The sequence below is a fragment of the Anolis carolinensis genome, chromosome 1 (genome assembly GCF_035594765.1).
Source record: "Anolis carolinensis isolate JA03-04 chromosome 1, rAnoCar3.1.pri, whole genome shotgun sequence".
In the NCBI taxonomy this organism is placed as follows: Eukaryota; Metazoa; Chordata; class Lepidosauria; order Squamata; family Dactyloidae; genus Anolis; species Anolis carolinensis.
In genome coordinates this window covers 1696298-1768386 of record NC_085841.1, presented here as the reverse complement: position 1 = coordinate 1768386, position 72089 = coordinate 1696298, and the positions used below count along the sequence as shown (strand labels likewise).

General features: G+C 42.7%; 1 protein-coding gene across 2 annotated transcripts; it reads left to right on the top strand.

The window, feature by feature from the left end:
* Positions 1 to 20942: 20942 nt before the first annotated feature.
* cimip2c (ciliary microtubule inner protein 2C) lies at positions 20943 to 47976 on the top strand. 2 transcript variants are annotated; one of them, XM_003229149.4, is made up of 4 exons: positions 20943 to 21147; positions 24370 to 24643; positions 31908 to 32020; positions 47700 to 47976. In XM_003229149.4, the coding sequence occupies exons 1-4, from the start codon at positions 21074 to 21076 to the stop codon at positions 47842 to 47844; spliced, it is 606 nt and encodes a 201-aa protein (XP_003229197.1). In that variant the 5' UTR covers positions 20943 to 21073; the 3' UTR covers positions 47845 to 47976. The 2 variants fall into 2 exon arrangements, with proteins under 2 accessions (XP_003229197.1, XP_016853923.1); XM_016998434.2 differs by lacking the exon at positions 47700 to 47976 and adding an exon at positions 32283 to 34320.
* The last annotated feature ends 24113 nt before the right edge of the window (positions 47977 to 72089 follow it).

Below are 72089 nucleotides of genomic sequence, written 5' to 3'. Positions count from 1 at the left end.
CTCGTCCAACACATTGAAGAACCCAGCACATAATGCTCAAACTGGGAGTGTAGAGTGTTATAAGCATGGAATTAGAGAGCCACGGAGTCTGGGTGTTGGGAGTTGTAGTTCACACACAATCAAAGATCACTCTGAACCAAACCAATGGTCAATCTGGACCAAACTTGGCATGCATACCAACCATGACCAACTTTAAGTATTGGTGGGGTTTGGGGAGGTAATGACGGGGGATAATGGAAGTTATAGTTCACAAATGTACGAAGCGCACCTTACTGACAATGGAACTGGATCAAACTTGGCAAACGGATCCATCGTGACCAACTTCAACTGCTGGTGAGGTTTGGGGTGGATTGACCTTGGAGGTTGGGAATTATAGTTCATCCAAACACTGTGATTTCGATCAATAAACTTGGTATACACACCCATCATGACCAACTTTAACTGCTGGTGGGGTTTAGGATGATTGACCTGGGATTATGGGAGTTGTAGTTTGCCTACATCCAAAGAGCACTGTGAATTCCACTAATGATGGATCTGGACCAAACTTGACACACAGACCCATCATGACCAACCTTAACTATTGGTGTATTGGGGGGGGAGGGGGGCAGTGACAGGTGATGATGGGAGTTGTAGTTCACCCACATCCATAGGCATTTTCCATTGGGACAATTCATAAAACTCATAAACAAAAATATTGAATAAATAGCACTCCAAAAGGCCTAACCCAGGCACTTATGAGTACCTAAAGCTAGTAATAAATAATAATATACAGCAAACTGGCTATTAAGATTTCTGCTGCCAAATTAATAGACTGCAAGCAGATTTTCCACATTGAACTCAGTTTGCAGCAATTGATATAAGCCAAGGACAAAAGAGGGAAAGTGGGAGGAGGTGAGAGAAGCTAGAACATTTTTAAAGCGGTTTAAAAGCGGGATAGCAGTGGATTAATAAGGATGGTAATTGCCCAAATTTCTCAGTTGGAAAGTATCCATTATTTGGCAGTGGAATAGAGAAAGGTCTTTCTTTCCTCCTTCTGTCAAAGCTGAGGATAGTCAGAAGAAGATTCAGCAAAAGAGAAGAAGTGATCTGTTTACAGCTACTTGGAAATTCAGTGCTAATTGGGTCAGAGCTGGGCATCAAATGCCTTTCCACAGACCTTTTTACACAACCAGCGGTGCCTCTCCAGGGTTTTTATTACAAGCTGACAACGGCAAAAGAAGAAGAAGATGCAAAATGTTAACCCTTGGCTAATGGCTGGCACCAGCTAATAAGACAAGAGACAGGGACAGTCCCAATGGATCCTATTGTTAAGTGTTGTAGCTCAGCCTGAGCCTGAGCTTGGCCCCATTCAGCCGGTGATTGTCCCTGCACCTGCTTTGCCAGAAGACTCTGGGTTTGGGCCTGAGATGCAGCCAGAGTCTTTTCCAGTAGATTCTGGGGCCAGAGACCGAATGGTTGCAAGCAGGCATTGTGAACCACATTCCTCCCAGCAGTCAAGCCAGATCTCCAGGTGCTAGATGGACATTCTAGTTTAGAGGAGGATAATGAGTTTGAGAGGAGGGGAGCGATAACTCACCAGAGGAGAGAACGAGAATGTTTGCAGAGAAGCAAACGGTTGCTTTTGAAGCACACTAATGAGTAGTTTTCTCATGAGAGAAAGACCTTGGATTTCCCTTAAAATCCCTTGTTTTCTCTGCCATGGCAGTGGTGGCAACTTTGCAATTCAAGAGAGAAAGATCTTTGCTCCGTGTTCCTGTATATCCTTGTAGCCGTGAATCTTGCTTCAAGTTCCAGCCTTGCTTTTGCCTGCGAATCCAGTTGAACATTCTAGTGACTTTGCCATTTGGATTTCTATTCCAGCCAAGACCCTCGCTTTGTGTTCCAGCATTAACTTTATACCTTGAAATACTTTGGAGTTTGATCCTACATTCTAGTCTTGTTTCCTGTGGTTCCAGTTTGACACATGCCTTGGAATTGAACCTTGTTTGGACTATTCTTGATGCCTTTCGTGGGATTTAATTCGATATCTGGTTTGGACTATGTTCCTTGAGTGACTTTCATAGACTCTTGCTTCAAGATTTTCAAGTACAGTAGAGTCTCACTTATCCAAGCCTTGCTTATCCAAGTTCCTGGATTATCCAAGCCATTTTTGTAGTCAATGTTTTCAATATATCATGATATTTTGGTGCTAAATTCGTAAACACAGTCATTACAACATAACATTACTGCGTATTGAACTGCTTTTTCTGTCAAATTTGTTGTATAACATAATGTTTTGGTGCTTAATTTGTAAAATCATAACCTAATTTGATGTTTAATAGGCTTTTCCTTAATCCCTCCTTATTATCCAAGATATTCGCTTATCCAAGCTTCTGCCAGTCCGTTTAGCTTGGATAAGTGAGACTCTACTGTACTTTGCTTTTATGGATTTAAACCCATTTTATTGACTCTGAACTTTATTTGCTTGTGCTTACTTCAAAAAACAACTTGCTTGCTTATATTCTGGAGCTCCAGTGTTGTTTTGAGGTGCCTAGGCAGCCTAGGGGTGCAACATTAAGTGATTTCAGCTCTGCAAGAACTGTGGGTTCAGTGCTCGGCGTGCCAAGCTCCAAAGGACTGAATGAGACAAGGATGGGATGAAGGCAAAAAACAGAGGCATTTATTCGCCTTGGCCAAAGCAGATGTCAGCAGAGTCTGCACTCCAAAAATGACAAAAGTGCAATTGTAAACATATAGATTTATTATAGCACTTCAATAACTATTCAAAACAAAGACTTTGCTGCACCAGCCACTGATTGGTCCAGATTGGGGGAAAGGATCTGTTCTCTGATAGGTTCAGGAATGTCATCAGTCATCACTATTGATTTGCTTACATGGATGACAGGAAATTTAATAAATTGCCATTGCTTCATTTGAAGTCTAGTGGATGCTTCTTGGTCCACCCAAGAAAGAGGTATGGAAAGAAAGGGCTGGAGTTAATGGGACTGATGGGGTAATACATTTGGCTGGCCATACTGAAATTACCCAGATCTGTTTCCCATCTGCCGGACCGCCGATAAGGATCTCTCTCTAGCATTCAAGTCCCCAATAGTCACTAGAGACAGGAGATCTCTTTTGGTGAGTTTATTTGATCAAATAAATGAAAAGTAACAAACATTACATAGGAAAGCATCACACCCCCTCCTTGGTTCCACATCGGTTTATATAGACAGTTAACTTTTCCTTCCCGGATGAAACTTTTCCTCTCTCTGAGCATGTGTGCCATAAAATCATTATGTCAGTGCTAGCTGATCTACCTCCTTGTTTATTCCCACTTGCCTGTGAGATTATTTTATGGCCTTGCTGGGTCAACCATTATACTCCCAGCTGCTTCACCCTTCTCTAAGCTTTGAAGAGCTAGCAGAACAGCTTGCCAGTATTTATTTATTTATTTACAGTATTTATATTCTGCCCTTCTTTCTCACCCCGAAGGGGGCTCAGGGCAGATCACATTCAATGCCCATAAACACATCAAACAGAGACAGACAGACGCAGAGGCAATTTAACCTTCTCCTGAGGGGATGTTCGATTCTGGCCACAGGGGGGAGCAGCTGCTTCATCATCCACTCTGATGGCACTTCCTCATTCCAATGTCGTAAATTAGTTAAACTTGCCTCCCCACTTTTATAAGTGGTACCTTATTTCCTACTTGATAGATGCAACTATCTTTCAGGTTGCTAGGTCAGCAACGAGCAGGGGCTACTTTTTTTATTTTTTTTAATTGACGGGTGCTCAGCCCGCCACGGGCTGGCCTCGAACTCATGACCTCATGGTCAGAGTGATTTATTGCAGCAGGCTGCTCACCAGCCTGCGCCACAGCCCGGCCCCAGTAACAATAAAACATAAAACAACATGTCAGGGGGTTGGACTGGATGGCCCTTGAGGTCTCTTCCAACTCTACTATTCTATGATTCATAATAATAATAATAATAATAATAATAATAATAATAATAATAATAATAATAATGTAATAATATAACATAACAACAACAACAACACTTTATTTACATTCCGCCCTTCTCAAGGGGACTCAGAGCGGATTACAGTATATAAACAGACACAGGCAAACATTCAATGCCTTGTTATAATGAATGCTCATGCAATGAGACACAAAGACACAGACAAAGGCTTCTCCTTTCATGTCTGGCTCTGGAGGCGAGGTTCATCTCCGGCTCTTGGGGGAGGTGCTTGTCTCCATTTCCAAACTGAGGAGCCTGCTTTGTCCATAGACACCTCCTGGTCATATGATCGGTGTGTCTGCTTAGAGCATCTTTTTGCCTTTTCCTGTGGAAGCAGTACCTATTGATCTACTCACATTTGCATGTTTTCAAACTGCTAGGTTGGCAGGAGCTGAAGCTAACAGTGGGAGCTCACCCCTTCCTGTGGATTTGCATTGCAAACCTTCAGGTCAGCAGTTCAGCAGCATAAGGGTTTACTCATTACACCACTGTGGTCCCTAGGCCTGTTCTTTGAAGCTCTATGCTGGATCAAGCTGTCCTTTCATGTGAAGGTTTTTGCAGCTAACTTTTGGAGAGGCACAAAGTAGTGATCAATACATCAATACAAATTATTGTTAAGCTGTTAAGCAATTATGAATACCCACTGTTGTTAAGCAAATCCAAGTTGTGATTCATACACATTATACAATTGTTGTTAAGTACGCTTGTTAAATGCATAGTATTGTTAAGCAGTTATCATTAGCCAATATTGTTAAGCAAATATCACCGATTTCTATTATTCCAACCTATGTCTCTTCAATACAATGGGTGCCAGGGGCGTTGGCACAGCCTCAATGGAGACCCCAGGGAGGAGGTCTGATCTGGTGATCAGGGTGAGGAGATGTTCCCAAGAATAGTTTCAGATAAAATCTAAACAAGGCTTATGGTTCTTCTTAAGCCCATTATGCATCTCTCAGGGCATCATGAGGGGATTATTGTTGGGGCTCAGCAAGAGGCTGGGGATTTCTCAGAGGACGAGGGGGATGATGGGTTTCCAACTGAGGAGTCTGTGTGTGATCTGGGTAAATTGCAGGCCTTAGATCAGAGAGAAGTGCAGGCAATTGAAGATGAGACAGAGGATGTTGTGGATTCCAATGTTCGTTCCTTAGCAACAGGGGAAAGGTCCCTTTCTCTTGGGAATCGGCCTTCAGCTGATGGGGAGTTTTCCAGAGATATCAGATTAGGTCTCTGGACGAAGGGAGTGAAGGATAAGATTAATTAGGTATTCAGAGAGACTCAGTGAGAAATCCTTGAAACCCAGGTGTGTGAGGCACGATCTCAGGGCTTCTTGGTCGGGCTTGGGCTTAAATTAAGTGATGTTTACTTGGTGTCTCTCAAAGCAGACATTGCCAAAAGGTTCAGGTTCCTGTCTCAGCTCTCAAGTTCATGATTCAAGTTCCCTGTGTTTGTTTACCTATGATCCTGAAAGACTTTTGCCTTGGGAAAAGTTTCTGCTTTCATGCTTATGGAGTTATGCATTTTCTTGACCTCCTTGACTTCATGTACCTTGTGATTTTTGGACTAGTGCTCTTTTGTATGTGGACTACTGCTATTGTATAGCTCTTTTTCTACAGCTCTTTTGGGAAATGCTGTAGTTAATACTACTGGACTCTGGTGTGGTGCTGGGTGAAAAGGTGTCTCGAGGATAGAGTGCAACTATTATGTCTTTTCTCAAATGAAATGTTGAGATATTCCTTGGAGGAGAGTTGTGATGTTTGTGCAACATTGGCGACTTCATTGGGAAGTCTGAAATCGAGTGAAAAGTGACCGCAGAGTGGTGGGTTTTAGAGTCCGTTTCAGGGTTCTGCTTTTCAACAACACTATGCCACTCCACTTTCCCAACTGCATTTAAGACATTCTGGTTTCTGTAGCCTTTTCCTACTTGAGGCAGGTCACTTTAAATGCCAGGATTCAATGGCTATGGAATTTGGGGAGTTGTAGTTTTACAAGGTCTATAGCCTTCTCTTCCAAAAAGTGCTGGGTTTCCAACACTTTGGGGAAAAGGAAAGGGCTCGAGGCTGTTAGGAATTGTGGAAGTTGGAGTCCAAAACACCTGAAGGGACCAAGTTTGCCCATGCCTGCTTTACATTGTAGAATAGATACAGTTTGGAGTCACGGAAATTGCCCTTGGTCTTGTAGTTTTGTAAGGCAATTATCTCAAAGGGTTCTGGCTCAGGAGGCAATCAGGTAGAAAACCCAGTCTCGTGAGAGTACAAAAAGCAAAGAATTTATTTTCATCATAGCTATGATAAGGCAAACAGTCATACACACACAAAGGTCTGGACCATGCAATTGGCTGCTGCAAAGCATGTCGCAGTTAACAAAGATTATATATCTTGGCTTATATAAACTTGACCAACTGCTGAGGGTCTTCTTCACCTCCACACCTATTTTGGCACAAGTGGTATCTGTGACCTAACTTGTTTACTCTGAGCTAGCTTCTCTTCTTGGAACTTTCTGGAGAAAAGCACCAGCCCACAAGAAGGGAGGGGCACGGGTTTTTTGTTACACGTGCTACTTTGTTTCATGCAAAATGTTTACACTGTCTGTATAAAAAGGCTAATATGATATATGCAGAGGCAAAGCTATACAGTAGAGTCTCACTTATCCAAGCTAAACGGGCCGGCAGAAGCTTGGATAAGCTAATATCTTGGATAATGAGGGATTAAGGAAAAACATCAAATTAGATTATGATTTTACAAATTAAGCACCAAAACATCATGTTATACAACAAATTTGACAGAAAAAGCAGTTCAATACGCAGTAATGTTATGTTGTAATTACAAATTTAGCAGCAAAATATCACGATATATTGAAAACATTGACTACAAAAATGGCTTGGATTATCCAGAGTTTTGGATAAGCGAGGCTTGGATAAGTGAGACTGTACTGTATATGCAAAAGTTTACTATTTTCTGGCTTATGGTCCCTTCAGTTTTACAAGTTGTTTCACCTTCTCTGCCCAAGAGTGCTGGTGCTTCAGCAAACTACAACTTCCAGAATTTCATAGCCTTCAGCCATAGCAGTTGAAGTAATGTCAAAACTACATTCATTTGACTTTTCTCCTTTTTCCTTTTGCAAAATAATTCAAGAAAATCCCCACACAAGGAGAAGAGAAAACCCACAGCCGAGTGGAAATGAAAAGAAATAATGGCTGGGTGACGAAGGAGCGCTGTTTTGCGGGGGCACGAAAGAAAAATCCTATTGTGCGAGAGATGGAGGCAACAAGATAAGCATCATTTCCCCGCCAAAGTCACCGGTAATGTGCTAACAAGGAGGTGTTTTTTTGCTCATCCACTTGTCCTTCCAGAGTGTTATAATAATAACAACACCAATAATAAATCCCAGAGATATCGACAACACCCACAGGTACCTATTAGTGCTATGGTTTCAACCAGGCAGAAGGAATGATTGGGCTGGATGGTTTGAATTGGCGTCGGGAGCTTAAACAATTGCTTAACTGGGTTATTTTGAATGAAATCCTCGTATTGTTCCCCTTAAGGATGAGCAATACGGAGGTGGCAAAGCCAATTATGGACGGGGCTGAAACTGTGGGCGCAGCTACACTGCAGAATTAATGCAGTTTGGGACCATGACTCAGTGCTATGGAATCCTGAGAGTTGTAGTTTAATTAGGCCTTGGGTCTTCTTTGCCAAAAAGTGCAGGTGCCTCACCAAACTATTTATTTATTTATTTATTTATTCACAGTATTTATATCCCGCCCTTCTTTCTCACCCCGAAGGGGACCCAGGGCGGATCACAATGAACACATATATGGCAAACATTCAATGCCAACAGACAAACAACATATATTAGACAGACTTAGAGGCATTTTAACATTTTTCCAGCTTCACGATTCCGGCCACAGGGGGAGCTGTTGCTTCACCGTCCAGTAGTGGCTGTACTTCCTCATTCCTTTCCTCATGTTTCGCTGGCAGTTTTATGGTGTTGTAAATTAGCCTCCCGCATAAAGCGTCCCTAAATTTCCCTAATTGACAGGTGCAACTGTCTTTTGGGGCTGCATAGGTCAACAGCAAGCCGGGACTATTAATGGTCAGAGGCTTAACTTGACCCGGGCTTCGAACTCATGACCTCTCGGTCAGTAGTGATTTATAGCAACTGGTTACTAGCCAGCTGCGCCACAGCCCGGCCCCTAACTACACATCCCAAGAGTCCATAAAATTGAGCTGCAACAAGTTCCCTTCACTTACTTACTTAGGCGATCCCTCGTTGTGCCTGGATGATTGTCTTCCCAGTGTAGTGTCCTGGCGGTGGATACGGAGGTGACTGTGGAGCCCTATTCTTGACACGCATGTTCTTTCACAGTGAGGACATCGCTTTCCAAGTAGAAGACTTGGTCAGGGTTGGCTTGATGCACCTTCCTCTTGGCACATTTCTCCTTTTCGCTCTCTCTTCATGCCTTTTCAAATTCCACAGCACTGCTGGTCACAGCTGACCTCCAGTTAGAGCGCTCAAGGGCCAGGGCTTCCCAGTTCTTAGTGTTTATGCCACAGTTTTTGAGGTTGGCTTTGAGCCCAACTTTCAATCTCTTTTCCTGCCCACCAACATTACGTTTCCCGTTCTTGAGTTTGGAGTAGAGTGACTGCTTTGGGAGACGGTGATCTTTGGGCATTCGGACAACGTGGCCAGTCCAGCGGAGTTGATGGCGTAGGAGCATCGCTTCAAGGCTGGTGGTCTTTGCTTCCTCAAGCACGCTGACATTTGTCCATCTGTCTTCCTAAGAGATTTGCAGGATTTTTCGGAGACAACGCTGATGGAAACACTCCAGGAGTTGAGTGTGACGTCTGTAGACCATCCACATTTCGCAGGGTTGGGAGGACAATGGCTTTGTAAACAAGCACTTTGGTCTCTCTGCGGATGTCCCGATCATCAAACACTCTCTGCTTCATTCTGAAAAACGCTGCACTCGCAGAGCTCAGGCGGAATTGTATTTCAGTGTCAATGTTGACTTTTGTGGAGAGGTGGCTGCCAAGAGAGCGGAAAGGGTCAACGTTTTCTAATGTTACACCACTAAGCTGTATTCCTGGCACTGCAGAGGGGTTAGCTGGTGCCTGTTGGAAGAGCACTTTGGTTTTCTCGATGTTCAATGAGAGGCAGAGCTTCTCGTATGCTTCTGCAAAGATGTTTAGAGTGGCTTGAATGCGCACAGACTACGTTGTCATCGGCATATTGGAGTTCTATAACAGATGTCGTGGTGACCTTGGTTTTGGCTTTCGTCTGCTGAGGTTAAATAGCTTGCCATCTGTCCGATAGATGATTTCCACTCCGGTGGGAAGCTTCCCATCAACAAGGTGAAGTATCATAGCGATGAAGATGGAAAATAAGGTGGGGGCAATAACACATCCCTGCTTGACACCTGATTCCACCTTAAATGGGTCACTTTGGGAGCCGTTGCTGTCCAAGACTGTTGCCATCATGTCATCATGGAGGAGCCGCAGGATGTTCACAAATTTGTCAGGGCACCCGATTTTTTGGAGGATGGTCCAGAGAGCGCTGCGATTCACTGTGTCGAATGCCTTTGCAAGGTCAATGAATGCCATGCACAGAGGTTGGTTTTGTTCCCTGCACTTTTCTTGGAGCTGTCGTGCAGTGAAGATCATGTCCACTGTTCCTCTGGAGGGGCGGAAGCCATTCTGGGATTCTGGGAGGGTGTCTTCTGAAACAGGGAGAAGGCGGTTTGCAAGGATTCTTGCGAGGATTTTCCCGGCGGAGGTTAGAAGGGAGATACCGCAATAGTTCCCGCAGTCTGTTCTGTCCCCTTTCTTGAAAAGGGTGATGATGGTGGCATCCTTGAAGTCTGCTGGGATTTTCTCGGTCATCCACACCTTTTCAATGAGCTGGTGGAGTTGTTGTATCAGCTCAGGTCCACCCGTTTTGAAGATTTTAGCAGGGATCCCATCAGGTCCACTGGCTTTGTTGTTTTTTTGTTCGCTGATGGCATTGCTAACTTCTTCCAAACTAGGCAGTGCTGCAAGCTCATCCCTGGTTTGTTGTTGCGGGATTTGTAAGACAACATTGGAGCTGAGATTCAGGGGGTTGTGGTAGTTCTCTTTCCAATGGAGTGCAATTGATTTTTTCTTCAGTAAGTTTGGCTCCATCTGATGAGTGTAGAGGGTGAATGCCATGATTTCTTGGTCTGTAGATTACCTTGGTGGCTTTTAAAAACCGCTAAGCATCATGGGTATCTGCAAAGTGTTAGATTTCTTTAGCCTTTTTTGCTTTCTGATGGTTCAATATACACAAATTTTGTTCTATGCACAAAATGATTGGAAACTAGCGTATATATACCTGGCATTGCCTGTCTGGATATGCATTTGCTTTGTGGCTTTTGTGTCTTGTGGCTCTCCCTCATACATCTGCTCCCTCCTTCTCTCCTTTCATTCTTTCTTTCCTTCTTTCTGTAAGCTGTTCCATGTTCTGTTTGGAGAGGGAGTGGGATATAAATAAAGTTTATTATTATGTTTGTATCCCAGAGCTACACCTCTCTGACCATATACACCTCTCTGACCTCTCTTAATATATCAGCAATCGGTTTATTGTAGAATATATATAAAAGCCAAGCAATAAAAAGGATTAAAAGGTAACGTCTCTAAAGGTTTCTTCTAAACATCAGCAATATTCCACTACTTCCAAGCTACAGGAATAAATCACAAGGTACAAGGTTGTAAAATCCAAAAACACAAGGCAGAGTAAATCCCAAATGACAAGGCATGAACTTGGTAAACTGGAATCTGGAAAGAATACATTTGGATTCAAAGAGCAAAACTTGGCATGACAGGAACCATGAATCAAAATCCATATAGTAAACTTAGAGCCTGAACAGGCATGACTGACTTGAAGCCCCAACGTTGACCCCAGTGAAGTAACAGACTTTTCCCTCTGCCTTAATAAACCTCTTCACCTGAGAAAAACACATTTCGTTTCACTTTCTGAGGAGAGAATTTATCCTCTGTTTTTTCTCCAAGACAAACTGACCAACAAAGAAGCTGGGAATTCTCTCTCTGTTTACAAAAGTCTTGCCTCCTATCTGCCAGCTCATTACCCTCTGCAACTGCATCTGTATCTGAAGAAATTTCCTCAGAAAAGTGACCCTTTCAGGAATTTGGCCTGGAGGCTCTGTTCTACAGAAGCATCTGGCTCTAAGGCCAGCCTGTCAAGACCATCATCCCCATTGCAATCAGACACAGGCTCAGAATCAGACACAGGCCCAGGCCCAGAAACCTTGACATTAGGCACTAACACAGGTAACACGGGCTGAACTACAACAATTATTATTGTTGTTGCTGTTATTTCCCTCCCTCCTTCCTTCCTTTTTCCCTTGCTTTCCCTTTCTTTTGTTTCTCTTCCTTCGTCCTCCCTTTTTTCTTTCTTCCCTCACTTCCTTCATTTCTTTCTCTCTTTTCTCACCTTTCTTCATGCCTTTCTCTTTTCCTTCCGCTTCCTTCCATCCCTCCTTTTTTCTTTCATCCCTCCTCTCTTCCCGTCTTCTCCCTTTCCTTCTTTTCCTTTTTCTCCTTCCTTCCTTCCTTCCTTCCTTCCTTCCTTCCTTCCTTCCTTCCTTCCTTCCTTCCTCATAGACGTCACTTAGCATCAGCCAAACCAACCAACGTCCTTTGACTTTTATATATAGGGATAGAGATTGTGCATGAAATTATCATCACAAGTTATATAAAACATAAATGAATTATGTGTGGACATGGGTCCAATCTCCAAAATTCAAATACAGGTACAGTAGAGTCTCACTTATCCAACATAAACGGGCCAGCAGAACGTTGGATAAGTGAATATGTTGGATAATAAGGAGGGATTAAGGAAAAGCCTATTAAACATCAAATTAGGTTATGATTTTACAAATTAAGCACCAAAATATCATGTTATACAACAAATTTGACACAGTAATGCTATGTAGTAATTACTGTATTTACAAATTTAGCACCAAAATATCACGATGTTTTGAAAACATTGACTACAAAAATGCATTGAATAATTCAGAATGTTGGATAAGTGAGATTCTACTGTATCTCCAAATCCAAATCATTTCTGGTACCAAGCATTTCAGTTAAGGGTTGCTGTGTATAAAAGCTTGAAGTGGAGAAATGGGAAAAAAGACACTTTCTAGAACAGAGCAATAGAAGAAACACAGAGAAAGAACAAAAGAAAGGGACAGAGCAAGGAAGACTGTTTCTTATCTTGCTGGGAATGTATCTGCTTCGGTGTCATCAAATATTTATGGCGTTAAGGAAACGCTCCACTGCTTTCTTCCATGTCGGTGACTCCTGGTGCACCAGTAAAACGGCCTGAGATTAGGGAAGATAGAGCAGGACTTTCATGACTTTTTTGTATTGGAAAATACAAAACAAGAGCAGGCACTAGTTACAGGATAGGTTCAGAAATATGGGCTTTAGAGGGTGCAACTACAAAGCTGTCCTGTTTTGTCTTTCAAGAACAGCCTTAAGACACTGTGGTAAGTACATGAAAACTGCTTTACTTCAGCAAAACATCAAGTACAGCACACTCAGTGCAATAATGCAAAAGGAAGCAAGGAAGTCTTAGGGCAAATGCAGTTTTAGTCTCTGATAAACTCCCAAATCAAACAGCAGTTTTACTTCAGACAAAGAAACAACAATAAATCCAGATGCAGACTCGGAGAAGGCACACTGGGAGCGAAGGCATTAAGAGTCAGTTTGTTACCAGCAAGAGCTGGCTGCACCTACTTCTGCTTTACAGCCCTGAGTCCCCTCACAGCTGCTAGGGCAGTTCCCAATTACTCAGCTACATTTCTGGCAGCTATTCTAGCTGAACTACATCTCTGCTTTGTTTCCTTTCGCCTCTCCTGAAATGTGGGTCCTTGCAAAATCTCCTCCTCAGATTCCAACTCACTCTCAGATTCATGAACAATTTCCTGCTCCCTTTCCTCTTCTGAAGAAGAGGAATCCCTAACAAAAGCAGAATGAATGCAGTTTGAAATGACTTTAACTACTACTACTATTAATACTATTACTACTAATAATATAAATACACTATTTATATTCCGTTTTATCTCCCTGGAGGGACTCGGACAAATTACATTACACATATAATGCAAACATTCAGTGCCTTTTATACAGTGAACAACAAGAACATACAATATACAGACAAAGGCAAGGCCTCCCCTTTGTGATGTCTCAGAGACCCTCGAGTCATGACCCTGCAGCTATTATACATCAGGCTGAAGAGGATATGGGTTTTTTTCCAACTCAGCAAGATTCTGTTCCCTTCCAGATGTTCCCTGTTGACAGCTTGGGTCCAAAGCTAATTACAAAAGCCCTTGAAACAGAGCCTGGTTCCCCGGAAAGTGTTCCTTTTGATAGAAAATTGTTTCTCAAAACACACCGCTCTGAGAAGGAGATTAGGAGACGAAGCGCGAGATTAGCGGAGAGAGAGGACGCTAATTAAACTGATTCCCTTGGGAGTTTTCAGGGAGGGTTGCATCTGGCAAAGTTGTTGTCTTCAGTCCGTTTCCCTTGGGAAAATGTGAACTCAGGCACCTGGTTTGGGGAAGATTTGAAGTCCCATAAAAGTTCTGGGCACAGGCTAGCCATTGCGGTGTCAACGTGTCAGTTGGAAAGTTAACATCGACTCTAGTTCCTGCGACGTGCTACTCTTGAGTAGACCGGGTGTTGCGTCTCGTCTCCCTGTCAAGTCTGGACTGCATTTCAGATCCACCACGACCAACCTTGCTTTGTTTCCTTGCCTTGTCTTGTTATCCCTGCCTTGGACTTTGAACCTGGAACTCTTGTGAAAGACCTTGCTTTATTCCCCACTCATACTGCTTGGAAGTTTGAGTGTGTTTCGGTTATTGGATTTGAAAAACTGGATCTCTAATACTGAACATTGAACTTTATATTACTGGACTATATTTGACCTTTCCTAAAAGGACTATTGCTGGACGATATACTCTGCTTATTTTTGTTTGATTCTTTTATTGCTTTAATAAAGATATTAGATTGTTTATTGGCCTCCGTGTTGGTTTCCAGTGTTCACGCAGCTTAGAGGCAACACACCCTTTCACCTCCGGCATCTGGAAGTGATGCTCAACCCCGGCCATGTGGAGGTGCTCTTGTTCCATTTTAACATGCCAAGGAGCCTGTTGTCCATAGATATCTCTGATCGTATAGCCGGCATGTCTGTGTGAGGCACCTTTTCAGCTTTCCCATTGGGACAATATCTATTGATTTACTCACATTGCATGATTTTGAACTGCTAGGTTGGCAGAAGCTAGGGCTGACAGCAGGAGCTCACCCTGACTTGCGGCTTCGAACCACCAACCCACCAGTCAGCAGATTTCCTTGCAGCTAATGGTTTAGCCTGCTGTGCTACTGTGAGTGAATGCTATAGAATCCTTGGGGTGTGGTTTGGTGAGGTTCCAGCAACTCAAACCACAACTCCCACGATGCTATAACGTTCAGCATTAGCCATTAACATGGTTTCATATCGCATTCATTTTGCTGCGTAGATGCACTGTCAGTACATCTGCATAGTCTCTGATTTGCTTTGCTGCCTCTTTGTTGCTCACCGCTGACAAATCCTTTAGGGGCACAATAGGTGTTAATGTGGGATTTGTGTATTGATAGTGTTTAAATGCAATTTGTGCCATGCTTGTATTGCAACTGATTGCATCATCCAGAATGTACCATAGTGTGGAAAGAGATAATTGCCAAGAAGCTGTGATGACCTTGATGTGTGGCTGGAACTAGGGAGTATCCAGACACAATTGTTTGTGCATAAGGATTGCATCAGTTCAGTTCAGTTGAGTTGAGTTCCGTCTGCCTAGAGTTCGAGTCAAGTTCTGTTGGAGAACAGAGCAGTCCTGTGTTCGTCTGTCGTCTGCAAGTCTGTTTGTGTTGATTATTGCTGCATACAGTAAAACTTTGTAAATAGTTTTACCAACGTCTCTGAGTGTTTCTTCGTTCTGCATTCCACGGCTTCCATCCAACTACTGCTGCACTGCAAATACTCTGACAATAGGAATATTCTTATTTACAGTCACCAGGTCAAGCAATTCTTTAACCTGCTCCATCAAACCAGTTTAAACCACCTAGCCCCATCATTCCTTCCACCTGTTTGGAGATTGAACATTAATGGGCACAGGTGGGTGTTGCAAATGAGTCTCTTTGGGGAGAGAAAAAGAGAGGCATAAATAAACATAATACAGTAATTGCAAACATTTCTGGGATTTATGGTCCTCATTATTTTAACACTTTGAGAGCACAATCAGATGAACCAGAAACTGGCTCCTTGTTAAGGTTTGTGATTGTCGGGAGAATTGATGCTTATTTCCCAGCCTCTGTCTCTCACAAGTTTCTCTCAATTTTCATAGTGCTTTTGCAAAACAGACTTTTTCATCACCCAGGCATTGCTGCATTTCATTTTCCCTCCAGAAGTAGGTTTTCTCCCATCCTCAAGTTGGAATTTCTTGCATTATTTGTTAAAAGAAGAAACCAAGTCTCGTGAGGCAGTTTTAAAAGCCAATGCGATCCTCAGCTAACCACCATTCCCAGGACTCTGAGGGATGGAATCGTGCTCAATAAAGTGATATTAAAGTGTGATAATGTCAGAGTAATTTACGCAGCGCAGCAGCAGTTGGATGGAGTCAGAGGAACGCAGCACGAAGAGACATCAGAGATGATGGTAAAACTATATACAAGTTTTACTGAAAGCAGTAATAAAGACAAACAGACTTGCAGACAAACACAGGACTTAACTCAGAACAGAACAGAACTGATGTCATCAGTAATGCACACACACTTGTGTCCGGACACTCCCCAGTTCCAGCCACACATCAAGGTCATCACAGCTTCTCAGTAATTAACTCTTTACAGACTATAGTACACTCTGGATGATGCAATCAGTATGCAATACAAACCAAGACACAAATTGCATTTAAACACTATCAATACACAAATCCCACATTAACAGATAACAGTGTAGTGTAGATGTGCCCTAGGTAACAAATTCAGGACTAAGATTTTACAAGCTTCATCTTGACTATGAAAACCAAACGGGTGGAAAACGACAGCAAAGACACCTAGCAATTTCAGCAAACCCTTCATTTATAGCCATAAGTGAGACATTGCTTGTGAAATATTCCTGCAGGGTTTGTGAAGATGCAAAAAATGACTTGTGGCCCAAGAGGAAAAACAGATCCCGGGGCTCTTAATATACCTGGCAAGATTTAGATTTTATAGTGAGTTGTTTTATAGGGTGGATTTATGTTCACTTGTAAAATCTGGCAGGATATACTGGCCTTTTGCGATCGATAGGCAAACGGTGGTTTCTTTTACCCGATTATCACAATTTGAGGCAACTTGAACTCTATGGAACCCTGGAACTTCTAGTTTTCTGTGGCGTAAAGAATTATAATACCTCTCCGTCCACAGCAAATGCCATAGGATCTTGCTATGGTCAATCAAGTGGAACCATAGTGTTAGCATGGTATGATAATACATCATTCATAATAATAATGAATGACAGGCGACAGTCGCATTGACGAAAAACAACAGGAAAAACTCAGCCGCTATCAGGACCTCAAGATTGAACTTCAAAGACTCTGGCAGAAACCAGTGCAGGTGGTCCCGGTGGTGATGGGCACACTGGGTGCCGTGCCAAAAGATCTCAGCCGGCATTTGGAAACAATAGACATTGACAAAATCACGATCTGCCAACTGCAAAAGGCCACCCGACTGGGATCTGCGCGCATCATCCGAAAATACATCACACAGTCCTAGACACTTGGGAAGTGTTCGAATTGTGATTTTGTGATACGAAATCCAGCATGTCTATCTTGTTTGCTTTGTCATAATAAATAATTATAATGTTTATATTCCACTTTATCTCCCCCAAAGGGACTCAGAGAGGATTAGGTTACATAAATAAGGTAAACATTCAGTGACTTTTTACAGTGAACAACAATATAAAATATACAGAAGCTAGGGCTGCCAGCCAGCTCATCCCGACTCGCAGCTTCGAATTGCTAATTATAAAAATACTGCCATAGCTAAGTGCTATGGAATCATGGGATTTGTAGTTTGGTGGGGCATCAACACTCTTTGGCAGAAAAGCCAAAAACCTTGTAGAATTACGACTCCATGGCAGTTTAAGTGGTGTTAAAATGCATTCATTCTACAATGGAGATGCGCCTTTGAACTACAATTTCCAGTCACGTCAAGGAGCAGATTTTCATCCTCCTGAAAGGGCAGCAAATTGTGAATTTCTGAGTGTGATATAAAATCTATATGTAGTACAATGTTTTTATACTATGAGCTGTCATGGAAGTGGCACAGGCTGGTGAGTAGCCAGCTGCAATAAATCACTGCTGACCAAGAGGTCATGAGTTAGAAGCCAGCCCGTGTCAGAGTGAGCACCCGACCATAAAAAAAATAAATAGCCCCAGCTTGTTGTTGACCTAAGCCACCTGAAAGATAGTTGCATCTATCAAGTAGGAAAATTTAGGTACCGCTTATGCGGGGAGGCTAATTTAACTAATTTACAACACCATGAAAATCATCCAGCAGCATTAAGAAAGGAATGAGGAAGCAATCTATCAAAAGGACTCGGTGACACAGTGAATGATGAAGCAGCAGCTCCCCCTGTGGCTAGAATCGAGCATACCCTCAAGAAGCCTGGAAGCTGGAGAAAGTTAAATAGTCTCTGTGTGTCTCTTGTCTGTATGTTCATATGGCATTGAATGTTTGCCATGTATGTGTACATTGCGATCCGCCCTGAGTCCCCTTCGGGGTGAGAAAGAAGGAAATAATATAAATACTGTAAATAATAAACAAATAAATAACTGATGTTGCACATGAAGATGCTGTTTTCAATGCATATCTCACATTTTCCACAGGATTGAAGTGTTTCTTTTTTTGGAAGGTTCAAAATTTATCTGCTTTCCCCATTTATTTGATAAATTAGGGACCAGGGCACTGTTAAAAGAAACTAGAGGGAAAGTGGAATCCGGTAACTGGGTTTTTTTTTTTAGCTTGCTGGTGCAAGATTGAGCACCAGATGGTGCCACGAATGACAAAAAAACCCCTAATATACTTAATAGACTACGACTGTATCTTAGAAGCAGGCGGATGACAACATGGTACACAGCTGTGAAGGCGGAATAAGGTCGGTCGTCGGGCTAACCATGCCACTGGTTGTGTAGCTCACTCTGTGAAGACTGTGTGTTGATCACATAAATCAAATTCAGCACAGGCACCTTCCTAGAGAAATAGAACAAAGCCAACCAAAGCCTCCACAAGTTGTTTGTTATATATATAATGTCAGGGAATCAGTGACCCCCAACTTGATTGAAGAGCTAGGTCCCACCTCAGCTCACCCCATCAGACCACTTTGCAAACGGAAAGTGGCACCGACCAAGAACGACAACTTCGCTGATTTATGTCTGCTGAAACTCAGCGGCACTGAAGGCTTTATTTACATTATTTACGGTGCTAAACTCCAAAACTATCAGGACATATGTTGCATCCACAAGACCAACATGGAGCACGTCCTTCTCTCTCAAAGTCCTTTTCTACATTCCACAGTCTGTGGTGTATCTTCCTGTCATGGAAGCCTTTGCCATTTGCCCTTCCAGCAATCAATCAAGGGCTCGCTGCAATTAACCTCTTGACTGCTGGAATGCTTGCCAGAATGATGCACACAATTCCACAGCAACAATAGATTACACATTTCACTCCATATAACAAAAACACTAACATATAATTCAGTTTGCTTTAGACTTCAGTAGGAACAGAATGTTTTTAGACTTCAGTAGGAACAGTATGCTTAGAGAAGCCATTACACTTTCAGTGTTGAAACAGAAGTCGAGAGAGACTCTATTAAATGCTCAGAACAGAGGGATATTTAGATTATGGACTGCTGATTATGAGAAAGATGCCCTGTGTTACCTACACAGAGAAATTACTTCAAATCCTATCTGTAACTGGATTGACATGCAAAGTACCTGTATGCTGAATACATGAAGTTTGTGAGTAAACCAACTATGTTGATTTCAAAGAAGTCTGCTTATTTTTGGTCTCTTGAGAGCATGGTTTAAAGGCAAATATATTTTAAGGGGAGTAGATGTTTTTGAACTACTAATGAGAACACTCTGGAAACTCTGCTAAATATATATAAGTAAGTATATATATATATATATATATATATATATATATATATATGATGCATTGGCATATATTTGACTCTAACAGTTCAAAGACATACCTAGGTACAACAGTTTATATTGGAAATTCCATAACCTATTGTAAATAATTGCACCATAACCTTATCGAAAAGGTTAAAATGATGTCACATAAGTTTGGGAAATGTGAATCTCCATGAACATGTGGAGACCACCTTTTGGAAACCACTAGTAAAGAAAAGCATGACCTTGTTAGAAGTCGACTTTTTGAACAAGTGATATTCATAAGCATTCATGTAATTCCGGGCTGTGGCGCAGACTGGTGAGCAGCCAGCTGCAGCCAGCTGCAACAAATCCCTCTGACCAAGAGGTCATGAGTTCGAGGCCAGCTCGGAGCCTACGTTTGTCTCTGTCTTTGTTCTATGTTAAGGCATTGAATGTTTGCCTTATATGTGTAATGTGATCTGCCCTGAGTCCCCTTCGGGGTGAGAAAGGCAGAATATAAATACTGTAAATAAATAAATAATGGCACACAGGTTACCCACCTGTTAGACTGAAAAACCATGTCTTTAAACTCTCAAGGAGAAAGACATGCCACTGCAAAAATATATTTGGTTAGCAGAGGGTGGTTGTTTCTTTGAAGTTGAATTTACCGTTGCCCAAAAGATATACACTCCCTTGAACCTTTTAGTTAAAATATGCACTCCGAGATAAAAAAAACCCAGTCTTCTTTGAAAAATAACGTATCTTGCTTACTCACAAACATCTTGTATTAATGCACCATACAGACACGTTTCTTATTAAAGTTCAGTTATAGATAGGATGTAGGTTTCTCTCTGTTGAGTATATCATTCTTCATCAATAGCCCAAAGTATAGTTGTACTCACTGAAGTTCATAAGCAAACATGCATCCACCTCCACTGAGGTCTAAAGCAACAACTTGCTTTCATTCAGGACCAAAAACATACTGAATACAAAATGGAGTCCTGAGTCTGAATATGCTCAGTGCAATCACATGTTTATAACTCCTCTCATACCAAAGAGGTCAGTTAAACTGGAAAATCAACATACACATAAAATACAGGTTAGCAAATATATACAGTAGAGTCTCACTTATCCAACACTCGCTTATCCAACGTTCCGGATTATCCAACGCATTTTTGTAGTCAATGTTTTCAATACATCATGATATTAGAATTACTGCATATTAGACTACTTTTTCTGTCAAATTTGTTATGTAACATGATGTTTTGGTGCTTAATTTGTAAAATCATAACCGAATTTGATGTTTAATAGGCTTCTCTTTGATCTCTCCTTATTATCCAACATATTCACTTATCCAACATTCTGCCGGCCCGTTTATGTTGGATAAGTGACTCTACTGTACATTAAGAAATGAATGGGCCCTCCGGGTGTTTTGGACTTCAACTCCCACAATTCCTAACAGCCAATTGTGGGAGTTGAAGTCCGAAACACCTGGAGGGCCCAAGTTTTCTCATGCCTGCTGTATCAGATACAAATCTGCAACTTTTTCTACTTCTACTCAAAAAAGATCCTTCCCTATTAGTCCACGCGTTTCCGTATGCACGGATTGTCACGTCTGTGTGGACAAACACGTGTTCCGTGTATTTCCTCCCTCGCTCCCGTTGGCTCGTCTCGGCTCGGCTTGAAAGAACCCGTCTGCGCCTGCGCTGCTCAAGCCACTCCCCTCTCTCCTTTACATGGCTTGCCTCGTCGCCATGGAGACGGCTTTGTGACCACCGCGGCCTAGCGAGAAAACAGGCCTCACTTTGAATCCCCGGCCTCAGTTGAGTTGGCCAAGCCGGCAGGGTGTGCTCTTGCGTCCGCCATGGCCACGCGCAGCGCGGGGACGCTTTTGACGCAGAACAACATGGTCTACGTGCCGCCTGGGCTCATGCCTGGGTCGGTGAGATGCTCTTTTATTAAGAAGTCATGGTTTATGGGGAAATTGAGGGAGGTTTATTGGGGAAAGGGGTCTCATCTTGACAAAAAGGTTCAGGAAGGCGAATGAGTTGTTTTATCTCAGTATTATTGAAAGAAATAAGCCTAAGAACAGAAGGGAAGAAAGGAAAATAGATGTGGAGGGGGGGTGGGGAATTAGCACTCTGCACATGCTCAGAGGAAGGCAGGGTCTGAGAATATGGCTTGCTTTGGGACTGAAGTGCATCTACACCAGGCATGGGCCAACTTGGGCCCTCCTTCTAGGGATTTTTGGACTTCAAATCCCACCATTCCTAACAGCCTCTTCCTTCTCTCCCTCATTAAGGAATGGTGGGAGTTGAAGTCCAAAATTACTGATGACATGCACCGCTTTAGGGTCAGGACAGCTTCCTAATAATAATAATAATAATAATAATAATAATAATAATAATAAGTGAAGCACAGTGAAGAACCTGCTTTGATTGAAGTAAAAAATCAGAAACTCCTCAAAACACAGCAGACAAAAAAAAAACCAGTACAAGAAAACCGCACTACAAACTAGAGCTGACAGCTGGTAGAACAAAACATTGCATGGAAAGTTCCTTGACAAAATTGAAGGAAAAGCTGATAAGGAGAAGACCTGGCTCTGGCTCACGAATGGGACCCTGAAGAAGGAGACAGAAGGCCTGATCCTTGCAGCCCTGGAGCAAGCCATCAGGACAAAGGCCATTCAGGCCAAGATCGAAAAATCAGCTGAAGACCCAAAATGCAGACTGTGCAAGGAAACCGACGAAGCCATTGATCATATCCTCAGCTGCTGTAAGAAAATTGCACAGACAGACTACAAACAGAGGCACAACTATGTGGCCCAAATGATTCATTGGAACTTATGCCTCAAGTACCACCTCCCAGCAGCAAAGAACTGGTGGGATCACAAACCTGCAAAAGTATTGGAAAATGAGCACGCAAAGATACTGTGGGACTTCCGAATCCAGACTGACAAAGTTCTGGAACACAACACACCAGACATCACAGTGGTGGAAAAGAAAAAGGTTTGGATCATTGATGTCGCTATCCCAGGTGACAGTCGCATTGACAAAAAACAACAGGAAAAACTCAGCCGCTATCAGGACCTCAAGATTGAACTTCAAAGACTCTGGCAGAAACCAGTGCAGGTGGTCCCGGTGGTGAAGGGCACACTGGGTGCCGTGCCAAAAGATCTCAGCCGGCATTTGGAAACAATAGACATTGACAAAATTATGATCTGCCAACTGCAAAAGGCCACCCTGCTGGGATCTGCGCGCATCAACCCAAAATACATCACACAGTCCTAGACACTTGGGAAGTGTTCGACTTGTGATTTTGTGATACGAAATCCAGCATGTCTATCTTGTTTGCTGTGTCATAATAATAATAATAATAATAATAATAATAATAATAATAATAATAATAATAATACATCACACAGTCCTAGACACTTGGGAAGCGTTTGACTTGTAAATTTGTGATACGAAATCCAGCATATCTTTCTTGTTTGCTGTATCATACAATATAATAATAATAATAATAAAAACTTTATTTATACCCCACTCCATCTCCCGAAGGACTCGGGGCGGCTTACACTGGGACAAGCCAAAAACAGTATTACATCAATAAAAACAGTAAGACAATAAAATCACAATATAATAACACTTCTCACAAAGTTAAAATAACTTAAAACTGGCTGTCGATCAGTGGTTCCCAAACTTTTTTTTTGACCAGGGACCACTTTGACCAAGGACCACTCTCCAACATTAGTACCAAAATGGTTACAAATCAGTTTTTGGGCAACTTTAGATTCAGGAACAGTCCTAAAAATGGAGACACCAAGGTGCTCCCGCTTCCAGGCACCACATGGAATGGTCTACTCGGGGAGTGAGGAGGAGAAGCAGCAGTCAGGAGGCTTGTTTAGCCTTTTGTGGGTAGTCAGCCTTTCCCCTCCCAACATCCCCATTGTCTCAGCACTATAAGGGGGTTTTGCGGGACTAGTCGCTCTTGTTGCAACGGTGTGGTAACGGTGAAGCCGCGGATCATATTTTAGTTTTTGTGGACCACTGGTGGTCCACGGACCACAGGTTGGGAACCATTGCTGTAGATGGAAAGGAGTAGTAGAGTTGGGTGTCATCTGTATATATTGTGTCACCGCACTCCAAAACTCTCTCCCAGCAGTTTCATTCCTATGTTGAACAGCAAGACAAAACAGAACCCTGAGTAATAATAATAATCATCATCAACAACAACAACAACAACAACGGCTGGGAATTCAAACAGGAGTCCCCCAGAACCACTTTCTGGCCACGGCCCCCCAGGAAGGAACAGTATAGAATGAGCTTCGGGTTATATTTATCAGCTGTATATGAAGCATTATATGGGTATTGTGTTTAGACCAGGCATGTGCAAACTTGGGCCCTCCAGGTGTTTTGGACTTCAGTTCCCACAATTCCCAACAGCCGGTAATAATGACCCCTCATAATAGCGACCCTCTCTTTGTTATAGAGAATACTAGCTGTGCCCGGCCACGCGTTGCTGTGGCAGAGTGGTAGTGGTATTGGTTAAAAATTGTTGTGTAATTTTTATTTGACGATATTTGTATGTTTTAATTAATTTTATTGTAAGTTATATTTTTATTTATTATATTTTATTATTTTCTTGTATTATTTTTAGTTATTTTCTGTTATTATAGTATTTTATTGCATTGATTTTTTAGTGTTCTTAATTATTTTTTAGTGTTTTTTATTATTTTTATTGGGTTGCTAGGAGATCAAGTTGGAGGAGCTTAGCCTTCTAACTGGCAGCAATTGGATAAAAGCAATTATTCCTCTCTCTCTAATTAGGACTTTATTTTTCTTTTCTTTTTGTTGTATCAACCTTGATCAGTGGATGATGGGTTGTGTTGTCAAATTTCGAGGTTGGGGGGCCTGTAGTTTTGTTGTTTTGTGGGTCGCCGTGATGCCATCACTCTTTTATATATATAGATATAGAGTGTGTGTAATTGTAAGGGATCTGAAGAAAGAGTTGTATCAGTTTTAACTTTGTACAATATTTCCCCCTTCCTTCTGATCTTCTACACCGTACTGGATAGTTGAAAAGACTTAATTCACTAACCCCATTAGACACAATAAAGGATTCATTTATCCCCTTTCCTTCTTCCCTATCTCCCTCCAGGTACCGCGGACATGTCCCCAACGTGGTGTTCTCTTTTGGCGACACGTATGGCGACGCCACCATGAAATATTTCCAGGATTTCCGGAGCAAAGCCCTGGATGCCGGCGGGAGCCGCTATGCGAAAGCGGGCCAGTTCCCCACGCTTTTCTCCCGGGACCCGGGCCTGGTCCTGTGTGCAAGGACCGAAGGCTGGGACCGGTGGCTCCACACTCCCGTTTACTCCCGCTTCAACTTGGATTTCAATCGCTCGGAGGAGCTCAAGGAATTCTACAAGGTACGGGGGATATTTCGGAACGTGTCGGGTGTATTTACAATCCTGTAATGGGCAAACTTCGCTTTCCCTTCAGGTATTTTGGACTTGAACTCCCACAATTCTTAACAGTTAGCAGGCTGTTAGGAATTGTGGCAGTTGAAGTCTAAAACACCTGGAGGGTTGAGGTTTGCAAAGTGTCTTTGGTGAGAATATGATGCAATATTATTCCTGACACTCTCCCCTGACAATCTTTTTTTAATTTATTTTTTTTCATACAAAACTTACCTGTGAAAGTAGTAATTGTATTTTGGATTTTTGCACCAATTTCTTGCTACATTCCTATGCAGAACATAAAAATACATGTGTATGGATTCTATACAGCTTGTAACGTTAAAACATGATTTTTAAACTTGTGTCCTTTGCTTATTCTCTGCTTTGTGTATTTTAATATGTATCTTATAGAAATATGTTTCTACATATGTTTTACAATGTTTATGTGTTTTAATTATTCTGTAATCCTCCTCGAGCCACAGGGAGAGGCAGGTAACAAATAAAATTATTATTATTATTATTATTATTATTATTATTATTATTATTATTATTATTATTATTAAAAGAGCACTGTGCTCATGCACTTGCTGGTTCATTCAGTGCTCTCCCCATTCCTCTCTATGAGCAGGCTTTCTTTCCTCCTAATCTCTATTGGCATTAGATGCGCGCCCTGGACATTCTGGTTTTAATTTTAAATAACTTTATTCTTATACCCCACTACCATCTCCCTGAGGGGACTTAGATAAATTAATTCAAAAGGGTAAAGGTAAAGGTTTCCCCTGATGTTAAGTCCAGTTGTGACCGAATCTGGGGGGTTGGTGCTCATCTCCATTTCTAAGCCAAAGAGCCGGCGTTGTCCATAGACATCTCCAAGGTCATGTGGCCGGCATGACTGCATGGAGCACCGTTACCTTCCCACTGGAGCAGTACCTATTGATCTACTCACATTTGCATATTTTCGAACTGCTAGGTTGGCAGGAGCTGGGGCTAACAGTGGGTGCTCATTCCGCTCCAGGGATTTGAACCTGGGACCTTTTGGTCTGCAAGTTCAGCAGCTCAGAGCTTTAACACACTGTGCCACCAGGGGCCTAGTTCAGAAATCAAACATTAAATCCCAAAGGCCAACTGGAACACAATAAATGCTTGGAAACATGGAGCACTTGGAAACATGAACCTTGGGGTTAAGGAAAATTTGCTTCGACTGAGAAATGAAGGCAGCATGAATCAATAAAAGCCTTCCCTAAAATCCCAAACTTCGAGAAATGCATTATTTTTCCCTTCGGAGGCAGCTAACTGATTATTATTTCTTTTCTGTTGTAAACGAGCAGATTGAGTTTCTCAGAGATTTCCCTATCTTTGCTGTAAAACTGTTTTCGGTTCAAGGTTATCTTCTCGCTGCCACTTGGACACACAGCCTCTGATTCACTGCCAGAGAGTAACTCTGCAGAATTCGATGAAAGGTCATCTGAACCTGTCCCATCTACACGTAATTCTGGCTGCTAAGGCCTCTCATTAACACTTAATTCCAGCTCAAACCCATCAATTGAAGTATATTTCTCTTCATGAACATCAGACTCAGGCCATACATTGTGAACAGACAGATTGAACAGGCTGACATACAACATCTATTTATATAAAGACAGTCTCCAAGTTACTAACTAGATAGGGATTGTAGGTTTGTTCATAAGTTGTATTTGTATATAAGTTGGAATAGTTAAAAGATGTATCTGTTTCGACTTACAAACAATTTCAACTTAAGAACAAACCCACAGAACCTATCTTGTTCATCACTTGGGGATTGCTTGTTTTAGCTTTGGATAGTATAGGGAAGCATAAACATTCTTGTGGTTTTTGTCAGTACATCTGCACTGTCTGATTTGCTTTGCCGCCTCCATATTGCTCACCGCTTTGCCAATCAACAAGAGTATTTTATTTGAAATAAACAAGTTAAGTAATTCTCTAACTTCCTTCAAAACAAGTTTAAATCTCCCCCCAGCCCCATCATTCCTTCCTCCTGGCTGATGCCATAGAGCTAATGAGTGCTGGCGGATGCTGTCAATATCTCTGGGATTTATTATTATTATCGTAACACTCTGGGAGGACAACTGAACGAGCAAATAAATTGCCTCCTTGTTAGCAAAATAAGGAGGTTTCATTTGTGACAGTAGGGGAGAATGATGCTTATTTTCCAACCTCCATCTCTCGTGCAGTGAATTTTATTTCATTTTAATTTTTTGCATACTGTGCCCCCACACAATACAACTTCTTTGTCACCCGGGAATTATTTTGTTTTGTTTTGTTTTCCATTCAGCCGTGGGCTTTCTGTCCTCTTCTCTTGGGAATTTCTTTCATTCCTTGTAAAAAAAGGATGAATCAGGTGGAAGGTGAAAAGGTTTATCAAGAGTGTATCTATACTGTAGGATTAATGCTGTAGATTCCTGGAGTTGTGAGTTGGCATTCTTGAGAGAAGGCTAAAGATCTTATAGAACTACATCTCTTATAATCCAATAGTGTTGAGCCATTGCAGTTAAAGGGGTGCCAAGCTGGACTGACTCTGCAGTGCAGATGCACCCCTTTGTCAGGAAGAATAACACAGTTTTCTTGCCAAATTTGTCCATCCTTTCATGTTCCAGGGAATTATTTTCCATGCAAATGCCCTGCCTTTTCGATGCCAAAAAGTAGACCTTGTTCAGCTTTCTTTATTCAGACGAAAAAGTCACAGGTTTACATTCCTATCATATCTAGAGGGAATTTGGGAGGAAACTCTTTCCCTATGGAGCCATTTCTGTACTTTTATTAAGTGGAAGCAGAAAACAAAAGGTTGGTGGAGAGTGTGTTTACACTGTAGGATTAATGCAGTTTGGACTCACTTTAAATGTCATGGATCCATGCTACGGATTCCTGGGAGTTGTAGTTGGGAACTCTTCAGCAGAGAAGGGTCAAGATTTTGTAAGAACGACAACTCCCATTATCCCATAGCCATGGTGGCTAAAGTGGTGTCAAACTGCATTCAAATTGCATTAGGGCTGCCTTGCGGCCACCATTAATCAGATACCAAGGCACGCAAAGGCAACAATTTGGCTGCAGGCTGATATTCATTCCCTTTTCCCAACATTTGGCAATTCCACCGGGAGCTATAAATACTAAAGAGTGGGTTGCTAAAAGGGATGAGCTGAGAGCACACATTATTTATGCAGACGGTTGTTTTATTTTATTTGTTTGTCCTCTTCCTCAGGGAGGAGGGCATGTAGAACAAATAAAATGGCCAGCAGTCCATTGCATTGAGCGATAATAATAAATAATAATAAAACTTTATTTATATCCCGCCACCATCTCCCTGGAGGGACTCAGGGCGGCTCACAAAAGTATTCAATAGTGCAACAGCATGCAAAATACAGCAAAGTACATGAACATATAAAACAATAACAGTATAAGATTATGTAACAAATTTACAAAAATAGCATATAAAACCCCTGCTATAAAGTGGCAGGTAAAGTGGTGACAAACTTCATCAATTCCACAGTGTGTAAAGCTAGATCAGATCATGTTGCATTGCACGATGTAACACGATTTTTGTTCCTAGGTTATAAATGTCATTTCTTAACTGGTTCTATCATAAAAACATGGGGAAAGTTGATTAAACTGCAAAAACTTTGTTCTTGTGGGCGGGACATCCTGCAGCACATTTTGCTCTAGTTTTTCAGTCAATATCTCATAGTCTCAGCCAATTCAACTTAGTTTGTGGCAGCCACAAAAACTTAGTTTCTGCAGTATAACAACTACTTTCATTATTCCCTCACTTATCATTGGGGTTAAGTTCTAGGACTACCTGCAATAAGTGAAAATCCACGAAGTAGGGACGCTATATATTTATACATTATTTTAGTAGTTATACACTATTTTAAGTCTTTATCAACAATCGTATGTTGATAAATTGCCTTCTTCTCCTCTCGTTGCTGCTTGGGCTCCTTTTCTCTCCCTTCAGCTTCTTTTTCCTCCCTTCCTCAGGCTGTAAATTGCAATTTTTATGATTTAAAATAATATTTTAGAGTTTATTGAAAAACCACAAAAAAACGAACCATGAAGTAGTGAGGGAACACTGTACCACAAAATTAAACAGGAAATTACATTTTCGAACCAGGAATAGAAAACTTTTCACATTTTGTTACATAGTACAGTAGAGGCTCACATATCCAACATTCGCTTATCCAACGTTCTGGATTATCCAATGCATTTTTGTAGTCAATGTTTTCAATATATCGTGATATTTTGGTGCTAAATTCGTAAATACAGTAATTACTACATAGCATTACTGCGTATTGAACTACTTTTTCTGTAAAATTTGTTGTATAACATGATGTTTTGGTGCTTAATTTGTAAAATTATAACCTAATTTAATGTTTAATAGGCTTTTCCTTAATCTCTCCTTATTATCCAACATATTCGCTTATCCAACATTCTGCCGGCCCGTTTACGTTGGATAAGCGAGATTCTACTGTACTATCTAAATGGTTGATTGAGTCCTTCCTCCTTATCCAGGGATTCTACATCCCACCATCCACAGCTTGAAAATATTCCACGTAATGACAAAGCTTGGTTTTGCCATTTTATATAAAGGGAACAATTTTCCTATACCATAGTGTATAATGGGATTTCGGCATCCATGGTTTTCCTGTGCTGTGGAAGGGAGATGAAGTGGATGGCCTTGTGGGGTCCCTTCCAATTATCTGTTTCTAGAGAAGCATTTACACTGTAGAATGAATGAAGTTTTATCTGCCAAGGCTCATGGTTTGCTAAAGCAGCAGCACTATTGGGCAAAGAAGGCTACAGACCTTGTAAAATTCACAAGATTCCATAGCATTGAGCCACGGCAGTTCAAGTGTTGTCAAACTAGTCATTCTGTTGTGTTGGTACACTTTATGACAGTGGTTCTCAAGCTGTGAGTCCCTGGGTGTGTTGGCCTACAACTCCCAGAAATCCCAGCCAGTTTACCAGTTGTTTGGATTTCTGGGAGGTGAAGGCCAAAACATCTGGGGACCCACAGCTTGAGAACCACTGCTGTATGAATTTGGTATCAATGGCTTTCCCTCAAATCAAATGTCCCACTGTGTTGTGATTCAGCTGGAGCCTCAGAGTGACTCTGATGGGGATTGTGGGTTTCAGGTTCAAGATGATGGGATTCTGGTTCAAGATGACTCTGATGGGAATTATGGGAGTCAGGTTCAGAGTGTTCCTGCTGTGGAAGATGAGGGAAAGGGAGGCTTTCCCACAACAGGGAATGGGGTTGATGATACTAGCCAGGTGCAAATTGACTCAGGAAGGGAGGACAGCTCCCAGCCTGATAGCATACAGACAGACACTAACACTAACGAGCTGTCTGGCCTTGAAGAAACAGAATCTTTGGATCGAACTGGTTGAGCTGGTCGTTTGGAATTCCGGGTTCGCAGAAGTGTTAGAATAGCAAACAAAAGGGAGGTCAGAGGGCAAAGAAATGCTTTCATGCTATGCAAGGGGTATTAAAAGAGCGTGCTGAGAGAGAAACCTTTGTCAAAGCAACTTCTTGTTTGAATCAAGAAGCAAGCTCTTGTTCTCCAGATTTCTTACAGCCTTTGTGTGTTCATGTTTATGGGACTTTGTCATGCCTTAATGGAACTTCGTTTTATGCCTAATGCTTTCTTGGATTATTCTTTATAGCTTCATTTTGCAACAATCTCTTTTGGAACTTTACTTTTGCTTTTTAAGAACTATTTGTCTCCTGTTTCCTAATAAACTACAAAAGACTTCAATCTGTGTGCAGCCTGGTGTATTTAGCAACATGAAGCTAACCTGAGGTGCGACACACTGTAATAATATTTTAGCCTTGGTGTGCTTTTGTGGTGTGAATCTCGATCTTTACCACCTGTAAAACACCACATGAGAGAGAAGACAAATAGATAAGGATGCTAACTGCTAGGTTATGTTGTCTTCATACTGCAAAGGCCAAAGAATGATAGAATTGGAGGAGACCCCAAGGGCATCCAGTCCAACTTCCTTCTGCCATGCAGGAAAAGCACAACCAAACCACTCCTAACAGATAGCCATCCAGGCTGTGCTTAAAGACCTCCAGAGAAGGAGGCTGCACCACATTTGATGCAGCCTAGAACTGCATTAGCCTTTTTAGTTGCTGTATCACACTGTTGACTTATTAGTTATGGTTTACAAAGACACTGTGCTATATGCGTGTTAACTGGTAAATGAAGCGCATGAAGCTGATTGGCTGAGCCTGCAAAGACCTGGGAATTGCGGGGTTTTTGTATGTTTTCCGGGCTATATGGCCATGTTCCAGAAATATTCTCTCCTGACGTTTCGCCCACATCTATAGCAGGCATCCTCAGAGGTTGTGAGGTATATATTGAGGCCTGTTTGCTGCTTAGAAAAGAGGGTGAAGAACCAGGACTGTATTATTCTCTGAAGCAGATTTGTGGACTGAGAAAGGGCTGTTAATGAAGGCGGACTTCTGTGAGCAATCAGAGGGACCATTGTAAATACCACTGTTTTATTTATTTATTTATTTACAGTATTTATATTCCGCCCTTCTCACCCCGAAGGGGACTCAGGGCGGATTACAATGAACACATATATGGCAAACATTCAATGCCAACAGACAAACAACATATATAGACAGACACAGAGGCATTTAACTTTTTTTTCCAGTTTCATGATTCCGGCCACAGGGGGAGCTGTTGCTTCACTGTCCAGTAGTGGCTGTACTTCCTCATTCCATTCCTCGTGTTTTGCTGGCAGTTTTATGATGTTGTAAATTAGTTAAATTAGCCTCCCGCATAAAGCGTACCTAAATTTCCCTACTTGACAGATGCAACTGTCTTTCAGGGCTGCATAGGTCAACAGCAAGCCGGGCTATTTAATGGTCGGGGGCTTAACCCAACCCAGGTTTTTTGATCTCTTGGAATTAGTAAAGTTCCTGTATTTTTTTGTTCTGCAAAGCTGAGTGGTACGTCATTGTGGTGTGGGTTACTCTGGATCATGGGCACATGCAAGAGCCATTTATCCTCATCAATCCGCAATACATTATTCAGCACCTAAGACTCTGAGGTCCCTAGGTCTTGGACCGTTTCCAAGCCAGGTGTCCCCCTTCCTCTATCTCTGTATTTCATTTGTATTGTCTAAGTGTAGGACTGTACCTTTCTCTCTATTCTGTGCCAGCTTCTCTTCTGTTTGTTTTTGAAACCCACAGCAATCCCAGAGGCATCGCCAACATTATCTGGACAAGACGGGGATGGTGCAACGGGTGCCCTACTTCATCATCCCAGTCAAGGAAAGGGACAGATACCCTAACCCTCTGGATCTGTGAGTTTGTACTTGTTTTGTTTCTATGTGTGCATCTAGACCAGGCATGGGCAAATTTGGGCTCTCCAGGTGTTTTGGACTACAAAGCTTAAGCGGCTGAGGGGGAAAAGGAAAGGGCCTGAGGCGGTTAGGAATGATGGGAGTTGTAGTCCAAAACACCTGGAAGGCCCAAGTTTTTCCCATGCCTGGTCTACACCATTCCTTTTTCTATTCTGTTGTTGTTCTTATTTGAAGTTTATATTTCCTCTGTATTTTGTCGTAGGTCTGGTTCCTTTTTCTAAGCACATTTTCCTCTAAAACACCCCAAACAAACCAGAAAATCCCCTCCTTGGTCGTTTCTTCGTCCTGTTTTCTTCCAAAGATGCCAAGGAGACACTGTGATGCTTTGAGATTGAACTGCGGTCTGGATCCCGCTCTGAAGGTTGAGTTTGTTGGTGCCAAACAACAAAGGAAGCTGAAGAAGGGCAATTTCCATTTGGAATTGTGTCAGGAGCATGGGTCCTGCCATGTTTATTTGTCATATCCTGTATAATTTTGCTTGCATTGACTATGCATTATTATGCACTGGATGGTGGGTTTTGATATGCTGGTATTTGCTTGCATTTAGCTGGAGAATTGCATTTCTGTTTCTGCCTTTACCAGTTTTAACGAATGACATCTCATTTAAACAATAAGCAAAAAGACCTGTCAACCATAGAATCATCGAGTTGGAAGAGACCCTTAAAGGCCATCTAGCCCAACCCCCTGCCAAGCAGGAAAAGCACAATTCAAGTTTTAACAGTCACTTCATTAGATAATCACTGGGATAAGTGGGGAATTATTACACTGTGTAACAGCATTTTTGTTCCTGGGTTATAAATGTCATTTCCTAATTGGTTCTATCATAAAAACATGAGGAAAGTTTATTAAACTGCAAAAAAACCTTTGTCTTTGCAGGACATATTGTAGCACATTTGGACATAGTTTTTCAATAAATATCTCATAGAGTCTCAAACAATTCAATCTAGTTTGTGGCGGCCTCAAAAACAAAGTTTCTGTAGTAGAACAAAGTCAGGACCTCACAATTAAATGGGAAATACAGTAGAGTCTCACTTATCCAACATAAATGGGCCGGCAGAATGTTGGATAAGCGAATATGTTGGATAATAAGGAGACATTAAAAAAAAGCCTATTAAACATCAAATTAGGTTATGATTTTACAAATTAAGCACCAAAACATCATGTTATACAACAAATTTGACGAAAAAGTAGTTCAATACACAGTAATGCTATGTAGCACTTACTGTATTTACGAATTTAACACCTAAATATCATGATATATTGAAAACATTGACTACAAAAATGTGTTGGATAATCCAGAACGTTGGATAAGTGAGTGTTGGATAAATGAGACTCTGCTGTAACACTTTCAGAACAGGAACAGAAATGTTATCAAGCTTTGTTATATAGTGTTGTTGTTATTGTTATGGTGATGTCTACACTTTATCGCTCTAAAAAGAATAAATAGGTAAAGGTGAAGATTTTCTCTTGACATTAAGTCTTTGTGTCCGACTCTGGGAGTTGTTGGTCATCTTCATTTCTAAGCCGAAGAGCCGGCATTGTCCGCAGACACCTCCAAGGTCATGTAGCCACTGGCATGACTGCATGGAGCGCCAGAGTGGTACCTATTAATCTACTCACATTTGCATGTTTTCGAACTTCTAGGTTGGCAGAAGCAGGGGCTAACATCTGGAGCTCACCCCACTCCCTGGATTCAAACCAGAACTATTTTTTAAACAAAGGTTCTGTTTATTGCATTTTCAGCAAGAGAGTACATCAGAGCAGATTTCCAGTATTTCCAGTATTTCCAAAGCACTCCTTCCTTTGCAACCTGAGAAGGAGGAGGCAGATGACCAGACTTTTGCTTTCCATACAGATCTGTTGCCCACCATCTCTCTCCCCTTCCCATGGAGTAGAGCAACATTAAACAACATTAGACAGCTAAGCTACCTTGCAACCACCACAAAAAGATACGTACAACTTGATGCTTCAGTGCAAACAACCAAATCTCTGGAGGTTTTTAAAATGGAAACTGGAGGATTGTCTGCCGGGAGGGCTTGGTTTGTGTATCCTTGCAAGGCAGAAAGAGGTTGGTTTGGATGGCCTTTTAGGGTCTCTTCCAACTCTAGGATTCTACGTGAAAATTCCATATGTGCTTTTCATTGTTACTGTATTGTTTGATGATGTTACAATTGTTAATTTGTTCAAAATGGTGACACTAATGTACTACCCAGAGCTTATATTAAAATGGGCAGGATATGCTTGTTGTTGTGTTGTTGTTTGTCATTGAGTTGGGTTCTGATTATGGTGATGCTGTGAAGACGAAGCCCCCCCCCCCCCCCCCCAAGTGACCTTGCACAGGTCTTGCAGATTCATGGGATTATATGTAAGTATATATCACGGTGTTCTTGTGTGATTCTAAGTCATTTCCAACTTATAATAGCTCTTCAGAGGCAAACCTATAACAGGGTTTTATTGGCAAGATTGGTTCAGAAGGGGTTTGCCTTTGAGGCTGAGAGAGAGTGGCTTTCCCAGGATTGCAAAAGTGCCGTTTGAATGTACTTAAGTTTTGATACTGGCATGCTCTGTTTGATCGCCATCCTTCAGCATCTTCTCCTACACCATCATGTCTGTTTGGTCCCTGAAAGAGAACTCAGCAGCCTCACAATCCTTTAAAAATGTCCCCGGCACCATTACAACGTGGCTCTGAAAGCTAGCAGATGGGCAACAGCCTTCCTCACCGATGGCTGCGTTGGCGAACGGAGGAACACAGAGACGTTGTGTTTGCATGTCGGCCAGATGCTGCGTGTCTGGAAGAGTAAAACAGGGTGAACATAGAGAAAGCAATGACACCATTGGAAAGGAAATAGGAAAGTGGGAAGGGTGTATTCCTTTTCAAGTGACCCTTCATTGTGCATTCCCTTACAAATGCCCAGTGGGTGGTCTCTTGACTTTTTTTTTTAAATAAAGTTACAAGTTTGGTCGTTGATAACAACAACAACAATTATTATTATTATTATTATTTTATTATGACACAGCAAACTAGATAGATATGCTGGATTTCGTATCACAAAATCACAAGTCGAACACTTCCCAAGTGTCTAACACTGTGTGATGTATTTTCGGATGATGCATGCAGATCCCAGTCGGGTGGCCTTTTGCAGTTGGCAGATCATAATTTTGTCAATGTCTATTGTTTCCAAATGCCGGCTGAGATCTTTTGGCACGGCACCCAGTGTGCCCATCACCACCAGGACCACCTGTACTGGTTTCTGCCAGAGTCTTTGAAGTTCAATCTTGAGGTCCTGAGCTTTTCCTGTTGTTTTTCGTCAATGCAACTGTCCCCTGGGATGGCGACATCAATGATCCAATCCTTTTTCTTTTCCACAACTGTGATGTCTGGTGTGTTGTGTTCCAGAACTTTGTCAGTCTGGATTCGGAAGTCCCACAGTATCTTTGTGTGCTCATTTACCAATACTTTTGCAGGTTTGTGATCCCACCAGTTCTTTGCTGCTGGGAGGTGGTACTTGAGGCATAAGTTCCAATGAATCATTTGGGCCACAGAGTTGTGCCTCTGTTTGTAGTCAGTCTGTGCGGTTTTCTTACAGCAGCTGAGGATGTGATCAATGGTTTCGTCAGCTTCCTTGCACAGTCTACATTTTGGGTCATCAGCTGATTTTTCAGTCTTGGCCTTAATTGCCTTTGTCCTGATGTCTTGCTCCTGGGCTGCAAGGATCAGGCCTTCTGTCTCCTTCTTCAGGGTCCCATTCGTGAGCCAGAGCCAGGTCTTCTCCTTATCAGCTTTCCCTTCAATTTTGTCAAGGAACTTTCCATGCAATGCTTTGTTGTGCCATTTATTATTATTATTATTATTATTATTATTATTATTATTATTATTATTATTATTTTGTGAATATAGCATAGCTTGATTTCAGTAAGACCTTTCACAAGGTTCCCATGACATTCTCACAAAGAATCTAGGCAAATGTGGATTAGACAACTCACCAATTTGGTGGATTGGGAATTGGTTGACTGGCCGAACCACATCTTTATGAATGAATTGGATGACAGAATAGAAGTCGGGCTTATCAGATGTGCAAATGACACCAAATTGGGAGGGATAGCAAATATCCCAGAGGATCCAAAAGGACCTTAACAGGTCAGAGAACTGATTGGCCAAAACTAATAAAATGCACTTAAACAGGGAGAAACGTATGGTACTACACTTTGGCAATAAACGTGGAATGTGGAGATATAGGATGGGAGTCACTTGATTTGGAAACAACCCATGTGAATGGGATCTGGGAGTCCTAGTGGACCACAAGCTGAACTCAAGGCGACAGAGTGATGCAGCTAAAAAGGCCAATGCAATTCTGGGCTGCATCAAGAGGAAGATACTTTCTAGATGGAGGGAACTCATACTCCCACTCTATTATGCTTTGGTAAGACATCACCTGAAATAAGACTTTGTCCCATCTAGACACTGTCTCCCTATTGATGCAGCCATGAATCACATTAGCCTTTTTAGCTGTTGCAACACATTTCTGGCTCATGTTCAGCCTCTATTCAGCCTCCCCGATTCCTTTCCCTCAGACTGCTTTCAACGTCGAATCGACGCGCTGTTCTCTTATCAATTCAGTTTGCAACTCTGGTTGTATATCCAAGAGATGACACAGAAGCGTCTGCATTGGAAACGTTTGTGAAAAACAGGTGGTGGGGTTGCTGTCATTGAGGTTGTTGTCTTAATGTTTTTGTGAGTTGACTCAGAGTGTTCCCACACCCACTGCTCTCAGTCGTGCGCCCCTTTGGATGCATGTCAATATGACTGTCAATGTTCATTCATTGTGTTTTTCACATTCAGCCTGAAGCATTTTACCATCTCAGTTGGAGAGCTTTGGAGAGATGTGCGTTCATCCTATGAAGCAGGCTATCTTGGGATGGCAGCCTTTCAGCCTGAGGCATCTCTCTGTGTTTATAATGGGTTTTATAAAGTATTTAGCCACATTTCGGGATCCCATCGCATTGAGCTCTGGCATTGAAAGAGCTGCCAACTGCATTCCTTCTACCGCAGTAGTTCCCAACCTGTGGGTCCCCAGATGTTTTGGCCTTCAACTCCCAGAAATCCTAACAGCTGGTAAACTGGCTGGGATTTCTGGGAGTTGTAGGCCAAAACACCTGGGGACCCACAGGTTGGGAACCACTGTTCTATAGGATAGTTGCAGCCAACAAAATGGTTAAACCAAGATTATTGTAGGTTTTCTAGAATGGTTAAACCAAGATTTAAACTCAGCTGCAGAGGAGCTCTCCAAAGGGCTGAACCTGATCCCTAAACATGTCCAGCACCTTGGAGAGGGTTCAGATGGTACTGGTTTCAATGCCTTTTTATACATCTCATTGCATTTTTAATTTTGTGTAAATATTGGAAAGAGAACATGCAATGGGATGGAGCATCCCTTATTCATACTCCTGAAATGCTCCAAATTGCCCAATGGACTGGCTGAGCGAGTGAAGCCTTGGATGGTGCAATGTGGTACATTTTGTATCATGTACAAAATTATTCACAAGACTGTGTATAAAGTTATCCATAGGCTATATGTAGAAGGTGTATATGAAACATACATGAATGTTGTGACACCTCAGGCAGCGTGAGCACTGGGAATCAGACACAAAGGCCAATAAACAATCTAATATATTTATTAAGGAAATAAAGGAGGCAATAAAAAATAAGCAGAGTATATAGTCCAGCAGTAGACCTTTCAGGAAAGGTCAAATATAGTCCAGTAATATGTAAGCAGATATCCAGTATTAGAGTTCAAAGTTTTAAATCCATTAACCGAAACACACTCAAACCTGTAGGCTGTTTGAGTGGGGAATTAAGGCAAGAACTGTCCAGAGTTCCAGGGCTCAATCCGAGGCTAGGATGCAAAACAAGGCAAAGTTAGTCGTGGTAAAGCTGAATCGCTGTCCAGGCTTGACAGGAAGACGAGAGGCAGCCGGTCTACTCGAGAGTAGCGCACTGCAGAACTAGAGTCGATGTGATCCCTCAACTGACACGTTGAACATCGCAAGATCTATTTGGTGCCCAGAACTTTTATGGGACTTTGCTCTCCTCCTCAGCCAGGTGTCCGAGCTCTTTCCCAAGGGAAAATGACCCAAGACAACAACTTTGCCAGATGCAGTCTTCCCAGAAAACTCTCAAGGGAACCAGCCTAATTAACGCTGGCTTTTTCTGTTAAACGAGCGCTCCTTCTCAAAATCTGTTTTTCCGCGCGCGAAGCCTCCCAAGATAATCGGCGGTCAAAACTAACATTCTCTGGAGAACCGGGCTGAGAGCCAAGGCCCTTTCTTGTGAACTGTGGGCTAGAACTGTCCACAGTGGGCACCTGGAAAGGGACGGAATCAAGCGGAAATGGCGGAAACCCCATCTCTTCTTCGGTCTGCTCCGTAATAGCAACGGGGTTATGACTCGGGGGTCTCTGAGACACTACAAATGTCACATTTAGATTTTGATCCTATCTCCAAATTGTTTGATGTATCTATCTATCTACCTACCTACCTATCTATTTCTTGATCTATCTGTCCATCCATCCATCTAAATGTCAGAATGTGAATGTAGGTATTTTGGTTTGTACCACAAAGGGTCCTCCATGGTTTGATGGATCTGGACCAGACTTGGCATACTGACCCTTCCTTACCCAGTTTCAAATCAATGCAGGGTTTTAAGTATAAGAGCTATCCCTTTCAGGCTGGAAAAGGAAAGGAACAAAGCAGATTTGCTGTGGTTAGGTGAAGCATTGGCTTTTGCTAGGTGAAGTGGCCTTCAGTGATGTCACCAGGAAAGAAAGAGAGTGAAGCAGGCTGCTGCTAGGTGATATGTTCATGAGGAGGAGAGAGGGAGGGAAGGAAGGAAGGAAGGAAGGAAGGAAGGAAGGAAGGAAGGAAGGAAGGAAGGAAGGAAGGAAAGAGGTGAGGAGGAATAAAGGAAAGGGGAAGGAAAGAACAGAAACAAAAGGGAAAATATATGGGAGGTAGAAGGAAGGAAAGAGAAAGAAGGGAAAAGAAAGGAAGGAAATCAAAGGAAAAGAAGAGGGGGAAGATGTTAGAGGAAAAGCAAGGGAAGAATATTTATCATATCAGAAGCAAAACCGAGGTTACAGTTGTATTTAGAAACACAAAGTTAACTTGGAATTATACTAAATGTCCCCAAGTGTAGCTGGTCACTTGGAGTGCCTCTGGTGTTACTGTGAGAAGGTACTCGGTTGTGCATGTGGCAGGGCTCAGACCACATTGTAGTCGGTGGTCTGTGGTTTGCTCTCCTCCACACTTGCATGTTGCAGACTCCACTAGGTATCCCTATTTCTGAAGATTGGTCCTGCACCTCGTGGTGCCAGAGCAGTCTGTTCAGTGCCTTCCATGTCGCCCCATCTTTTGTGTGCCCAGGAGGGAGTCTCTCATCCAGTCTCAGCCATGGATTGAGGTTCCGGGTTCTAGCCTGCCACTTTTGGACTCTCGCTTGCTAAGGTGTTCCTGCAACTCTCTCTGTAGATCTTGGAAAACTATTCCTTGGTTTAAGGCATTAGTGTGCTGGCTGATATCTGAACAGAGGATGGTCCGGCTAAACAGTATAATTTCTCTAGCGGTGTGGGACGTAAACATCCTGTAATAATGCAGCATGTCTCGTTAAGAGCCACATCCACTGTTTTATTGTGGTGAGATGTATTCCACCCTGGGCATGCATATTCAGCAACAGGGTGGCAAAGTGCAAGGGCAGATGTCTTCCCTGTGTCTGGTTGTGATCCCCAGGTTGTGCCAGTCAGCTTTCGTATGATATTATTTCTAGCACCCACCTTTTGCTTGATATTCAAGCAGTGCTTCTTGTAAATCAGAGCACGGTCCAGGGTATCTTCTAAGTATTTTGGTGTGCTGCAATGCTTCCCAGGTCATCCTCAGAGCTCGAGATCATAGAATCATAGAATAGTAGAGTTGGAAGAGACCTCATGGGCCATCCAGTGCAACCCCCTGCAAGAAGCAGGACATCGCATTCAAAGCACCCCCGACAGATGGCCATCCAGCCTCTGCTTAAAAGCCTCCAAGGAAAGAGACTCCACCATGGCCCGGGGGAGAGAGTTCCACTGCCGAACAGCCCTTCTCACAGTGAGGAAGTTCTTCCTGATGTTCAGGTGGAATCTCCTTTCCTGTAGTTTGAAGCCCTTGTTCCCTTGCGTCCTAGTCTGCAGGGCAGCAGAAAACAAGCTTGCTCCCTCCTCCCTAGGACTTCCCTTCACGTATTTGTACATGGCTATCATGTCTCCTCTCAGCCTTCTCTTCTGCAGGCTAAACATGCCCAGTTCTTTAAGCCGCTCCTCATAGGGCTTGTTCTCCAGACCCTTAATCATTTTAGTCGCCCTCCTCTGGACGCTTTCCAGCTTGTCAACATCTCCCTTCAACTGTGGTGCCCAGAATTGGACACAGTGTGATTCCAGGTGTGGTCTGACCAAGGCAGAATAGAATAAGGGGGAGCAGGACTTCCCTGGATCTAGACGCTATTCCCCTCTTGATGCAGGACAGAATCCCGTTGGCTTTTTTAGCAGCCGCATCACATTGTTGGCTCATGTTTAACTTGTTCCCCACGAGGACTCCAAGGTCTTTTTCGCACACACTGCTGTCAAGCCAGGCATCGTCCCCCATTCTATTTCTTTGATTTCCATTTTTTCTGCCAAAGTGAAGTATCTTGCATTTGTCCCTGTTGAACTTCATTTTGTTAGTTTCGGCCCATCTCTCTAGTCTGTCAAGATCGTTTTGAATTCTGCTCCTGTCTTCTGGAGTGTTGGCTCTCCCTCCCAGTTTTCTGTCATCTGCAAACTTGATGATCGTGCCTTCTAACCCTTCGTCTAAGTCGTTAATAAAGATGTTGAACAGAACCGGGCCCAGGACGGAGCCCTGCGGCACTCCACTTGTCACTTCTTTCCATGATGAAGACGACGCATTGGTGAGAATCACCCTTTGGGTTCGTTCGCTTAGCCAATTACAGATCCACCTAACCGTAGTTTTGTCTAGATGCTTGTCTGTTCTTAAGGTGAAAAGCACACGTTTGTGTTTTAGATGGATTAGGGATCAGCTGGGCAGTAAGAGAACCTAAAGCTTCAGAGAGCTTCTGATCAACAATTGCAAAGTTTTTTTTTCTTTCCTTCCCTCATTTCCCTCATACACTTTCTCTCTCTTTCCTATCTTTCTTTTCTTCTTCCCTTGTTGTGAAAGAGAGATAAAGTGCATGAGGGAAAAGAGGGAAGAAAAAGCCTACCCAAAGCAAGTTGCCAGAGCATTGGCATAGAGGCATTGTGAGATACACTTTCTCAGAGCTGGAGAAGGGAGAAAACAGGCGGACAGTGGCCCCAATGACACCTGGGCAATGCCAGGTAAGGACACTAGTGTGCAAAATGAATGTGTTCCCAAATCTGGGGGGGAAAACCCCCAAATCCAAATCACTTCCAGCACAGAAAAGACGCCAGGGTAAAAAACCTCACAAGTTATTGATTCAAGACAAGAAACTGGATGGACAACTGATGTGTTTGTGTACTTATGTGTTGTGAGTCTTTGCATTGCAACCATATCACCATGTTAATGGCAAGCAAACCCTCCTTTATGTGCCCATCATTGAGGGTTAAATAATGTATTCTTGTCAGCCTACTGTTATTAAAGAAGCTCCTTTTGTGTGTGCTTACTTTCCTGGCATGAATCATAAATGATTGCTTCTCGTGGGAAGCGTTTTTCTAGGGTGAGTTGCGCTGTCCGGAGCGGAGCGTTTCTACCTTTACAAATTGTCTTTTGCAAGGAGACTGAATTCAGTGTTTTTGTTCTTGTGCGGCATTTCTGTTGATGGGATGAGTTGTTTAGGTGCTTTGTGATGACATAGGCATGGGGACATTGTCTTTGGAGGTTTTATTTCAAGAATAAAACTTCCCATTGTGAGGCTACAGGGTGCATCTACACCAGGGGTCCCCAAACTTTTTAAACAGGGAGCCAGTTCATGATCCTTTGGACCGTTGGAGGGCCGGACTATAGTTGGCCACCGAGCAATAATAATTAATAATAATAATAACAACAACAACAACAACAACAACAATAAAAAAGAGGGTTGGAAGAGACCCTTTGGGCCATTGAGTCCAATCCCCTTCTGCCTTTGTGCACCGAAAGCACAAGCAAAGCATCCCTGACAGATGGCCACCCAGCCTCAATGTTAATAATAATAATAATGATGATGATGATGATGATGATGGTTGTAAGAGAAGAAGAGACCCCTTGGGTCTTTTAGCCCAACCCCCTTCTGCCCTTGTGCCGTGGGGGCCGGATAAATGGCTTCGATGGGCCGCATCCGGCCCCCAGGCCTTAGTTTGGGGACCCCTGATCTACACTATGGAATTAAAGTAGTTTGAGACCACTTTAACAGCCGTGGCTCAATGACATGGGATTCTGGGAGATGAACTTGATGGGGTAGAAAAGGTTCTTGGGCAGAACAGGATCAGGACTTTACGAAACTACAGCTCCCAGGAACACATAGCATTGAGCCATGGCAGTTAAAGCCGTAGCAAACTGCATTAAGTCTTCAGTGTAGATTAATCCAGAGAAGCTGCATGGTGAACAAACCAATGAACCAATCCTCGAGTCTCTCGTGTTTCACGACTGCCCTCTGCTGGTGCAAAGAGACCTCTTTCCCAAAATCTCTGTGTTTACAAATATTGATTAATTGACTGATTTAATTATCATGATGATGATGATGATGTTGATAATAATAATAATAATAATAATAATAATAATAATAATAATAATAATAATAATAATATTGAACTTCAAAGACTCTGGCAGAAACAAGTGCAAGTGGTCCCGGTGGTGATGGGCATACTGGGTGCCGTGCCAAAAGATCTCAGCCGACATTTGGAAACAATAGACATTGACAAAATCACAATCTGCCAACTGCAAAAGGCCACCCTACTGGGATCTGCACGCATCATCCGAAAATACATCACACAGTCCTAGACACTTGGGAAGTGTTCGACTTGTGATTTTGTGATACGAAATCCAGCATGTCTATCTTGTTTGCTGTGTGATACAATAAAATAATAATAACATCATTAAATACACTGCTGGAATTGTGAACTGGACACAAGCAGAGCTAGATTATCTGGACAGAAAAACAAGAAAACTGATGGCAATCCACTCCTCATGACACCCGCGTAGTGATGTCGACAGACTTGACCTGCCCAAAAAATCAGGAGGGAGAAAGAGGTCTTCTGCAAGTGAAACGAACTGTAGATGAAGAGAAAGATGCCCTGGCAGATGATGGGAAAGGCAGTCAAGAACCACCATTGAGGGAAGTCAAGAGTAGTAAACTGCTTCAAGTGCAAAAGACAAAGAGAATGCCGTAAAAACACAATTCAGAGCAGAAGAGAAAACTGGCAAAAGAAGGCTCTCCATGGACAGTTCCTGGGAAAAAAATCGAGATCCAAATTGACAAAGAAAAAACATGGCTGTGGCTAACAAATGGGACTTTGAAAAAGGAGACTGAGGGCCCGATTCTTTTAGCCCAAGAACAAGCCATTAGAACCAAGGCCATCAAAGCCAAAATTGAAAAGTCAACAACAGATCCCAAGTGTAGACTCTGCAAGGAAGCAGATGAAACAATAGATCCCGTCCTCAGCTGCTGCTTTGGATCAGTATAGTGAGAATAAAAGTAAAATAATAATAGTAATGGTGGTACTATGATGTCCTGCTATCGGGACATGTTTATTTCAGGAAACATAAATGCAAACAGCTCTTGCACCGAGCAAAGGGCTGGACTAGATATCTTAATGGGAGTTGTAGTTTTGCTTCCCCAAGGCTCTGTAGCACTAAGCTATGGCAGTGAAAATGATATCAAACTGCATTCACCCTACGCTCAGACCATTAGACCACACTGACCTCCTTCTACCATTTGGGTTTACACAATTCCTTTCTTTCGCAATGTCCCTTTCTCTCATCCAAAAGAATTCAAGTGTGAAGCGAACTGGGGGAAGCAATCATCGGTTTTAAATCTTTAAGGAAAGAAAGAAGAACTCTGTGTGTTCACTTCTGTAAACATTCAATGGGAGGTTACTGAGAGAGATGAAAAGAGCTAACCAAGGTTGAAATGAGTGAAATGGAGCTTGACAAAGTTACTTTCTGGGCTATTGCAGCTGGAATCTCCCAGTTGGCATGGCCTCTGGATATAAAGTAATGCATATATATATGCCATAGTAGTTAGGGATAATGGGAGTTGCAATCCAACACATCTGTGGGGTGCCAGGCCTGATGTATGTAATGTGTGTATGTGTGTGTATCTATATATATAAAAGAGTGATGGAATCCCGGCGACTGTCAGGACCCAGGCTGCAGAGCACCAATAACCATGCGCAGAGACCAGAATCTATCTAATATCTTTATTAAAGAAATATATAAAGTCAATAAAAAGAAGTGTAGAATAAAGTTCAGAAGTAGACCTTTCAGGAAAGGTCAAATATAGTCCAGGAAATCAATGTCCAATATGAGATATTAGAGTCCAAAGTTATAATCCAATAACCGAAACACACACTTTGCCAAGCAAAGTGTGGGGAAATGACAGGGTCCTTTAGTCCAATGGAGCTTGACAACAAGGCTGGAAAACAAACTAGATTCTTGGCAAACAAGACTTGATACGAGGCAACAAGATGCAATAAGCAAGAACAGGGTCCGTAGCGAGGTCCGGGGTACAAGGCAGGCTTGGAACTAGAACAAAGTCCGTGGCAAGGTCCTGGGAACAAGGAACTGGAGTAGCGTAGTCCACACACGATCTCACTCCAGAAGCTGACGAATTGACTCCGCAAGGATTTCCTTGTGGGTAAACACCTATATAGGATCTTGTTTTCCCGCCAAGGAACACTTTCCCTGGGGAACAAGAAGTGAAACCCATACTGTGTCCAGATGCATGACTCCTTAAGATTTCCCAAGGGAAACAGGCTTAATCAGCTAATTGTCTGGCAGCGATTCTGGCGCTTCGGCGCTTCACCTCCCTAGCGCCTCTATCTCGATTATAATTATCTTTGCGAGAGAACGGGGGAGAATTCTGCTCAAGGCTTGTTTGGCTGACTTCTTGTGGGCAAACATCTTGCAGGTGCAGGGGCTCCAATTCTGGCTGAAACGGTGGGAAACCCAAGTTTTCCTCTTTGTCTGCCACAATAGTACTAGGAAGGGGACTACATGGCCCATGAGACATCACAGCGACCAACAAAACAACAAAACTAAGCACCCCACAACCTTGAAAATTGACAGCACAACCCCTCATCTACACCTCTAGGTTGATACAACAAAAAGAAAAGAAAAACAAAGTCCTAATTAGAGGGAAAGGAATAATGGTTTTTATCCAATTGCTGCCAGTTAGAAGGCTAAGCTCCGCCTTCTCCTAGCAACCCAATCAGCCCTGGGTCTCCTAGCAACCCAATCAGCCCAGGAACAGGCAGAGTTAGTTCTCACTTAGGCCTCTTCCACACTGCCTATAAAATACAGATTATCAGATTTGAACTGGATTATATGGCAGTGTAGACTCAAGGCCTTTCCACACAGCTATATAACCCATTTATAATCTCATATTATCTGCTTTATGAGCACCAACCCCCAAAGTCAGACATGACTGAACTTAATGTCAGGAGAAAACCTTGACCCTTTACCTTAACTACCACCAATTCCTCAATACTTATTTCCCATACCACCATACTTCGCCACAGCAACGCGTGGCTGGGCATAGCTAGTATATATATATTTGCATTACATTCATCAGGCCTGGCACTCTATCTCCCCAAGGGAACCCAGGACGGATTACAGAACACACATACAGCAAGCATTCAATACCATTATACAGTTAACAAGGACAGGCAAAGCACAACAGAGGTAAAGGCATTCCCATCTTATTTCCGTCATCTTGGAGGCTATGCTTGACTCCAGCCACAGGGGGTGCTGTTGTGCCAAATTCCATGCCGAGGAGCTTTGTCATCCTTAGACGTCCTCCCAATCTTTGTCCTTAAAGACGCCTTTTATTACCCCCCCCCCCCCCGCTAAAAGTGGTACCTATTTATCTACTCTCATTTCTGCTTTTGATCTGCTAGGTGGGCAGGGAGCTGGGGCTGACTGTGGGTGCTCACCCTGACCTGGTCTTGCACTGCCGACCTTTTGATCGGCATGATTTTTTGCAGCTAGAGGTTTAGCCCGCTATGCTAAGCCCAGCACCCATAGTGAGGTTGTTCTATATGATGGATGACGGTGGGGAAGAAGATTAGTTATGGCTGTGTAGTGATTTTTAACTTTGAATCAGTTTAAAATGATTTTTAAATGGGAATTTTTAAATACTGTTTATATTTAATCCTATTTTAATGTTTGCATATTTTAAATTGCATGTCAATGCTTTATGTTAAGCTGCTTTGAGTCCTCTTCGGGGGAGATAAAGTGGGGTATAAATAAATATAATAATAAATAATGCAGTGGTTTTCATAGGCAATCAACATCACTTTTAAGAAAATACACACGGTTTTAAATTCATGTTGTTGAACTTTAGAAAAAGAAACCACACCTTCAAGGCTTTTTTCCCCCTCATCCGTTCTGCAAAATTGCAAAATTAAAGGCTGATTGATTTCTCATATTTGGAGGCTGCAACAGCTACACTTTAGAATTAATGCAGTTTGAGACCACCTGCATGTCAGGAAATGGTTAAATTGAGACTCAATCACCTCCTGTCTCAATTTACCTCCTCTTCCAACAATCTGGCAATCTGCTCAGTCGCACGGAAATAAATACAGACGTCCCAGATGTCAACTGAAATAAGCGGCTTTATACTTTATTGCTGTTCTGTACAATATTTACAAAGTTTTGCCGAAGCATAGCATTTGTGCATCCGACCTTGTTCATTCACTGTATGGGAAGCACTGTCTCCTCCCACGTTCCAATGTATGACAAATGTCCTGTTCCGTACTGGAAATCTTTCACTGTTTCCCTCTAGCCATAACTCTCTACTCTATGCAGTTAACTCTTACATTACTGGATTACTGGATTATATGCTGCATTATAGACACACACGCTGTCAGTTAGCTTTAAACTAAGTACAAACTACACAAAAACAATACATCCACACAGCATGGCTCGATGTTCCAGAGAAAGCTAAAGACTTGGGACGAAGGGATTCAAAACTTCAGCTCCCAGGACTCCAGGGGTGTCAAACTACATCAGGCTGTTTGGGCTCGGGCTGTGGCGCAGGCTGGAGAGCAAGCCAGCTGTAACCAGCTGCAATGAATCACTCTGACCAGGAGGTCATGAGTTCGAGGCCCGCTCGGAGCCTATGTTTGTCTTGTCTTTGTTCTGTGTTAAAAGGCATTGAATGTTTGCCTATGTGTATATAATGTGATCTGCCCTGAGTCCCCTTCGGGGTGAGAAGGGTGGAATATAAATACTGTAAATAAATAAATAAATCAGTTCCACAATCCAGGCGCATCCTGTGGATTTTGGGCTCCCCGTCTCGGTTACTTTCTTATACTTTCACCAACTGACAGCTATGTAACCCCTGTCCTTTCTGTCTTGTGTTTCCCCTGCTGTTGTCTCCATTTAGTCCTCCTCTGAGTGCCAAAACCTTGTGGCATCTCCATCGGGCATCTCCGAACAACTTGCGGACGTACCAGACCTTCCCATCGGGGAAGAGAGTGTCCGCTCAAGAGAGAGAGGTCCGGGACAGCTATTTCGAGTACCGGGCCTGAAGGACATCCGAAAGGGCCACTGCTCCACTCTCCCCATGGACCTCAGGAAGATAATGATGGAGAATCACTGGAGAGCGATGAACACTGGGGAAGGGAAAGGGAGGTCATAAAGTCGATTGTATTGTTCGGCCATGTTGGGTTCTCCAGAAGCATTTGGCCTTATTAGCAATTTCATAGAAACTGTCAGATTTGTTTTGGTGATCTACATCAAGCATGGTCAAACTTTAGCCCTCCTGGTGTTTTGGACTTCAACTCCCACAATTCCTAACAGCCTACCGGCTGTTAGGAATTGTGGGAGTTGAAGTCCAAAACACCTGGAGGGCTGAAGTTTGCCCAAGCTTGATCTAAACTGTAGAATTGATATGGTTTTCTTGTTCTGTTCTGCATTTCCCCGCTTGCATCCTTTGCTCCATCCTCCCTGAGTTGAGCATTGTCTACCTTTCGGGAGAGAGAAGACTGAGGCAAAGAAGGCGTTGAGTCGTTCTGCCTTTGCTCTGTCTCTTCTCAGTGGCTTTCAATACCATTGGCCATGGTATCTTTCTAGATTGCCTTGGGAGTCAGAGACACTGTGCTACAATGGTTCTGGTTGTACCTCTCAGGCAGGTTGCAGATAGAGATCCTTGGGAATAGCTGCTCCTCAAAAAAAGGAACTGTTATATGGCATCCCACAAGGTGCCATTCTATCCCGAATCCTTTTTAACATTGACATGAAATCTCTGGGAGTGATCCTCCAAAGACATGAGGTGGGGTGCTATCCGTAATGCTGATGGCATCGAAATATATTTCTCCGTGCCTTCAAAACCAGCTTCAGCTAAGGATAGTGTGTCTCCTCCAAATGAATGCCAGGAGGAGGTAATGGGCTGGTTGGGGAAAAACAAATCGAAACTGAATCTTGGGAAGACATGTTAGATAGAAATGGCACAGCATTCCTAGTCATATCAAAATACTGTTTGATGAACATGTGGAATATTGAGAGCACCTGGGTAATGACTGTGAATATCATGATGTTGTTATTGTTGTTGTTGTTGTTGTTGTTGTTGTTATTATTAATATTATTATTATTATTTATATCCCGCTTTTCTCCCTTATGGGACCCAAAGCGGCTTACAACATATTAAAATCACATAAACAACCATCAGAGTACATCAGAATAAATATAAGCATAATAAACAAATTAAGAAAAACAACTACAATAATGGATCGTAGTAATGGCCAAGCCATAATCATGTGAGGGTTATTGCAAAGAGGTTGCATCAGCCAGTGTCCCTTACTGATGACCTGTCAGCAGGTGGCTATATAAAGAGGATGAAAGCATCCATCTTTCTCTCTCCTGTGTGACTCATTGTGAGTATAGTAGAGTCTCACTTATCCAAGCCTCGCTTATCCAAGCCTCTGGATAATCCAAGCCATTTTTGTCATCAGTGTTTTCAATATATCGTGATATTTTGGTGCTAAATTCGTAAATACAGTAATTACAACATAACATTACTGCGTACTGAACTACTTTTTCAGTCAAATTTGCTGTATAACATGAAGTGCTTAATTTGTAAAATCATAACCTAATTTGATGCTTAATAGGCTTTTCCTTATTCCCTCCTTATTATCCAAGATATTCGCTTATCCAAGCTTCTGCCGGCCCGTTTAGCTTGGATAAGTGAGACTCTACTGTATCTGTCTATTCTGTATGTGAGTCTTTGAAGATCTGATTGTTTGTAAGGACAAGCCTGAAAGTGGATCTGTGTATCCTGATTGTACATTTATGTATATTGTAATGATGAATATTAAAGTCTCAGATATTTTGGATGAAACCTGAGTCCGTCAGTTTACTAAACAGTGTGTAGTTAAGGTCAGTTGGACTCTGCTGATAGACAGGCTGAAATGTGTTTTTGCTGTGAAAGGACTCTGTTTTATGTTGCTTGCTTCTGGGGCGCCTGCTATCCAGAGTGCACTGGATCAGGGAGGTCGTGATTTGGAAACGATAAATCATTTCACAAACCCATCCCACGACAAGATAGAGGTGCTTGACATCAAGGGTCCCCATCTGGGAATAGAAGTGTGTCCACCAGTCACTTCTCCTGAAAGACTGTGTTTGCCCTTGGCAGAAGGGCTCCAGGATCCTTTACTCTAAATGTCAGCCCAGGGAGATGTGACAATGGTCAGGAGTGCTTGCTACCAGTTTTAGATAATACGCCACTCTTCCTAGAATCCAAGGATCTAAAGATAGAGGGGCACTGAGTGCTGGTCACCTCAATGTTGGACTTCTGCAATGCGCTATACATTGGGTTCCCTCTGAACCAAGTTCAGAAGCTCCATCTGGTTCAAAATATGGCAGCCAGATTGATTGCAGGAACATCAAGGTGTGAGCATATTACACACACCCTATAGTCACTCCACTGGCTGCCAATTAGTTTCCAGGCAAAGTACAAAGTGTTGGTGTGGACCTTTAAAGCCCTACATGGTTTGGGGCCCGGTTACCTACAGCAGTGTTTCTCAAACGGTGCTCCTCCAGGTGTTTTGGACTTCAGCTTCCACAATTACTAACACTTGGTAAGCTGGCTGGGATGTCTGTGAGCTGAAGTCCAAAACACCTGGAGGAGCACCGTTTGAGAAACACTGCCCTACAGGATGGCCTTCTCCTGCACAGTCCATGGCCCGTTTAGACACTCATGTCATCTGGGTTTTCCATTTATTCCAATTGGACAGAACCCAAACTGGTTCTGCAGCAGCAGAACAGAAACAGTATCAAAATCAATCCCCAGGTCTTTGCAGGCTCAGCCAATTGGCTTCATGCACTTCATTTTCCAGTTAACACACACAGCTCAGTGACTTTGCAAACCATGACAGAAAAGAGATCCCACCCAAGCGTAATCTTTCTCTGTTATTTCTTTTACAGTCACAGCAGCATTAGAAGGTCTGGACCTTTTGCTTTTTATCATTTCCCTGCAAGGGATCAACTTACCCTAAAAGTTATTATTAAGCATGGGAGAGGCCAAATGGCTGAAGAAAGGAGAAGAAGCCTGTTGCACCTCAACACTGTTCACTGTTCACCTTTCTCTTAACACCCACTTCACCACAGCAGGCTAAGTTTAAACAGTTTATTGATAAAAGATAGCAAAGTCTGAATAAAAAGCAGTAAAGAAGGCAAACATCTAAATTCAGTCAGTAAAAAGCAATATTCAAATGCAAAGGCAGTCAGTCAAAAAGGCTATAATCCAGAGGTAAAATATAAATGCTGTAAATAATAATAATAAATAAAAGCAGAATATAGTTTCTAATCTCCGATATAGGAAATTAGTCCTGAAAACAAGGCAACATGAACTTCAGCATAAAATCCAAAACACAGATTCCAGACATGAACATAAACGAGAATCCTTAGACAAGGCAGGAGATGTGCTTCCAAAAATCAACGTTGCTTCATCTGAAATCTTTCCCTATCTCTCCCGTATTTACTCATGTTTACAAGCCAAAAAAGCATTTCTCTGTCCTTGAGTTCCCACGTGTTTGCTAGTGATTCTAAGGGAACGTCTGGGGCAATGAACCTTTAACCTTAACCTAATATCTCTATCTAAGGAAGACTCCACTGAGTCACTGCCAGAAACACATGGAACTTGTTGATGTTTAAACTCCTAGGAAAGCTCACCCTTATCATTAGTTTCTGTTTCCTCGCCTTCAACATTTCCAGCATCAGAGCCTTCGAGATTTCTCTCCTCAGCATTGCTTTGGTCTGCATAAACCCAAATCCCCCTTCATCATCAGACTGAACCACAACAGAGCCGTTGGATGAAAAGACCTTGCAGATCCTGTCCCTGAATGAAGCAGGAGATATAGTTCCTCCTTTGAATACAAGGACCAAAGCTCAGAGCTGAAACAATATGGGGATGCATCTACATTGTGGAATGAATACAGTTCGACACTTTGACTGCAATTGCTCAATTCTATGGCATCCTGGGAGATGTAGTTTTGCAAAATTTTGGGCCTTCTCAGCCAAAAAATGTTGGTGCCTCACCCAGCTGTAAATCCCCAGGATCCCATTGCATGGAACCATGGCAATGAAAGTGGTGCCAAACTGCATTCGTTCATGTTAGCAAATGTGATTTTATTTTGCAATGGTACCTGTTTTATATGAATTGTTGTTTTGTAGATTGTTTTATATGAATTGTTGTTTTTACATTGTTTTTGGGCATTGGATTTTTGCCTATTTATTGTAAGCCGCTTTGAGTCCCCTCGGGGAGAAAGGCGGGGTAAAAGTGATGTAAATAAAATAAATAAATAAACTACAAATCCCATGATTACAACAAGTGATTGCATCATTGTTAAAAGTGGTCTCAAACTACCAAAGTCTTTTAAATTACATATTTATCCATGCTGTTAAGTGATTTCGGCTCTGCAAGAATGGCTGTTTTGGAGCCTGGCATGTCAAGCTCCAAAGGACTGAAGGAGACACAGAGAGGATGAAGGCAAAGAACAGAGGCATTTATTTACCTTGACCAAAGCGGATGTCAGCAGAGTCTGCCCTCCAAAGACTGACATAAGCGCAATTGCAAACATACAGATTTATAGCACTTGTCATTGCAATCAGAGAAGTAATAATTTCTATTTTAGGATACAGCTCAAATGTACCATCACATCCCAAGATCGCAATCATAGGGTAGCATCTACACTGTAGAATTAATGCAGTTTGGTGCCATTCTAATTGCCATGGCTCAAGGTGATGCACTCCTGGGAGTCCTGGTTTTATATGGCCTTTATCCTTCTCTGCCAAAGAGCATTGGTGCCTCACTAAGCTACAAATCTTAGGCTTCCATAGCATTGAGACATGGCAACTAAAGTGGTGTCAAATTGCATTAATTCAACATTGTAGATGCACCCATGCTGGAGTACTATCTAAATTGTAGTTCCTATTTCCTGCCACCAGATGGCAGGGGAACACTGATCCATTCTGGCCAACTTTTGTTTAATACTTTTAATAAAACAGCAACAACAATTTGGGTGATGCCTAGATCGACAACAGTCCATTTCTTTATAAAGTGCACCCACAGCATTTGCAAAAGGGTTGAATAAAGATGCTTGCAGGCAGCTTAAGAGGGAGGGATTTTGAAAGGTATAGTTCGAAAAGTGAATAATGAGAACAAGTAGTAGTAGTAATAGAATAATAACAACAACAACAACAACAACAACAACAACAATAATAACCCCCCTGTAGGTGCCACCTTGCCGTGGTGGTGGGGCTTAACCATTCCGAGGACGCTGAGGGCTGTGCTGGTGGTAGTGTTGTGGCCTCAGCGGAGGAATGGAACCAAGAGCACCTAACCCATTAGCATTATGGAGAATCAAACCAAAACAAAGTCTATACTGGCTCGGTCGTCGCCCAGGATAAAAAGGATGCTGCTAATTCTGGACATCCATTGACAAGTGGGCTACGGAATCATCAAAACCCAAATGAGCAGTCACAGAAGCGGCAAAAATATACAATGCCAGAAAACCGCACATTATTATTATTATTGTATGACACAGCAAACAAGATAGACATGCTGGATTTCCTATCACAAAATCACAAGTCGGACACTTCCCAAGTGTCTAGGACTGTGTGATGTATTTTCGGATGATGCGTGCAGATCCCAGCAGGGTGGCCTTTTGCAGCTGGCAGATCGTAATTTTGTCAGTGTCTATTGTTTCCAAATGCCGGCTGAGATCTTTTGGCACGGCACCCAATGTGCCCATCACCACCGGGACCACCTGCACTGGTTTCTGCCAGAGTCTTTGCAGTTCAATCTTGAGGTCCTGATAGCGGCTGAGTTTTTCCTGTTGTTTTTCGTCAATGCGACTGTCACCTGGGATGGCAACATCAATGATCCAAACCTTTTTCTTTTCCACAACTGTGATGTCTGGTGTGTTGTGTTCCAGAACTTTGTCAGTCTGGATTCGGAAGTCCCACAGTATCTTTGCGTGCTCATTTTCCAATACATTTGCAGGTTTGTGATCCCACCAGTTCTTTGCTGCTGGGAGGTGGTACTTGAGGCATAAGTTCCAATGAATCATTTGGTCCACATAGTTGTGCCTCTGTTTGTAGTCTGTCTGTGCAATTTTCTTACAGCAGCTGAGGATATGATCAATGGTTTTGTCGGTTTCCTTGCACAGTCTGCATTTTGGGTCATCAGCTGATTTTTCGATCTTGGCCTGAATTGCCTTTGTTCTGATGGCTTGCTCCTGGGCTGCAAGGATCAGGCCTTCTGTCTCCTTCTTCAGGGTCCCATTCGTGAGCCATAGCCAGGTCTTCTCCTTATCAGCTTTTCCTTCAATTTTGTCAAGGAACTTTCCATGCAATGTTTTGTTGTGCCAGCTGTCAGCTCTAGTTTGTAGTGCGGTTTTCTTGTACTGTTTTTTTGTCTGCTGTGCTTTGAGGAGTTTCTGATTTTTGACTTCAATCAAAGCAGGTTCTTCACTTTGCTTGACATATTCTGCCAGGGCATGTTCTTCTTCTTTGACTGCTTGTTTTACTTGTAAGAGTCCTCTGCCCCCTGATCTTCTAGGCAGATATAGCTGGTCAACATCACTGTGAAGGTGCAGTGAATGATGAATGGTCATGAGTTTTCTTGTTTTTCTGTCCAGTTCTGCCTGTGTCCAGTTTATGATGCCAGCAGTATATCTTATGACAGGTATGGCCCAGGTGTTTATGGCCTTGATGGTGTTGCCTCCATTGAGCTTGCTTTTGAGAATTTTTCTGACCCTTTGTGTGTATTCTTTACTGACCACAGTCTTCACATGTTCATGCTTGATACTGTCCAGCTGTAATATGCCCAGATATTTACAGGCCTCTGGCTGGTGACACTTTATTGTTTGGCCATTAGGCATATTTATGCCCTCACTTTCAATAATTTTTCCCTTCTTCAATGCCACTGTTGAACATTTGGCTCGAGATCCAAAACCACTCATGCTAATCAGGAACTTAATGTAAAAGTGAGGTGCTAAAAACTTATTTGCAGCCCCAAAAGGTCTGGCTTATCTAATTTTTCCCAAGTTGTGCAGTCCTGCTCTAGATGCATCATCCATCCAGTACTATCATTTTATCATCTGCAAATGATTGCATTCTTGTCATTGCAAGGTCTTGCCTGGAGGTGGCAGCATTCAGTTGGGATTTCCTTGTTGTAAAAAAACCAACCCCAGCACCAGTTGATTTTATTTCTTTTCTTTAATAAAACTAATTAAAAAGAAGGGTGACCCAATTGAGAACGAGCAAAGAATCCACCTCCCTGCCTGGAGAAATTGAATTTCCATCTATTTATTTACTTGGCCTGCCGTCCCCAGTGGTTGGTTCTTTCAAAAGGGAATCAAGCAAGCAAACACACACAGAGTTCATTACATCTCCGGATCGGCATAAATGGAAAAGAGATCTGTCTTCCCGGCCCTTTTGTTTGTCAACCGATATCCGACGGCTGGACGGCCTCCAAAGCACGTCAGGCGTGTGTGTCGGAGCTGCACGTTTGGGGACAAATGGATGCTTGCTTTTGCAAAAGGAGAAAGGCCTCCTTCTTTTCTTTGCCACCTGGTTTAATTTCCAAATGGTATAAAATAAAATAAAATCACGAGAAGGACAAGGAAGGCCAAAGTGCAAAAAACAAAACAAAAACAAAAAAACTAGGACTGCTTCTCCATTGCCATATAATCCAGTTCGAAGCAGTGTAGATCAGGCATGGGTAAACTTTGTCCTTCCCTCCAGGTGTTTTGGACTTCAACTCCCACTGAGGTCTAAAGCAGCAACTTGCTTTCATTCAGGACCAAACACATACTGAATACAAAATGGAGTCCTGAGTCTATGTCACACACCAAGGCAGCGGAGCACCAAGAACCAGACACGGAGGCCAATAAAACTATCTAATATCTTTATTAAGGAAATATATAAGAAGGATAAAAGCAAGTAGAGAATATAGTCCAGAAACAGACCTTTCAAATGAGGTCTAAAATAGTCCAGGAATAGTTTGTCCAATAAATGATATTAGGGTTCAAAGATAAAATCCAATACCGAAAAACTCACTATTGCCAGGCAATAGTGAGGGGAATTGTCCAAAGTCTTTCAAGGCACAAGGTTAAATCCACAAGGAAGCTGGGAACAAGGCTTGAATCTAGGAAACAAGGTCCGTGGTTCAAAACGAGGCAAGGTAGTCTAAAAACTTGATTCTAAGAATAAATCCGTGGCTAAGGACAAAGCAAGGCAATTCTTGGAGACTTGAGCAGGCGAGGCAAGGAAACTGGATTGTGGACTTAGCGGAGTCCACACTAGACTGGAAACATGGAATTCACTCCCGAAGCTGAGCTGTTGTCTCCGCAAAGAATCAACCGAGCCCGATACTTTTATCTGGGTCTCATTTCCCGCCAAACGGGCGTCCAGCGTTCTCTTTCCCTAGAGAACAGGGAACGAAACCCAACTTGCAGGTGTGAGACTCACTGGATTTTCCCAGGGGAAACATGGCTAATCAGTGTCTTGCTTGGCAGCAATTCGGGCACTCCTGCGAATTCTCTCTTTCACTCCCCTATCTGCTGAGAAGGATTGCTTTCTAGCGAAGGGAGGTGAGCGTTGATCAAGGTCAGTTTTAATTGGTTCTTGGACAAGAACCTCAGGCATCTGGAAAAACTCTGGCTCTGGCTGTGAAAACCCCATGTTTTCATCCTCATCTGTCACGGTGACACTAGGCACAGGACTACAAAACCCATGAGGCATCACAGTCTAACATGCTCAGTACAATCACATGTCTATTAACTCCTCCCATACCAAAGAGGCCAGTTAAACTGGCAAATCAACAAACACATAAAATACAGGTTAGCAAATATATACATTAACAAATGAATGGGCCCTCCAGGTGTTTTGGACTTCAACTCCCACCATTCCTAACAGCCGGTAGGCTGTTAGGAATGGTGGGAGTTGGAGTCCAAAACACCTGGAGGGCCCAAGTTTTCCCATGCCTGGTCTATACTGAGGCTATAATGCATTTCAATCTGTATTACAATGGCAGTGTAAATGGGCCTGGCCTTGGCCAAGGACTTCATCTTCCCGAATGAGAAATGGGCAGAATCTCTGTTCCATTTGTCATCGTGACTGCTTGGGATCCATTCCTCTGTGCGCAGCGAGTGGCCTTTCCGATAAATACAGCATCCAGCGTGTTGAACATCCCCTCCTTATCTCGCCGGCAGTGGAGTCAGCCTTGATGAGTGACATTGATCATCATTTCAGGCCTCCTCCTCGTGTGCCATCATTTCTCTTCCTGACAGCAGAGGTGGGAAAAAAATCTTCCGAAGGAGCCTTATTTAGAAACCCAGCAAGTGCCAGGCCAGGAAAGTGCAGCTTCGGGGATTCTCAGTTGAGCGGTGAAGGGAGACCTGCTCGGTGGCTCATTGTGTCGCTAATGCAAGGAGACGTTTCTCTCTCTGCAGGAGCATGAGGTGAGAGGAGCATGGGGTGAGTGTCCCAAAGAAGGCACCACGTACAAGCCACAAGTGTGATGCAGCGGGTAAGAAAGTCAATGCAATTCTAGGCTGCACTGAGAAGAGTCTAGTGTTGGGATCAAGGGAAGTCATAACCCCACTCTCTTCTGCGTTGGTCAGACTTCACGTGTGCTATTGAGCAATTTAGAGCAGCAGTGGATCGTGAGATCCAAACAGCTAAGGGTTAAGCCTGGTGAGAAAAAAAAGAAGCCAATAATTCAAGAATAGATCTCACCAAGTTGAAGCAGAAGCCACCGAGGTATTTAATTTCAGCTGAAAGTGATGCCAACCCACAATAATTCGCCAAAATTGTTGTGGTTCAGTTTGCTGATGAAGGGGGATTTGGGTTTATGCAGACTGGCCAAAACAATGCTGAAGAGGGAAATATCGAAGGCTCTGATGCTGGGAATGTTGAAGGCTCTGGCTCTGAATTGTCAGAGAGGCTGCAGGCTAGCGAGGAAACAGAAACTAATGATAAGGGTGACATTTCACAGGATTTAGAACATCAACAAGTTCCAGGTGTTTCTGGCAGCGAGTCAGAGGAATCTTCCTTAGATAGAGATACAAGGTTAAGGTTGAAGGTTCATTGTCCTTTCACTTCACTTTATTTATTTCCCAGACGTTCCCTTAGAATAGCTGGCAAATGCATGGGAACTAAAGGACAGAGAAATGCTTTTTTTGGCTTGTAAACATGGGTAAATACAGGAGAAACAGAAAGAGATTTCAGACGAAGCAACGTTGATTTTTGGAAGCATCCTTTTCCATGAGCTTAGACAAGGCAGGAGATCTGCCTTGTCTTAGCTCATGGAAAAGGATTCTCGCTTATGTTCATGCCTGGAAACTGTGTTTTGGTTTTTACTCTGAGGTTCATGGTGCCTTGTTTTTCAGGATTAATTTCCTTTATTAGAGATTTGGATTTATATTCTGCAAATTGCTTTTACTTCTGGATTATATTGCTTTTTATTGACTGCCATTGCATTTGGATGTTTGCATTCTTTACTGCTTTTTATTCAGATTTTGCTATCTTTTATCAATAAGCTGTTTAAACCTAGCCTGCTGCGGTGGAGTGTGTGTTAAGAGCAAGGTGAACCAGCGCTGAGGTGCAACAAAAATAGGCTGAGATATAAAACACAGAAAAGCAGTTGAACTGCATGAATTCTACAGTGTAGATGCACCCCTACCTCTGATCCAAAGCCACTTCCAAAATGTTTACTGTAAGCGTGCATGGCTGCTTATTGAAGGTTAAAGGAGAGGGCTAATGCGTGGCTCCATGCGCCAGTTCCAAGGGCTTTCCCTTCAGGGCTCAACCACGTCCCCTCCTCTGATTCCCTCCGAACCATGCGCTGCCTCCACTTCTGTGCAACTGAGCATTAATTAAATGTGCGAAAAGTCTGCCGACCTGCTGATGGTAATCTCAGTTGGCAGGGTGGCTAGATATATTTACTTCTTGAGTTTTAATTAAAGCCTCCAGTGCTGGGATTTGAAACTCAAAGTCGCTGCTTTCCCATATATAGAGCTGGATGCATTCATTGTGCAATCTAATAAGTCTTATGCCATAGTCAATGCCTCTCAAATTAACTAAGAACTTAAGACCCAAAACTGTGCAGAAATCAATATGTAACTCACATCTTCATGCATTTTCATGCGCTTCCATGCTCCTCCATGCGCCTCCATGCACTTCCTGCACCACACACATTTACTAGCATGGTGGCACCTTGACATGAATTTGGCCCCTTCCATAGAGTAGTTTATGTAATTCACATCTTCATGTATCTTCATGCACCTCCATGTGCCTCCATGTGCTTCCTGCGCCACAACATTTGCTAGCATGGTGGCACCTTGACATGAATTTGGCCCCTTCCATAGAGCAGCTTATGTAATTCACATCTTCATGCATTTTAATGCGCCTCCATGCACCACACACATTTACTAGCATGGTGGCCCCTTGACATGAATTTGGCAGAGGAGACTCAAGATCATCCCTCTTTGGCAGAGAAGACTCAAGATCCTGTAGAACTACATCTCCCAGGGCTCCATAGCAATTTAATGTATTTATTACATATTTATGTTGGGGTGTACCTTCAAGCCACATCCAATGTATCTTCTAGATACACTTGAGATGAAAATGCAAATTTCCCCTATGCCTAATTTGGTTTGCTAAGCGTTCAATATCATTTCAAGCACCGCTCGTGCAAATCCAGGGAGTTGAAATGAGTTTCCTTCTAATCTAACCTTTTTGTCCGAAATATCTAATTCAGTGGTTCCCAACCTTCTTGATGCTGCGGCCCCTTAATACACTTCTTCATGTTGTGGTGACCCCCAAACATAACATTATTTTCATTGTTATTTCCTAACTAAATAAATAAATAAACTGTAACTTTGCTACTGTTATGAATCGTAATGTAAATATCTGATATGCTGGGTTTATTTTCATTGTTACAGATTGAACATAATTATTAAAGCATTGTGACACAGAGTGAGTGGCTTTGGAGGAGAAAAGTGTGTTTGTATATATATTTGTGTGTGTGTGTGTGTGTGTGTGTGTGTTTTGGGATTCGGTAAAGAAACAGGCCTGGACCCGACAACCCCTGTGACAGGGTTGTTCAACCCACAAAGGGGTTGCGATCCACAGGTTGAGAACCGCTGATCTTATGCATTGTAGTTTGCTGAGGCACCCATCTTCTTGGACAGTCATGGTGTCATTTTCCCTCCTCTGTTATCTTCTTTTTCCCTATTTTCCATCTTTCTCTCTCTCTTGTCTCCTTCCTCTCCACCACCACCTCCTCCTTTCTTCCCACTTCCCTCTTTTCCACTTCCTTTCCTTCTCTTCTGACTCCTTCCTTTACATCTTCACCTGCTTTACTCCTCCCTCCTTTTTTTAATTTTCATCTTCCTCCCCCCTTTCCCTGTCTTCTCTCTCTCCCTTCTGTCTCCTTCCTTCCTTCCTTCCTTCCTTCCTTCCTTCCTTCCTTCCTTCCTTCCTTCCTTCCTTCCTTCCTTCCTTCCTTCCTTCCTTCCTTCCTTCCTTCCTTCCCATCCACTGTTCCTTTCTTCTTTCGCTCCTCCTCTTCCTCCCTCCTTTCCTACCTTCCTCTTTTCCGTCACCTTACTCTCCTCCTCCCTACTCTTTCTAATTCCTCCTCTCCTCACTCCTTCTCTTCCTTTCCACCTTCTTTCCTTCTCCTCTTTCTCCCTCTTTTTTCACCTTTTCACTCTCTCTCTTCTATCTCCTTCTCGTCCTCCCATCCCCTTCTCATTCCTCCTCTCTCCTCTTCCACCTTCTTTCTCTGTCTTCTGTCTCCTTCCTCTCCTCTTCCCTCCTCCTCCTCTTCTTTTTCACCTTTTTTTCTTCTCTTGTCTCCTTCATGTCCTCTTTTCTTCTCCTCTTCTTCTCTCCCTTTCCACATTCTTTCTCTCTTCTATCTCCTTCTCTTTCTCCCATCTCCTTCTCCTTCTCTTCTTTCCCAATTTCTTTCCTTCTCTTTTCTCCTTCCTCCTCCTTTCTTCTCCTCCTTCTCCCTCTTTTTTCACCTTCTGTCGCTTATCTGTTTCTTCTTTTCCTCCCTCCCTTTCCACCTCTCCCCCCCTTCTATCTCCTTCTCTTTCTCCCATCCCCTTTTTATTTATCCTCTTTCCTCTTCCACCTTCTTTCTCTGTCTTCTGTCATAATCGGCATTTCACAAGAACGTGTGGGTCACATTATAGCTTTGCTTGGCTGTCGGAAGATCTGTGCACGATGGGTCATGTGAGACGCCGGTTGCAGAAACAGAGTGTCGACTTCCTCCGTGACGGCTTCAGAAAACTTGTTCATCGTTGGCAGAAATGTATCCAATTGTCTGGTGATGATGTGGAAAAGTGAATAGTGGTCGTTAAAAAGCATATTCTAAGGATGATTTCTGCTTTTGATTTATTAAAATATTCCCATGGAAACCCAAGTAATGAAGGTGGAGGCATTACTTTTCATTCAACCCTCGTACTTCCGAAGGCGTCATCCTCCTCAGGAGAACCTTGACTAAGGAAGCCACACTAGAGCATGAGACCACTTTAAGTCCAGTTTCTGCCTCCTGCAGAATTCTGGGCTTTGTAGTTTGGTGAGGCCCAGGACCTGTCTGGCTGAGCTGTTTAAAGCCCCCTCCCTAAACTGGACTTAAAGTGGATTTAAAATGAATCCAAGCTGTATTGTGATGAGGTCCTAAGAATTGGAGGAGCAGGAGGCATCAATGGTGGTCCTGATGGAAATGCTGGAGGCCAGCCTGATGGGAAAGGTGGAGGCCACTGAATTTCACCCCAGTCCTTTTGAAGGGACCATAAGCCAGAAAACAGTAAACTTTTGCATATAGCTTTGCCTCTGCATATATCATGTCAGCCTTTTTATATAGACCAGGGGTCCTCAAACTTTTTAAGTGGAGGGCCGATTCATGGACCCTCAGATTGTTGAGGGGCCGAATTATCATTTGAAAAAAAAAAACGAACAAATTCCTATGCTCACTGCACATGTCTTATTTGTATTGCAAAAAACAAAACAAAACAAAACAAAAACACCCGGCAACAATTACTTATTTATTTATTTACTACATTTATACTCCACCCTCTCTCACCCCGAAGGGGACTCAAGAGCAGCTTACAAGTTGTATGCACATCTATATATATAAAAAAGTGATGGCATCACGGCAACCCACAAAACAACAAAACTACAGGCCCCCCAACCTCGAAATTTGATAACACAACCCATCATCCACGCCTCTAGGTTGATACAACGAAAAGAAAAGAAAAATAAAGTCCGAATTAGAGAGAGAGAGGAATAATTACTTTTATCCAATTGCTGCCAGTTAGAAGGCTAAGCTCCTCCAACTTGGTCTCCTAGCAACCCAATAAAAAATAATAAAAAACACTAAAAAAAAAAAAACGCTAAAAAATTAATACAATAAAATACTATAATAACAGAAAATAACTAAAAATAATACAAGAAAATAAAAAATATAATAAATAAAAAGATAACTTACAATAAAATTAATAAAAAATACAAATAATATCAAATAAAAATTACACAACAATTTTTAACCAATACCACCACCACTTTGCCACAGCAACGCGTGGCCGGGCACAGCTAGTACAATATATTATATTATTAGCATAGCACAATATTAGCATTATATATTACTATATTATACTATACCATTATACCGTAATATTATTAGTAATATTACATTTGATATATAATATATAATTATTATTATTATATTATAAAATATTATTATATTGTATTATTATTATTGTTATTATTATTATTATTAGCCACCTTGAGTACCCTATTGGGTGAGAAGGGCAGGATAGAAATACTGTAATAAATAAATAAATAAATATTATATTGTATTACATTATAATATTATTATCAATATTATATGTATACACAATATATTATATTATTAGCATATCATTATTTACAATATTTCATTTACAATATTAGTAAATGAAAGAACAATACAATATTTAAAAATAAAAATAATTTTAACCAACATACTGTAAACTTATCAGGATTTCAGTGGGAAGTGTGGGCCTGCTTCTGGCCAATGAGATAATCAAGTAGGATTGTTGTTGTTGTGCCTTCAAGTCATTTCAGACTTTGGGCGAGCCTAAGTCTAAAACTGAGAGTTGGGGCCAGGTAAATGGCCTTGGAGGGCCACATCCGGCCCCCAGGCCTTAGTTTGGGGACCCCTGATATAGACCATGTAAACATTTTGCATGAACCAAAGTACCGTAGTATGTGTAACAAAGGATCTATGCCCCTCCCTTTTGAGCTGGTGCCTTTCTCTAGAAAGTTCCAAGGAGAGAAGAAAGCTCAGCGTAAACAAGTGAGGCCACAGATACCACTTGTGCCAAAATAGGTGTGGAAGGTGAAGAAAACCCTCAGTAATTGGTCAAGTTTAGATATATATTCTTTGTTTACTGCAGCGGCCGTTTGCATGGTACAGACCTTTGTGTGTGTACGGCTGTTTTGCCTTATCCTAGCTATGATGAAAATAAAAGGCTTGTTTTCTTTTTTTCCCATTCTTTTTAGAATTCTCTTTTTCCTCCCTTCGAATGCACTGAACGGACTCAGGGACAAATCTCTTACACTTTGTGTTCTCTTCTTCTTCTTCTTCTTCTTCTTCTTCTTCCTCTTCCTCTTCTTCCTCCCTCCCTTTCCACATTCTTTCTCTCTCTTCAATCGCCTTCCTCTCCTCCGATGCCCTTCTTATTCCTCCTCCCTCTTCCTCCCATCTAATTCTTCTATCTTCTTTCTATCTTCTCTTTCCATCCTCTCCTCCCTTTTCTTCTCCTTTTTCCCCTTCTTTCCCTAATTTCTTTCAAGACGAAGAGACCCACCTGGCGAGGGGCCTGCGGGGTCCTTCCAGGCCTGGCCGTGTCACTTCCAGAACGAGCAAACATATGGTTTTCATAGATAATTCAACATTTAAAACCACGTTAGTGGGTCTAAAAATAGGCTCTCCTGGCACCCACCGTGCCTGTGGCGTTCCGGGCCGTGCGAGTGGCGTGTGCTTGCGTGTGCCAAGGCAGCTGCCGCATTCAGGCCGGGGGTCCCAGATGCGATTCGTGCGCAGGTTGGCTGAAGGCAGGAGGAGATGGAGCAATGCTCGGAAGAGAGTCATGCACCGCCAGATGGGTCTTCCTCCAAGTCCACCACCTGCCGATACCTTTCCGCCGTGTTGCACCTGTGCTCTGTGCTTGCATTGTCCCACTTCTAGGAGCAGAATGGAAACACTAGAAAGGCAACAGAGATCATCCTGTGATCAGAGTGATATGGCATGTGGAGTGATGCATTGATTGTAGTACACAACCCACTTAGTCTGAATAGTCCTTGTGCTGGTACAGCTGTACCAGAACCTTCTACTTTACTTTCTTGCTGCAAATGTTTGCAATCATAGGACAGGCCACCTGTCAATCACCATTAAGTTTGGTTCCGCCCCTTGTTCAGGGCTCTGGGAGGGAAGGAGCCATTTTTAAGTTAGTCTCACTTAGGAAGCTCAGCTATAGGACGTAGACCAGCTCGTCCTGTAGAAAAGCTTCATATTTCAAGAACACCAGGGATATAGACCGTCCAGGGATACAGAACAGCAGCACAGAAAATCTGCAAGCCTTGGCTGGTAGGTCCACTTGACACCCAGACACATCTGGAGTCGGCAGTGGGTCCCAGATCAGCTAGGCCCAGATAATAGACAGCCTGGGAGAAGCTATAAGAGGGTTTTCACAGTTATTCAAAGCCAATCGCCTGTCCCTTGGGGATAAGACTCCTTGAAGATTTATTATTTGTTCATCAACTAAAGACTCAAAGGCCATCTTTTCAGGGAAATTCCTCAACAACCTTTCTTTAGGCACCCTGGCTTCCCGCTGGGTGTAAAGTGTACGTCCTATATAATAGACAATCAGTTACAGGCCCAGCGCGTGACAGAACAGTCCTACAACCTCAAGTGGAACATGAGAGGAGATACGACGAGAACCATTCTTTCTCTATCTTATGTCCCTGTTCCCCGTGGTTTTTATTCTTATCTCTTTCTCACCCCAAGTTTTAACTGAGTGTTCATGCGGCCCGCCATGTTATATTGCTTTTTTGACTTTGTGTTGTACTATACATTATTATTTATTGTATTGTTTAATTGTATTATGATATGTTGTTTTATATTTTGCTATATTGTATTGTCCTGGGCATGGCCCCATGTAAGCCGCCCCGAGTCCCCATTGGGAAGATGGTGGCGGGGTATAAATAAAGTTTTATTATTATTATTGTTGTTGTTGTTGTTGTTGTTGTTGTTGTTGTTGTTTAAATATCTGAAAGGATGTCATATTTGTTGGGAATCATCCTGGACTACTCAAGTCTAGATGTAGTCAGATAGATGATAGAATTAGATTGAGGGAATCCTTTCCCTGTTTCCAAAGCATGCCTAGACAGGCTTTACTGTGCTTCACTCCATCCTGTTTACGTCACATCCCATACTTTGAAGTTAGTAGAAATGTGACTCTTTAGGGATACTAACATCCTATCCATTGGAATCTTTATTGCCCCAATAAAAGGCACGACCATGCTGTCAGTCGCCCCTCTCTAAGCCTTCTTCTCCCTTTGTTCTTCTAGCTAACAAGAAGCATCCTGCTGATGAAGAACTGAAAAATATGGATTTTTAGACATATATTGTATGCACATTAGAAGCAGTGAAATGTAGAAAAATCAGACTCTCTCTGTGTTAGATTTTAGGGATGCACAAGCTGACAGGACAAGCTGGGAGAAGGGGGCCCTGTTTTCTATACAATCCAGTGTGAATTGGTTCCTAGTACAGCTTGACAGGCCAAGAGTGGCCTCTTGATGGATCTCTCTTTTTGGTGTCTGTGGCTTGCTACAAGCTTTTAAGAGTTCTTAGATAGAAAAATGCTGATTGTGCATATTTATGTCCATGTATGTAAGCACGTGAAGTGACGTACTAATGACGAGATATATGTAAAAGTATGTTCTTTGTCTGAAAATGTATAAAAGGCCATGTCAACGCCTTGATCGGGGCTCTGGTTTTCTTTCGGAAGAGATTCCACTTCCAGAGTCTTCAGCTGAATAAAATAAAATCCTTTCCAGCCTCAACAAAAGGATCTCTCTTGGTATTATCTCTCCCGTCATCTACAACACTGCCATCTCTCCTGTTTGTTATTTTTCCTTTCTTATTTTTCCCTTAGAAATCAGTCTAGAGTAGACTAGACAGCTCCCAAGCCTTTCTATCTACAATAGAGTTCTTTTTACCTGAATAAATACTTTTGAACTTTTACTGAGACTCTGCAGTCCATTGCAATCCTAAATGGTCAAAGGCTTCTCTTGCTCGCCCCGTGTAAGTAACTGTTGCATTTGAAAACTTTTGCTTTTGCTACTCTGCTGTTTTTGGTGGAATCTCCCCTAGAGATTGAGTCTAACCACTCAGAGATTACCACAACAATATTGAGGAGACTAGGGCACGGAGCAGTGGATTCAAATGGTAGAAAAAGATGTTCCACCTAAATCAATGTTTCTCAACCTGGGGGTCGGGACCCCTGTGGGGGGGGGGGGGGGTTGTGGGGGTATGTGTCAGAAGGGTCGCCAAAGACTATCAGAAAACACATATTTCTGATGATTTTAGTTTGGTCCAGATCCATCATTGTTTAAGTCCACAGTGCTCTCTGGATGTAGGTGAACTACAACTCCCAAACTCGAGGCCAATTGTAGTGTCTCAGAGACCTCCGAGTCGTGACCCCGTCGCCATTATGGATCAGACCGAAGAAGAGATGGGGTTTGTGTCATTTCCGCATGATTCTGCTTCCTTCCAGATGTCCCCTGTTGACAGTTTTAGCCCACAGTTAATTAAAAAGGGCCTTGACTCACAGCCCGGTTCTCCAGAGAACGCTATGTTTGACTGCAAATTGTTTTGGGAAACATCTCGCGCGGAGAAACAGAATTTGAGGAGAAGTGCTAGATTAGCGGAGAGAGCAAGGGTTAATTAAGCTGGTTCCCTTGAGAGTTTCCTGGGAGGATTGCATCTGGCAAGTTGTTGACTTAGTCCACTTTCCTTTGGGAACGAGTGTTCAGACACCTGGCTGGAAAGGAGAGCGAAGTCCCATAAAAGTTCTGGGTGCCAACTGTCCCTTGCGGTGTTCAACGTGTCAGTTGAGGAATTCACATTGACTCTAGTTCTGCAGTGTGCTACTCTCGAGTAGACTGGCGTTGCATCTCGTCTCCCTGCCAAGCCTGGACAGCGATTCAGCTCTACCACGACTAACTTTGCCTTGCCTTGTATCCTAGCCTCGGATTTGAGCCCTGGAACTCTTTGACAGATCTTGCCTTAATCCCCACTCAAACAGCCTAAAGGTTTGAGTGTGTTTCGGTTATTGGGTTTAAAACTTTGAACTCTAATACTGGACATCTACTTTCATATTACTGGACTATATTTGACCTTTCCTGAAAGGTCTACTGCTGGACTATATACTCTGCTTATTTTAAGTTGTCTCCTTTATTTCCTTAATAAAGATATTAGATTGTTTATTGGCCTTCGTGTCTGATTCCCAGTGCTCACGCTGCCCTGAGGTGTCACACCAATGCCCACCAAATCCTTCCAGTATTTCCTGTTGGCCATGGGAGTTCTATGTGCCAGGTTTGGTTCAATTCAATCGTTGGTGGAGTTCAAAATGCTCTTTGATTGTAGGTGAACTACAAATCCCAGTAACTACAACTCCCAAATGTCAAGGTCTATTTTCCCCCAAACTCCACTAGTGTTCGTATTTGGGCATATTGAGTATTTGTGCCAAGTTTGGTCCAGATCCATCATTGTTTGGAATCCACAGTGCTCTCTGGATGTAGGTGAACTACAACTCCAAAACTCAAGGTCAATACCCACCAAACTTTTACAACAGTAATGGGAGTTCTGTGTGCCAAGTTTGATTCAATTCCATCATTGGTGGAGTTCAGAATGCATTGTACTAGAGTTGGAAGTGGTCCCCCAAGGCCATAAAGTCCAACTGCATTTTTCCCATGCAGGAAGACACAATCAATGCCCTCCTGACAGATGGCCATCCAGTTCTGTCTAAAAGCCTCCAACGACTGGATGGCCTCAAAATCATACAGTTCAACCCCCTTCTGCCAGGCAGGAACACATCGATGTGCTGTATACGTGCATGCGCAAAGGCAGCACGGCTATTCTGCACACTTTTTAAAAAAAATTATTTATGATTTTCAAATACAGTGCACACTTTAAAAACAGGGATAGGTGTGAGAAACACAAAGGTCAAAGGGCAAGGGAAAGAAACAAAAACCAGGGGAAAGGGAGATAAGGGAGGGGAAAAGGAAAAGAAAGAAACAAGAAAAGAAAGAAGGGAAAAAGGGAAGGATAGGAAACGGGATATAGGGGATTACATCAAAGAAAACATACTTTGGGGAACATTAACCTTCCATTAACCTTCTCCAACCTCCCATTCTTGGGTAAGATGATAGAGCGGGCTGTGCTGGGACAATTGCAACAATTTCTGGATGATACAGCCGGCCTGGACCCTTTCCAGTCAGGCTTCCGCCCTGGCCATGGGACGGAGACAGTCCTGGTTGCCATGACAGATGAACTTCGTCGCCAGTCTGAGAGCGGCGGATCAGCGCTACTGGTACTTCTCGACCTTACCGCAGCATTTGACACCGTTGACTACGATCTAATGATTCACCGTCTCGCCATGTCCGGAGTTCGTGGTCAAGCCCTCAATTGGTTCAACTCATTTCTGCGAAACCGGAGCCAAAGCGTGGAGTATATGGATCAAGTCTCTGACAGATCTCCCCTCCTATGTGGGGTACCCCAAGGTGCCATTCTCTCCCCTCTTCTCTTCAACATCTACGTTAGACCCCTTGCTAGCTTGGTTCGGAGTTTCGGCCTAGACTGCTATCAATATGTGGACGACACCCAACTCCTTCTGCGCCTGGAGCCTGGAGCAACGTCAATACCAGACAATTTCACCTTCTGTCTGGAGGCTCTGTCGAACTGGCTACGTGCTAGTAGACTGAAGGTGAACCCGGCAAAGACTGAGATTCTCTGGCATGGCCGCTCGACCAGTCTGACCCACTTGCTCCCCACCTTCGATGGTGCTGCCCTATCTCCTTCGCCCACCGTTAAGAGCCTGGGTGTCGTTTTGGATTCGCAGCTGACAATGGAAGCTCAGGTCGCTGCTGCCAGCAAACAGGCCTTTTTCCATCTACGACAAGCGAGGCAACTGGCACCCTATCTATCTGATGAGGCTCTGGCAACGGTCATCCATGCCACGGTCACGTCTAGGCTGGACTATTGCAACGCCCTGTATGTTGGCCTTCCGATGTCCACGACCCGGAAGCTCCGTATTGTTCAGAATGCGGCAGCCAGGCTCCTCACAAGAACACCCACGAAATGCCATCTGCATTGGCTTCCAACTGATTACCGTGGTCTATATAAAATGCTAGTCCTGACTTTTAAAACACTTTACGGCCAGGGCCCATCGTACCTTAGGGACCGTCTCTCCTTCTCCCATCATCGGAGGTCACAACGACCATCCCAACGAGACTTACTCTATGTACCGGGTCCTAGAGAAGTGCACTTGGAAAGGACCAGATGCAGAGCTTTTTCTATTTCTGCCCCTGCCTTATGGAATGCCTTGCCGCCCTAGATGAGAGCCATGCGTGAGTTAGGGCCTTTCACCCTAGCACTCTTTACTAGAGCTTTTAATCTATTTTAATATTTTTAATCAATAGTTGTATGTATTTTTATCCTTTTTTATCTTGTAAATTGCCTAGAGCATCGTGGATGGAGGGCGATTAATAAGTAATTAAATGATGATGATGATGATGATGATGATGATGATGATGATTAACATAAAGGGAAGTAATCTTCCTTTTTTTTTTACTTGTAATCATTTTAACACTGTATTTAAGTCTTTATATATGTGTGTATATAACACTTTCAAATAAATTTCAATTCATTTCCTAAGATACTCTTCCAATTTACTCCAATGTGTCCTTTTAACATGTTTTCCATTTGTTTCTTTCAAAAGGAACCTAAGTTTGTCCATGTTTTTTTAATCTCTTCTAGCATGTATATCCATAGGTCTTTTTTTTGGAATTTCCTCCATTTTCCATAGTTTCGCAAAAGGCATCCTGGCTGCTGTAGCACAATATGTAAATAAAACATCATCATTTTTGTCAAATTTAACTTCATTATCTAAAATTCCTAATAAGTAATATTCTGGTTTTAGTGGAAATTTCAACTGTAAAATTAACTGTGTTTCTTGATGAATCATTTTCCAATATTTCTTTGATTTTTCACACGACCTCCAAAGATGGTAGAACGAACCCTCCTGAGTTTTGGCTATTCCGCACACTTGAATCGAAAGTGTGCTCAGTCACATCCTTAGGGAACCTGCACATGCATAATAAGATACCAATCCAATGTGAGCCTTGGGGCCACATTTCCCACGAATCACTTCATCTTCTCATCATCTTCTCTTCCTTCTCCCTCCTATTTCTCCTTCATCTCTTTCTCATCCTCTTCTCCATCTTCTCCCCTTCATATTCCGGCGCATGAGACCCAGCCTTTTCCCCCCCCCCGCTGTTCGTTTTGCAAAGCAATCAAAACCTCTGCCTTGGAAACGGCTCTGCGTTTGGAGTAATAGCATTAGAGCGTCTGGAGAGGAATTAGGGAAATAGCAAGGAGCTTTATTAAGGCGCTTAATTCAATTACGCAGGCGGCGAAGAAGCCTCTCCTTGCGCCTTGGGTCGGTCTTCTGGCTTCGGGTGCCAAAGGCAGATCAAATCAAAGGGGACACACAGAGGGAGAGAGAGACCCCCAAAATGCCTGCAAACATCCCACGGACTGAACATTTTCAAGGATAGGGTTGTTGTATGTCTTTCGGGCTGTGTGGCCATGTTCCAGAAGCATTCTCTCCTGACGTTTTGCCCACATCTATGGCAGGCATCCTCAGAGGTTGTGAGGTATGGATAAACTAAGTGAGGAAAGGAAAGAATATATATATCTGTGTAGAGTCTGGGGTGTGGCAAGGGTCATTTGTCACTGGGAGCCAGCATTAATGTTTAGGTTAATCACCCTAATCAGCATTGGAGGTGTTTTTGTCTCTTGCCTGGGGGCATCCTTTGTCAGTCAAACCCTCAGAGTTTTGGTTCCCATCTACTGTTTTGATTTTGGAGTTTTGTAATACTGGTAGCCAGATTTTGTTCATTTTCATGGTTTCTTCCTTTCTGTTGAAGTTGTCCACATGCTTGTGAATTTCAATGGCTTCTCTGTGTAGTCTGACATGATAGTTGTTGGAATGGTCCAGCATTTTTGTGTTCTCAAATAATATCCTGTGTCCAGGCTGGTTCATCAAATGCTCTGCTATGGCTGATTTCTCTGGTTGAGTGAGTCTGCAGTGCCTTTCATGTTCCTTGACTCGTGTTTGGGCGCTGCGTTTGGTGGTCCCTATGTAGACTTGTCCACAGCTGCATGGTATCCAGTAGACTCCTGCAGAGGAGAGAGGATCCCTCTTGTCCTTCGCTGACCGTAGCATTTGTTGGATTTTCTTTGTGGGTCTGTAGATAGTTTGTAGGTTGTGTTTCTTCATCAGTTTGCCTATGCGGTCAGTGGTTCCCTTGATGTATATGATAAGAACACTTTTCCTCTGGGTGGATCTTTGTCTTGACTCTCATGGCTTGTTCTTGGCCTTGCAGCTCTTCTGATGTCTGTGGTGGAGTCTCCATTGGCCTGTAGAGCCCAGTTTAGGTGGTTGAGTTCGCCTTGGAGGAGGTGAGGTTCGCAGATTCTTTGTGCACGGTCTGTCAGGGCTTTGATTGTGCTCCTTTTTTGACTTGGGTGATGGTTGGAGTTTTTATGAAGGTATCTATCTGTGTGTGTAGGTTTTCTGTAAACTGTGTGGCCCAATTGTTGATTGGGTTTGCGGATGACCAGAACATCTAGAAATGGCAGTTTTCCTTCCTTTTCTTTTTCCATGGTGAATTGGATGTTTGGGTGGATGCTGTTAAGATGGTCCAGGAACTTGTTGAGTTCTTCCTCTCCATGGCTCCAAATTGTGAAGGTGTCATCTACGTATCTGAACCAAACAGTTGGCTTTTTTGGTGCTGTTTCTAGGGCCTGTTTTTCAAAGTATTCCATATAGAAATTTGCTACTACTGGGCTGAGTGGGCTCCCCATGGCCACTCCATCTTTCTGTTCATAGAATCCAGTGTCCCACTGAAAGTAGCTAGTGGT

What these genes read in the sequence shown, in the direction of transcription:
- cimip2c (XM_003229149.4), top strand. Translation starts at nt 21,074, where the DNA reads ATGGCCACGCGCAGCGCGGGGACGCTTTTGACGCAGAACAACATGGTC. An exon ending in CCGCCTGGGCTCATGCCTGG is followed by an intron (nt 21,148 to 24,369) that starts GTCGGTGAGATG and finishes ATCTCCCTCCAG; the next exon opens with GTACCGCGGACATGTCCCCA. An exon ending in AGCTCAAGGAATTCTACAAG is followed by an intron (nt 24,644 to 31,907) that starts GTACGGGGGATA and finishes TGAAACCCACAG; the next exon opens with CAATCCCAGAGGCATCGCCA.